General features: G+C 39.2%; 1 long non-coding RNA gene across 3 annotated transcripts; it reads right to left on the reverse strand.

Moving 5' to 3' along the window:
* Positions 1-30,178: 30,178 nt before the first annotated feature.
* Positions 30,179-48,016, reverse strand: LOC134474837 (uncharacterized). Of its 3 annotated transcripts, XR_010045713.1 has the most exons (6): positions 47,660-48,016; positions 47,283-47,356; positions 44,155-47,114; positions 37,351-42,823; positions 32,477-32,554; positions 30,179-32,361 (listed from the first exon to the last, which is right to left on the reverse strand). It is a non-coding gene; the product is annotated as an uncharacterized LOC134474837 (long non-coding RNA). The 3 variants fall into 3 exon arrangements; XR_010045712.1 differs by having other exon boundaries at positions 44,155-44,303; positions 47,283-48,016; XR_010045711.1 differs by having other exon boundaries at positions 47,283-48,016.
* Positions 48,017-72,089: the final 24,073 nt, after the last annotated feature.

Here is a 72,089-nt window from a genome sequence, read left to right on the forward strand (position 1 = left end):
GTAACAAAGCCCTACCAAAGTTTTGTTTCAGACTCTATAAGCTCATTTTAGATTTCTGACTCCCATAGCTATAAGATGACTGGCTTTCAATGTTTTAAGCTACCAAGTTTGTGGTCATTTGTTCCAGGAGCAATGAGAAACTAATAACTAATACTGTCAGAGTTGCTGCATTGTACCACAGTAACCAACAACCCAAGGCTCATCACTGACTCATTCACACTTGACAGGCATGGCTGGCTGGGGACTCTTTCATTGTGTATAGCCAGTAACCCAGGCTGATGGATTGCACCTCATGGCACCTACTTCTATGTATCTTCATGGGGCAAATCACATACTAGTTTATAAGTGCTCTGTGTGGAAGTGATACGAAGTATTTTGGACCACATTTTATGTGCCAAAAAGAAGAGGTCAACAGCTATGGTAAACTTAACTGGAGAAACACATGTAATCTTACATATGGAGAAGGAGGAATGAAAATCTGGAACCCACCTCATTGAATCTCTTAGCAGTGAAAGTTCTTTTTTAAAAATTTTTAAAAATTTTATTTAAAGAAAGACAAAACCAAATAGAAAATGGGTAGAAATAGTACATACTTTCAAAGGAAAAAATAAACATTAATAAATCAATAGTTGATGTTTACATATTGTCCTCTTAAAAATAGTTTTTCAAGATACAAAAGTGAACATATAAATGGGAATTCAAACAGGGAGATTGCAAATAGTTCTGTTCAACTATCTAATAAAAACTTAGTAATATGCCTATCAATCCTATACACTTAAACATATATGCATTTATCTGTATCTTCATTTATGTTGAGATTAAACAAACCAATGCAGACTAAAAATCACTCTGAACAAAGAATAATAATATTGCTGGATTTCACATCATAACACTCCAGAATCAGCAGTGGGTACTGTAGTGCCTTTTTTTCCTTCAAAGTATTTGTTCATTTCATCACGTGTCATATGATTATTTCTCCTAAACTGTTTATAGGTTTTACGCAAGCATGAGTCTTAACATGTATTTGTATCCTTTCTATATTAGAGGAGAAACAGAGTAAAGCAGGACAGAACAAAACATATTCCTATAGACACATAAAACTCCTGTACAAGGAGTTCTATACCATGGCTACTGTGTTATCTCTTGTTATCAATAGGATTGGCTATACCATCAGATAAAGTATAACTGAATATATTAGTACATAACAGTATTAATAAGAATACAACTTTGTAGATAGTGTAGAACTACAAAAACAGGTAGTAATCAAACCAGAATGGGTATCATAGTGAATCACTGTCATTTTCAGTATAGTTGTCTACACTCTCAGACTTGATACTATCAACCTTAACACTTTTGAATAAAATCTGTCAATAACAAACAGCATCAAACAAATCAGATTTAATTAAGATCAGTCATGATATAACAGTATAAGTTATATAGGGATCAAGATTAAGTTAAGAGGAAATTAAAAGTGATTACTGTGCTATATCCTGATTTTTTTGGATAGCTGTCTTTGTCCTTAGATCTAGTGCTTGTATACAAACTGGGATGGAATTAGTTCTATCTAAGCAGAGTGGTGCAAGTAATATGGGTTTTAATTCCTGTTACACTATTAGCAATATCTTCTGCTATCTTTTTAAAGACTTTTCCTCCCCTTTCACTCCCCCAGAGTGTACTGTGAATCTTTGGGTTTCTCCATCACTCTCAGTTTTATATTGGGGGGAAACCTTCTATTTACCTAAACATTTCCAAACTTTCTCACTCCTGGGCTTGATCTCTAGTTGTGTTTCTTTACCTATTAAAGCCTATCTTTCCAACCTATCCATAAATACTAGTCCAGTTGCCCCTATTACTCTCTGATTCCCTATCACATAGAGTTCTGTTTTCTCATATTTGAGTTTTGGTCCATATACCCTTCTTCAGGTTAATTATATTTCCTATAAAGATCATCTTGGTGGACCCTACCTCTTGATCCACTCTGCCTGCAAGTTTCTCTTTTTTTCCTTAATTTAGTGTATCTAGGCCATCTATATTACAAATTATATACAACCTTCTCTGCCTCATTTCTGTTGTGCTCTTTTTCCATCATTAGTTGTCTGTTTGTCTTCTTCATTTTGCTTTTTGCTCAATTCATTGGGGCCTCTCTGCCACTGTTCCTGAAATCCTGGTACTTTTCTCTCTCTTGAGAATGTCCTGTAGTATTCTCTGTAGAGCTGGATTGGTGGTTGCGAATTCCCCCAGTTCCTTTTATCTTGGAAGCACCTTGTTTCTCTGTTAATTTCTAGGGACAATTTTGCAGGGAACATCCAATCTTTCAGGGCTTGCAACAATTTGCTCCATGCTCTTCTCAATTTGATGGTTTGTGCTGAGAAGTCTGCCATAATTCTGATGGGCTTTCCCTTGTAAGTAATCTGTTTCCTGTCTCTGACAGCTTTTAATATTCTGTTCTTATATTGGATTTCTGGGATCTTGATTATTATATGCCTGGGTGTAGTTCTGTTTTGGTTTTAGGTGGCTGGAGTTCTGTGTGCCTCATATATCTGAATATCTTTTCTTTTTCCTATGTTTGGGAAGTTTTCCTTAATTATTTCTGTGAGTAGCCTTTGTAGTTACTTTATTTGTACCCCTGCTTCTTCATTCACATTCTTTATTCTTAAGTTATAGAACCTCTTGTCGTCTTCTAGCCTTTGTATTGTTACTGCTTGTTTCTTTGTTATTTTAAAGAAATTTTTCCTTTCATGATCCCACATTGCAAACCTGTCCTCCAGTTTGGATAATCTATCCTTAGCTTCTTTCAGGCAGTTTTGCCAGCTTTCAATGGAGTGTTTACTTTCCTTGAAATCTCTTTGAACCTGCTTCATGTATTCTATGTTTTCTTTATATTCTTCATCCATTTTTTTTTGTGTTCCTCCATTCTTCCATCTGTGTGTTCTTGAGAGGTGCTTAGCATTTCTTTTATTATTCTATTTATATCTTGCTTTACTTGGTTAAATACTTCACTTTTGAACTTGTCTATGAGGTCTGGAAGATATTGCTTTATGTCCATTGGTGCCCTGTCTGATATTGCATGTTTGCTGTCCTCAATCTCCTTTGAATTTACCTTTCCTGGAGCAATGTTCTCAGGGTTGGTGGCTAGGGACCCTTTTTTGTTGCTTCCTGTTCTCATAGTTTTTGTTCCTTCCATACAGGTGTATATAGGAGGCCCTAGTTTCTTTCATTGTTTGTTTCAGTTTGTCTGCAGTGCACTGACTAGGTGGTCCTGCCCACTGCAGTGTACTAGGAGGTACAGCCCAGGTCAGCCTATGCTGGGCCCTCCCCTCTGGGTCAGTCAACCTGCTGATGGCTTCACTGCATTAGGGTGCGCTGGCAGGTGAAGGGATTTGGTTTGGGCTAGCCTACTGGGTCTCAGTCTGGGTCTGGGGCATGACCCAGGTCATGCACTCCCCACCAATCCCGCCTGAGACAGGAGCAGCTGACTGATGTCACTGCAGCTCCTTGTTCTTGCCAGTTTGCCCGGTCCCAGATGTTGTCTGTTGGAGCCCCTTTTTCTATGGAAGGGTTTTATTCTCATCACTCAATGCAGGTCAATGTAGGTTTCCAGCCAATTCAGCTATTCATTCACTTCACCAACTCCTGTCCTCAGTGCGAGTGTGTCTCCCGTGAGTTGAAGTGGCAGTGGGCTTTCGGGTAGCTCCGTAAGTCTCAGGTGCATGAGTTCAAACAAAGCAATGGAAGCACTGAGACTTTAGCTGTTCCAATAGTAGCTCTGGGACTGTATGTTTAATTGGTTTCTCTCAGCTTAGTTTGTTCGTGGGTAGGAAGGATCTATCTCCCTCTGTTTGGGACTCCCCACGCTGTATTATTTTTGGAATCTAAGTTGACTATCTCAGGGAACCTCTGTAGCCTGCTGTTATCTATCTGCCATTTTTTCTCAATCATCCAGATTGAAAGTTCTTATTCTCATGGATTTCTATTCTATGGGAGATAGATATTGTCTAGCAACAATAGTAACATAACAAAAACTACCTGGTGAATAACAAAATGAGAGAATTTCATATTTATATCACATTAAACTAAGGTAGTGTGATAAAGAATAACTTGTTGGCTATGTTTGATTTAGTGGTTAAGGAGGCCTCTCTGAGGATGTGACATTTGAATTGGGAAATAAATGAAGAGTCAACCATGTGCTCTTGAGACAAAGTGGTCCAGAGGGTGCTAATAACTGTTTCCTTTCCTACTTAAGAAGTAAAATTATTGGGGAAGGATATTTACTTTAATTTTGTTTTTATAGGATTGAATAATTGCTAATGGCTGAAGGAGAAACCCAGACCATAAATAAGGAGCAAATAAAAGTTAGATAGTAGGAATCAGGGAGATATCTCTTTCTCAATGATAAAGGCATCAAGAGACAGAGGGAGGGAAAAGAAAGGGAAGGGAAGGAGGTGAAACAGAGTTGAAATGGGTGACGCTTGTGCACCAACTCCACACTAGATATGTAATCATTATGTACTGCAAACATGCATAATAAAAAAATTTTTTTAAATAATAAAGAGAATAATGCCCATAGACTCTCCTTAGACTGAAGCAAATTCTGTTGTGAGGTTTCAGCAAGCTGCAATTTTGTGTGATATGGAAAGCCTTTCCTAGTCCTGGAGCCTCAAGCGATTTGAGTTGGGTAGGCTTCTAAGGGGCTGGCTAATGCTTCTCTGAAACTTATGAGAAAAAAAGTCAGTGCGTTAACAGGAAGAGGACACAGTAGGAGAGAAAGACTGAGCAGAAGAGGCTGATGTATCACCTGCTTGGAAGTCTTGGTCAGTATCATGACTTTTCTAAGTCACCCAAGGCTTTGATACAGGAGATAGAGCATGGCAAAGTTGGTTGGGGAAATGGGCAGTGCTGATCATCACAAGATCCTAGGTTCACACAAAAACCCGAGGAATTGATAGAGGTGCTAAAGGGAACCAGAATGCTGCAGAGTCAGGAAAGCAGACGGAGAAAAGAGACTGAAGTAGTCAAGTGCTTCAGAGGGGACCCACAGGTGAACTCCAAGGAAAGGCTTGGTAAGGGGACATTGTTGATGAATTTGAGGGACTTTGTAAACAAACTGCTTGATCTTTCACAAGCTAGGCTGTGCCATCTAATCCATTCCAGAGGAGAAGTTAATATTTATCTTATTTTCCTCCTCAAGGGAGACAAAGCAAATTTTGGTGTATTATAATGGCTGCTCGATTAAGTTATTTTAAGTGCATTTTCAATATGTATGCATGTTTTTCTGTACAAACTATATTCAGCAGATGGCACTACACAAACAATTATAAAGGAGAAAAACAGTATTACAGTTTGTCTTTGTGTGTGCATATGTAAACTGGCATTTCACTCTGAAATCCAAGTTCAACAAAACTTCAAAATCATTAAGAAAACACTATTGCTGATTAGCTAAGTGAGCAAGCCCCAGGCCCACAGCGTGCCCAAAGCGTGTTCCACAGGTTATGAGGACTGGGTAATCAGCTTGAGCGGATCAAGGAAAATCCTATGATTTCCTGTACACCTTGGCCCTTTGATTCGAATGGTAGTTAGCAGTTGCACAGCTTTCTTTGTGGTTCCTCAATGAGAGGACATTCTTGTAATTTTCATGTAGTGCTGGGAATTTCTGATTTGGAAATACACATCTGTTTGCAGTCTTTCCTTGGCACTAGCTAAACAGCAGAAATCTTGGTAAGCCCTTGAGACTCTGAGAATTCTGTTTCCTTGAAAATTTTCTTGAAGGTTCGCTTACTTGCCATAAAATTTGCATTTTCATATCTTGAGTGACCTGCACAACTTTTACTAGTAGAGTGAATAAGCACTGATCACCAGAGTACAAATTCATGGGAAGTGAGCAAGATGGAAGAACACATGGTTTAGGATAGCAAGAGGCAGTGCCCTCCAGCTGAGGCAGTTTGCAGTTTGGGAGACTACTTGTTGTGGGCCTAGAGTGTCATTCACTAGTGATGCTCCTTTAGCTCATTGGCCTAGCGGAGCTGGCAACTTTCAGACTGTGAGAAAGCAGACTGTGTGTGTAATGAGCTGAATTCTCTGTTACCTGTTGTCCATCAATACTTGCAGGGATTGGTTCCTCTCCCCTTTGCAACTGATACTCGAATTCATGGATATGTGAGTCCTTTGCATACAATGGTATCATATTTACATGCAGTGTACATGTATGCTCTGTATACTTCAGTTCCTCTCCAATTGCAAATTGAAGCAGAGCCTATGCAATTGAGACTCTGTCTAAAAGAAACAAAGAAAGAAATAAGAAAGAAAGAAAGAAAGAAAGAAAGAAAAAAAGAAAGAGAAAGAAAAAAAAAAAAGAAAGAAAAAGGCCTGGGTTCAATCCTCTGTACTGCCTTTCCTATCATATTTTTTCTTTTCTTTTTGAACTTGCTGGTTTAAAACAATGTCAGAAACCCATACTGTCAATATAAAATGAAAACAACTAATGCATGTACCACAGAAATTCTTTCTTTCCAATTTATTTACTATTACCTTTTAGTTTTAATAGAAGGCTACTGTGTATGAGTCTGTTTGTTTGTTGGCATAGAGCTGGAGAGTAATGGGCAGGAAAGAAAAGCCTCAGCAACCTGTCCTTCGTGACTTTTATATTCCTGCTGGACATCTACTGTCCAAAGTAGTTTACAGCCTGCTGTATCCAAGCACAGATTAAAGCCCTTGTGCTTCTCTCCATCCTGGTGCGGAGTCATCACAAATACCAGCTTATAAGCAGGTGGCCCAGGGCAGCAGCTCTCACATTGCCTCTCCTGCTGTGCCCTCAGCTGTCTCTGAGCAGAATGTCAATCCCTTTGTCTGCAGACTGAAACCCCAGGGGCGTGGGCCAAGGCTTCTCTTGCAGGTGATCCGCTTTCTGTTATACTTTTCCTCTGGCTTTAGAGCAAAACATTACTTTGAAAATCCTAACTACATGTAGGGAAATTAAGGAAAGCTGGGAGTCAATGTTTCATGTCCTTGGGAGGGTGGTGAGCCATGCCCTGGCTAGTAGACTACATTGTGTAGCTCTCTGGCTATGGCTATTTCTATGCCACTGTGGTAAAGCTGAGTGGTTGTGGTAAAGGCCATTTGATCTGCAAAGCTAAACTGTTTGCAGCTAAACTCTCAATGCCTGAGTTCTCAAGACAAGGAGACCCAGATCTGTGACTAATTCCTACTGCTCTTAAGCAAGGATTGCTGCACAGGGGGTCTCTCACCTCAAGCTCCACCTGCCTCTGACCTAGCCCTGTCCCTTGGGCTGGATCAGGCACCTTGGTTTGGGGCTCTCATTCAGCTTTCCTCTCCCCCCTCCCGTGTGCCTCTATCTCTGTCTCATTTTATTTTTGTGATCTTCAGGATTAGCTACCTATCTTATAGTGGCCAGAGTAAAGTGAATATGCAGAGTCCTTGTTTAAAACAGTAGGAATTTCAAGGCAGTGACAGTAGAGTGCAGCATGAAGCCACACAAGTCACACCCTCTTACCCAACCCTGCCCCTCTCCTTGGAGTTTGATCTCCATCCTGTACACTTCTGCACCCCCAGTGTACAGAATAGTTTACATGGGATGGACACTGGACAAATGCATTCATAGAATGTTATAGTTTAGTCCACAAGTTTTGTAGAAAGTGATTCATTTGATTATTCTATTCTTGAAAATTCTATTGACTTTCACAAACATAGTGCATAGATATTTATATGCACACATTTAAATGGGAGGGAAAGTTATACTACATGTCCAGAGTGTTACATGTGTATGTTCACTATTCTTCATTTTGTCTGCTCCTCAGACTTGATAATTTCAGTTGTCCCCTCTTCAACTTCACTGATATTTTCTTCTGCCTGTTGGTGACCCCCTCTGCTGGTCATTGCTCTGCTAGGTGAAGCAGGATCTTCATCCACCAACACTGCTACTAATGATGCTTCGTAGTTTCACATGTCATTTTCTTCTGAACCTATTCTGCTGCTCATGGGCACTTCTACATCCTTCTGTCTACTGCTGTGTGTAGGCTGCCTCTATGCTCTTTCCCTGCTTCTGATAGAAGCTACCGCTTCTCCTGGAACAGACACCTCAAGCTGTCCAAGTGGGCAGCATTCTGTGAACAGGTGGGAAAGGAACCTTGATTTCTTATGCTGAATTTATTAGAGAAATATCCAGGCTGTGCATCTCGTGTCTCAGGCTCTCACAGTGTTTGCTGGAATTACATTTGCAGTGGAGACTCCCCTGCCCCACACTGTGGGAATGCATTCTTGGACACCTGGTAGATTCCTGAAACCATGGCTAGTACTGAGCCCTGTACAGGTGATGTTTCTCATATTCATAGATATTTATGATAAAGTTTAATCTGCAGGTTAGGCTCAGTAAGAGATTAGCAGTAACAAATGATAAAAAAAGCAGTTACAAGAATGTACTATAATAAGTTGTATGTATATAGTCTCTCCCTCTCTGGAAATAAGGAATTTCCCATTGAGTATTTTCAGAACATAACTGACCACAGGTTACTACAGGAAGTGAAACGGTAAATAATGAGGAGGACTCTTTTTACTATTGTTTATATCTCTCCACCTGCTGCTGTGTTTTAAACATGAAGTGTTCCCAGACACTCATGTACATAGCCTGGATCCACTGTGCAGCCGTGTTCAGCAGAAACAGAGCCTAGAGAGGCGACTGGGTCATGAAAGTGCTAAGCCCCCCAATGAGCTCATCCATGGATTAGTCCATTAGCTGGACAGCCTGTAGCTGGGACCTCCCTGAAGCCCATGGGAGTGTCACCTGGAAAAGATCTTGTTTCCATCCCTTTTTATCCACCCTGATTCCTGGCTTCCCAGAGATGAGTTGCTCTGTTCCACCATACCCTTCTGCCATGGTGTTCTGTCTTGACACATGCCTGCAGCTAGGGAGCTGCCAACCATGGACTGAACCCTCTGAAACTGGGGGCCAAAATATGTCTCTTCTCCTTTAAGCTGTTTGTGTCAGGTATTTTATCCCCAGGATGAGAAGCTAACATAGCTACATTGCTCCTATACCAACATAGCATTTAGGCACTGACTAAAACTTGGAGATTCATCTTTGAAGCACTATGTGTGGCTTTTCTGTCTGTTCAAGTAGACACGATGCCTCTCCCTCAAAGCCTTTCCCATGAAACTTTTAGGCCTCTTGGAATAAATTTTTCTGGAAGGCCACACCCATCTAGTTTATCAGACAGGCTCAAATATTTCTGTCCCAGGTCAGAACACGTTGACTACCCCTCCCTGGCCACCCATCCACCTCACCTTGGTACACATCTAAGAACAGACTTTGTTTTTCCTTAATGTTGCTTGAACTTTATTCAGACCATCTGGGAGGCTCAGTGACTCATTTGGTACATCAGAAAGCCTGTTTGTATTGCATTTAAACGAACTGATTTACAATGCTTAATATAGGCAGGTTTCCTACACATGTCATGTTTGCTCTGCATCTACGGTTAGGCATGGGACAGACCTGTGCGCATACCTGTCATGTCTTGACGGGGCACAGTAGCCAGAATAAGAGGGAACGGCAGATCATGTTTAGGCAAAGATTTGGTTCCAAGCCGTCAGTTGCAGAGTTGCAGGGAAAAAAGTAAGCCCATATAGGTTGTGAGTTTTGCTCCGTGATGCTAATCCACGGCATTTACACTTAAAAAGCAAAACACTTTGTGTCAAAATTGAGCTTTAGCTAAACTTCTGACAAGTTTTTCAAAAAGGCTTTTGAAAAGAAGGCTAATATTCCAGCTTCAGGCCAACACTGTTAACAGTATTTACACAGCACTTACATGTATCAAGCACATTGCAAACATCACCTCTGGAAACCCACGAACAGCATGCAGAGGTCAGCTTGTAATTATGTCCCCTTTCTCACTCTGAGGCAGTGTTCACTTGCTCCTTGGTGAATATCAATTCCTATTCAGAGCAAGAGCTCAGAACATACACAGGCATGATTATTTTCTATTAAAATATATCTGTAATTTCAAAATATGTCTTAAGGTCACCGTGACTTTATTTTACCTGTTGGAAATCAGCAAATTAGTTCACTATTCCTCCAGTTACAATCGTCAAGCTAGTGACTAGACATATAACAGTTCTTGGCAGACTTAAAGTGCTTAAAAACCATTTTGTGTTTGTCTTAGAGAAGACCAGATACAATAACAACTTATCAGTATTCAGATGAAATGACTTAATAAAGACAGTTGAATCAATTAAATAAGCAATTGGAAAGAAGAGCAAAGGTAATACCGTGACTGCTCTCCAGCCTTGGAAGACAGATTTTGTCTATTGGCTGAAAGATACTCGCCAGCCTGTGTAGCCATACATTATTGATACAGATCAGTCAATGTATATAGCTAATGGTGTGCACATGGCCTGGATTTTATGGTTGGCTAACTATCCTGTTCCTATAAATAGACTCCTGATTGTCAAACCGCATGTCCTGATTTTCCTTTCGTAAGTTGCAGGCTGTGTATGGTATAACATCACATGGCAGTGTGATGAGAGTAGTCTAGAGCATTTCCTAGCAATCAGTAAATTGTATCAATTTTTTTAAAAACATGAAATATGAATCAAAATATTGTTTTGAAGTCTAAGCCAAAATCTGTAAAGTATCTAGGGGGAGTGGTTCCAAGCAGGACCCTAAGGGCCATGGGAAGCTGTGCCTGGGGAGGAGACACAGGTGGCAGTGAGCAGAACTCAGATGACCCGGGCAACATGGGTGGGGCTGCCTTTGTTTTATTTCTCAGCTTAGGCCCTTGGCAGAGCCAGTTCTTTATCATCTCTGTAAAAGGCAATTCTTTGGGCATTCCACAGCTAAGGGTCATAAGGAACTAAAGCACCACGAAGAACAAGTCCATGACGAGATGCATGCTACAAGCCCTTATAATGCCTTGCATATTTGTTTCTGTTGACCTGCAAGTCTGCTTCTACAAGTATCCTTTCACTTTCTCCCATGGAACCAGGGGTCAAAAGCAGATGGTGAATTTGGGGGAGCAGGTGGACGTGCGTCTGAGCTCTGTCTCTGCTAGTTGCACGGTCTGTGTATGTTATTGAGTGAACATGTGGAATGTGGACATTTACACTTAGTGTAAGTGTTCAGGACAGATGGCTGAGGGACAAGGGGGAAGGATCTCAGGAACAGCTCCCTGCAAGCATTTCCTTTGTGGTAACAGCACCTCAGTGGTAACTCGGAGCTAATAGTGGAGGTAGCTGTTTTGAAGCTCTGCCGCAGCCCTTGTGAAGGCAAGCAGAGAGACCATGAGTCAGGATGGGGCAGGACCATAGCAACAAGCCAAGAAAACTTTCAGCTTACCAAATGCTGATCTAATGCCTAACATATACTCAGCCCTGGTAGCAAACTGCTGAGGATGGTATGCGCAGCCCTTTCTTTCTTCTGGCTCTGCATCCTTGGATTCAACCAACCATGGACTGAAAATGTTTCAAAAAAATTGAGTCAGTACTGAACATGGAAAGATCTTTTCTTGCCATTATGCCCTAAACAAGATGGTATAACCACCATTTACATAGTACTTACATTGTATTGGGTTCTATATGTAATCCAGCAGTCACATAAAATATACCAGAGGATGTATATATGTTATGTGCAAATTGTGTGCCATTTTAGAGAAGAGACTTGGGTGTTTGAGGGTGCAAGCATCCTGGAGGAGGGCTGGGGTGCCCCAGGGCCTATCAGCAGCACTCTTTCCATCACCTTCATTTCACACACTGCAAGGTAAAGTGCTTGCCTGAAGTGACCGGGAGTGTGTGATAAACTTCACACCCAGCCTCTTCCTCAGAGAAGGAGGAAAAAGTGGTACTTTTTTTTTTTAATTTTTTTTATTTAAAGAAAAGGAAACGAAAAAAAAATACATGGAGATTAAAAAAAAAAGGGTAGAAATAATACTAAATTACAGACAAACAAAAGGTAAGAAATTGCCGGTTGATAAGTTACAAATTGTCATCTTCGAAATAGCTGTTCAGGTTATAGAATTAAAGTATTTAGAATGACATTCAAAAAAGTGACCCTACAAACCATTCTGCTCTATGATCGAACAAAAGCTCCGTAATATGATTATCAGTCCCACCTATTTGTTTTACATCTCAAAGAGGGTAAGGTTAACCATATCAAAACAGAACAGAACATTTAAAAAAAAATAAAAAACAATTTAAAGAAATACAGATTTCAAAGCAAGTCCACTGGAGGTCTTTCTTATCTAGTGGCTTTCCCCCCACCTATTCCAGGTACAGCTTTGCTGTGTGCATCCCCGAGCTGTCCCAAGAGGCAATGTAAGCCTGACCTCTGCCTCCAAGCCTTGTCAGAGGAAACAAAGAGAGCCATGAAGAAGAAAGAGTAGAAAACGTTCCAGCTACGTGAGATCGCCTGATATTTTTAAAGCAGGGCTCTCAATCACTGCACATTGTATGCATGTATAGAATTGCCACACTGAATTCCATAAATATGTAGAATTACTCAATTACTATATGTCAATTAAAACAAAAGTATTTTTAAAAATTCATGGACTAAAGAGATTTAGTAACAAAACCCAGAAGTCCCCAAATTTAGAATTTCTTTGCTTCAACTTTTTTTGAAGTTTTATTTGAAAGAGAATAACATCAAACAAAATTAAACAAAATAAAGCCAATCCACAAAACAGTGAGTGCGGTACAGAACTTCAAAATAAGACAACAGAAAATCAACATTGGCCTCCAACTATCTCAATATGCCTTGGAATATATTATCTATGAGTTTTCTTTTTCTAAAGTACAACATGTTTATTGCAAAAGAGTCATACATAGAAAAATATTAAGAAATGGCAATTTCTTATAATTGCATTATAATTTCTTATAATCCTACTGAGAAAAAAATGGTTATGCAAATTTCACTGGGTATCCCTTATAGTTTTTTCTTGTGCATATATAAACATATACATATACATTGCAGATTTGGGGAAAATACATCCAATTATATAAATCCTCATTGCTTGTATTTTCCTCTTTATGCAATGCAGATATTTCCCACGTCCATAAAGTTCTGAACCTTCATGCTTAATTGTTACAAAGTGTAACAATTTTACTATGTGTTTCACAATTTACTTTAAAATTATACCATTGATTGGCATTTATATTATTTGATTTATTCTTACAATAAAAAGTCTAGGATAATTAAAAGTACATTTATGTAGTCCTGTTTTATTATTTTCTTAGGATAAGTTCCTGGAGATGAAATTCTTTGATCAAGGACTGTTCCAGTTTTTAAGAATTTTAATATACTACATTATTTTACATTTCTTTCTTCAACAAAAATTGTACTCTCATCAGCCTGGAAGAGTGTTCATTACTCAATATTACCAACAATTGATTACCATCAATTGTTACCAACAATTGATGCAATATTGAATTTTTACCAATGTGGTAAGTGAAATAAAAATAACATTCTATTGTTTTAATGCATCTTCTTGCTTACTATTTTTGTGCTTGGGAAGTGACTGAGCATGTCCCTTTTCCTTTTATTTTTGACTACTTTCTGTGTTAACACCATGAACCTTGTCATAGATATCAAAACATTTTTCTATTTGTTGTCTTTCACTTTGTGCATAGTTTTCTAACTACATGAATGATTTGAGTTTTATGTATTTAAAACTTTCCTTTTTGGTTCTGTGTTTTCTCTTTTATGAAGGTCATCTCCCCCATATAAAGCAGTTGCTTATATTAATTTTACATCAAAATATTTCATATATCCAACTTCTATTTTTACATAAGACCAATAAGCCATACTTACATTTTCTTCAAATTAAGCCATGTTTCCTAATGATGGTAAATATTTAGTGCCAAATAGGGACCATTCCAGGTGAGGACCTGGTCAGCCATCACTTGTGGCAGTGGCAGTGCTGAATGCTTCTGTGGTCCATGTGTTCTTGTCAGCCTTGTCTGCTGTCTCTTTCTCCAAGATCTGGAGACACCTCCTTCTTTGACCAAAGTCTTGCTGCTGGCCTTGGAAACTTCATGTTCTATAGAAAAATTAAATTGAAATGTTCTTGGCACTAGTGAAGAAATGAAGGGAGTAAAAACCATTCTTTTGAGCCTGCCAGAACAAGACACTAACGACTAACTGGCTTCAGCACACATGGAGACACTTCTAGAAAGTGGCACCAGCTAGAGGGAGAGAGCCACGAGGCTTCCAGTGCTGTCCCCTGCACGCTGTGAACTCTGCGCAGTGGCTGGGGACAGCAGCTTGCCATGTGGCGCCTGTCATGCTCAGGATGCCCGGCAGTGTCACACTTGGAAGGTGATCGCACAGCCCTGCTGACACAGTGTCATGGCAAGACTGATTGTCAGGGAGCTCCTCACATTGTGTCCTCTATGAAAACTGGTCCCTGCTCCCCGCTATGAGGTACCAGACATTTCCCTCTACACTTTTTGTTCCCAAGTAAATTCTCTTATTTGGATAACATAACCTCAAGATTGAAAGTTATTATAAAAATTAACAAGAGGGGTAAACAGGCTGTAGCATCAAATTTTCCATAGACTTGGAAAAAATTTTTCTTTTTTTCTTTTTGATTCTGAGCATAATTAAAAACATAGAATGCATCATATTTTTTCTTTTCTCTTTAAAATAGGACCTTGTTGATTAATTCTATTCTATATTCCATTTTCAAAAGAATGCATATTTACCTCCCTTTAGTATTCATTTATTCAATAGATGTTTATTGAACACACACTATGGGAAAAGACTGAAGCTAACATTTCTGCCAAGTACTGTATTGGGTGTGCTCACAAATAGTTCCTCACTTTATCTTCTCAAGCCTGTGACACATCAGGAAGCCCAGAGTGGGTAACCTGCTAACAGACACTCAGCAGGCAAGTGCAGGACTTGAGATCCGTGTGTACAGTGTCTGTCTTGGAGTACACGGTTTGTTTTCCACCTTGCATTCCAGCAGTGACTCTTTTTAAAATGTATTGTTTATTTCTTTGTCATTTAATTACTTTGCTGTAGAAGAACATGACTGACAAGACAACTAATGTTTGCATTTGTTGAGAATTCCTCTCTGACCATGCATGGAATGTTTCCATGACTATATCATATTTACTTGAAGAAGAAATCATATATTCTTGCTCGTGCAGGTTATATATCCATTAGATCAAGTTTGCTCAATCTTCTGTATGTTTCCTTTTTCTATTTTCTTTCTGTATCTTTTCTAACCTTTAGTGTATTTGATCTATCAGAGGGTGTTAAGATTACCTAAAATCATTATATACTTAATTTGTCTTCTATATATATATGTACATATATATATATCAGTCATCACGTTTAATATTGACCTTATGGGAATTTTGATTTTTCTCTTCTTAAATTTGGTTCACAACAAGAATAGTGAAAGAATTCTGTTTGTGAATCAAGGCACTGTATATCAATATGTATGGTGTTGCATAAAAACTCATGACTTTCATATTTTCTAGTCACAGATGAAATTATTTATTATTCCTCTCAATGTTTTCCTTAACTTTTACTCATCTAATCCAGATACTGGTACACCAACTTTGCTTTGGCAAGATGGTTGCCTTTTATATATTTATTTTCCCATCATCTCATTTTATGCCTTTTGGTGTGATTTTGTTGTAGGTATGCATTTTATAACCAGCACAAATTTTTAATATTAACGCATTCAGACCAATGTTATTTTTCATAGAGAGTTTAACTGTGCACCCTGCTGAAATGAGACATTGTTAACACCTTCTTTTTTGCTGTCTCCTATTCTCATACTTTGTGTCTTTTCTTTCCCCTTTCTCTGCCTTTGGTTAAATGAACCAATAAACTTTGCTGTATTCCTTTTTCTTCCTCTGCTGGTCTGCAGCCTAGAAGATTGTATCTCTCTTCTTTTACTGGTTGCCTTTAGCATTTTAATGTCCATATTTAACAACATGACCTGTTAACAGTGTGGCCCATCTATCCTTTTTGTTTGTTTGTCTTTTGACTCAGGATCTCACTGTGTAGTTCAGCCTGGCCTTGAACTCACTGTGTAGCCCAACCTGGTTCTGAACTTGGAGAAATTCTCCTACATCAGCCTCCCGGGTTCTGGGATTACAGGCATGTGCCACTGCACCCAGCTGCACATCCATATCCTTCTCCTACAGGTTGCGTGAACCTCCATATGCTGAGCAGTTCATTGACTGTCACCGTCTTGTCAGTCTGTGTAGTGTATGGTTGTTATCTCTTGGGCTCTCTCCCTGTCTGCGTGGCTGTGTTTGTGGATCCAGCCCTTGGTCTACTTCTCAGTTAGTTCATCCACTTCCCACTCTCGCCTGCCTTCTTACTGCTCCTTTTCCAGGGCTTCAGCTCTGTCCATGGTTTGTAATTCTCATTTGAGTGTGTTCCACAATGTTTCTCTTGTGCTGGAATCTGGCTGTGACTTCTGCTTTTATGATCTATCGTTGCCATGTATTCAGAGGGGCAGAAGTATATCAGAATTTGAAATGACAGGGCTCTGCTGGGTAGAATTCTCCAGAATAAGTTTTAAAATATCTTAAAGAGTCCTGATTGAAAAGTTCAAATACTTTGCTATTGTTGGTTGTTTAGGCAGTATGATAAAAATATGTGTATGTTTAAATAAAAAATTAAAAATTATCACAGTAACAGATACGATTGCCATTAATCCCCCTCAAAATACTCTTCCACACTTAAATTACAGTGAAAGCCCTCTTCTGTCTCTTTTCATTGCTGCCTTGATGTTCTGAGTTGATTAAAAACTTTTATGAGAATTTCTGTCAAATAAAGAAGTCAAAATGACCATGAAAAGTAAACTTTTTGAATCACTTCAGGACTATGAGGCATCCATGATGCAACTAAAGAGCTTCCAGGACTTCCAGTACTACTTCAGAAAGTGGCGAGAATGATGGAATAAGTGCATTTGAAGCAAGAGCCAGTATTTTGAGGGAAATTAATGGCAGTGTTTTTTTTTTTTACTATAATAAACTTTTAAAAAATTTAAACATTCACTGTATGGTTTGATCATACCCTGTCTATAGTCATGCTGTAATACATTCTGAAAACATGTCACTGAATGATTTCTACATTGTGCAAACATTGTGAAGTGTACTTACTCTAAGCACACCACTCTAAGTGATGGACCACTCTATGATGGCTGCAAAGTCACCAGGCAACAGAATCATCTGTGCCCATCTGTCCTTGGCTAAAGGTTATATAGTAGGTGCCTGTTCCAGACTCCCAGTTCTACAGTTCTTCAGGATACAGTCTACAGTCTTATATTATATCTAGTCTTTTACCTATAAGAGATGGCTCTTTTTGTCAGGGTGGTACTTAGGACAGAACACATGTTAGTAAAAATTATAAGCTTCCTGAGGGCAATAGTACCACAGTTGGCAAGTGGACACAGATACATTTCTGATCCTGTTCACAACTTTGCGAAGACACTTTTGTGTACCACATAACACTAAAACACACACCCAACTCCTGTTCTCATGACCTTTCTGGGTGAAGTATTAAGTTCACTAATAGTTGATGCTTCTATATAATTAGTACATTGTTAGAATTCACCAGTGGTGCTTCTAGAGTTCTTGCCAAAACAGCTTATTGTTATGCCTCAATGCAGAGTTTTCCTGTTCCGTGCCTACGTGGAGAGCCAGAATTCCCCTGGTGCTTATATTCTTGTCAGAGAAGTTTGCTATTTGTTGTGCTAGACAATAATGTGGTTTTTAGATAGGACACCTTCAGGTGTTCCTCACCAGGACTGGAGAAACATGAGGCCTTTTTAATATAACTTTATTCCTTTATGTTATACTCTGAATGTGAATCTAAGTAACAGTATCAGATCAACCTAGACATTAAAATGAAAGCTCATAAACAATCAACGGATTGTGGAACACTAGTAGATATTGCCAGTGTTGTGTGAGCTCAGTGTTACACAACCAGCTCTCTGAAAGGTGAAGGTGTTTTCTGATTGCTGTGGTGTAGTTGTTTCCAACACAACTCATTTCAAGCTACTATTAGTTCCATGTTACTGAGAATTGGGAAGATATAACTGTCTCCAATCCACCACTGGATTACTTTACACAAGTATCATTTAAGCTTGACTTAATGCTTTTGTTTCACTTATAGTTGATAATTCTGAAACTGAATTTTCAAAGTTCAAGTAATAGTCAAAAAAAAAAAAAAAACTCAGCAAGTAAACAATAGTTACAAACTTGAGATCTTGGGCTTGAGTGTTGAAAAGAAACCAGCAACTGATAGTTGCAGGAGAAAAAAGATCTCATGACAGGTGGCAAAATAAAAGTCACTTTATGTGCAGCACGAGGAGTCAAAAGGCTCTAGGTATATTGTTTGGAAAATGATATCTAATTTGTATTTAAAAAACTATGACTTTCATAGATAGGACTGTGGGCACTTGCACGTTTTCCCTTTTCCAATACGCAACGTCCTTTCTCCATTGGAATTGTGATTATCATTGTTACCGCCATCTGATATTTGTTTGCCTTTCAAGATGAGTTCTGCTAACCAAGAGTTTCTACATTTCACCCACTTGGTGCCACATTCGGTCTTGTAATTTAGCACACGCTGGGCCTCTTAGTTGGGCTGCCTTATCACTACATGGTTTTCATAGTTGTGATGGCATGATGCAGTTTTTGTTATTCCCTTTTCATTCGAGAATGTCATAATGTTTTCCCAAATGTTAAATTGTGTTGTTGACAGAATTCTGTGTTACATAACGAAGTGGCAGACTAGAAACACAGCATTTACTTTTTTTGTAAAAGTTGTAAAACTTATTGTTTTACATACTGATATCTAAAATAAGGTTGGAGAAAAATAAACGCAAAATTCTCCTTTTAGAAAGTTTTTACTCTTTAGAGACTTGAAAATGGTAGGTAACTAGTCGACATGCATTTAACTAAATGTATTTGTGAACTCATCTTACAATTTTACCTTGAGTATGATTAATTGTGCTTCAAATTTCCCTTCTCCCCTCATTTTTTAAGTGGTCTCTACAGAACTTTCCTAGAGTGATTGATTTTTCCCCTATCTTGCAATCAATGTTCCAGATTGAATTATGCTAAAATATGGAATTTGCCTTCAAGCAAAGGCAAACTAATTTCCTAGTACTAATGTTTTGTTTAGTTTTCAGTGTTAACAGATGATAAATATTTTCAACAGTTCTACATAATGCACTTCATAGAATATTGGAACATACTTATGAATCTAATTCAAAATTAGAAAAACATCAGAATTTAAATCACAATCTAAGGCCATGGAAATCCTCAATTTATAATGTATAGTACTTCTAAAGCAATTTACAATACCACTTTACCCATTAAAGTCAATAGTCAGGTAGTTAATAAAAAAAACACTAACAATCCTCTCCCCCACATGTCTTATTTAACCCAGTGTTTACTAAATATTTTGAGAAGGAAAAATTTTTTTTTCACACCATATCTGCAATATCCTTTAAAAAATATTCTGTGTAGCATTAGCTTGAAAATTTGCTCTTAACATATTGATTAATGATGACAATATATAAACAATTGTAGTTTATATTAAGATATTCACGATGAGAAAGTATAGCATTTTTGCATAGTTTAAGCAAAATACCTAAGCATGCTAAGATTAAATAAAACTGTTAGATTTATCTGTGAACACTTTGATACCTGTAGTTGGAGATAAATATTATTATTTCATAAAATACTTGAGGTCACTTTTGTTTCTTATAAACATTTTACATATGTATCAGAGCAGAACATTTGAATATATTTATTTCACAATTGATGAAAATTATAGAACGTGGTCACAAAGTCCTATCTTTGTTGTTCTTTATTATTAGTTATCAATGGAGTTGTAGCATGGCAAGTGTATATGCCAGTATAAAGTGTTTTAGAGAAGACTGAGTTGAGAAATTCTTATTTATAAATAAGTAATTTATAAGACTAGAAGCAACATTATTTAAAGACCGAGATTTCTTAGGAACTAAAACATCTTTTATGACCTTATCTGTATAAAAAGAGATTATAGCCCATGACACAGCAAAAGCCATAAGAAATATTAAGCTAATTTATTAATTCTAATGTTAAAACAAAAGACAATCATCTAAAGAAATTTTGATGATATATGGGCTCAAAGTCATATTAATCACTTCTCTTCTAATAATTAGGCACAGTTCTAAGGCATTATCTTGTTCTAATTTGGAGAAAAATTAACCTTAAACATCATTTTATCCTAGAAGTATTTTTGAAGTTTCTTAGAAGAAATATACAATAAAAAGACAAACATACGTTTTAAAAAGAACTAATACTGATGAGTATATTAGCTTCATTAGATTTGGTTGCAAGTGGCTAATATTTGTCTAAACCAAATACTAATAGGTTAGAGAAGAAGATAAAAGTGCTTTTTTTAATCATCCAAGTACTTATTTTATCATCCAAGTCCAGGCGGATGGTTTAGGGTGGGGATGGCACCCAAACTTGTGAGAGATGCAAGCCCTACCCAGCTTTCTGCTCTATGCCTGTGTCACTTTCACTCCCAAGGTCGCCATGTGCTGTTATATCTGTTTCCCAGCCAGTCGCCGGTTTTGCTAAAGTTTACTTTCCGAACTTTTTTTCATTTATCTTCCAGTTGCATTTCATTGACCAGAATTGAAATGCATGGCCACATTTGGTTAATAAAAACTAGAATCAGTAGTTTCCATCTTAGTGTCGAGGTGGGACTTGGGGATTCTGTTACTTGGGGATTCTATTACTGTCCATTCTAGGCAGACTGGACAAAATAAACATTGGGTAAAGATAGTGATTTCTACTACAAAGTGGGAGGGAAAAAACATTTTTTGAGTTTCTGTTATGTACACAATTGTATTTGGACCTTATATGTATTCCCCCACTTTACTTACTGTTTTCTACTCATAAAGTGACACTGAGGATATGTGTGTGAATACCTGTGTGATTTTCCTAATGAGTCAGGTAGGCAGCAGTGGGAGTATAGCACTGGTATTTTGCTTTCAGTCTGTTTACAAATGCAATGCAAAGCAAAGCCAATGCTCTGGAATGCTTTACAAAGAATAGATGTTAGTAAGAAGTGATTTCTCAGATTTAGGATAGCATTCATTTCAGATATTACTTGTTTATGGTTTTAAGCTAACTTTCCTGCCATAGTACAGTCTTGGAAGTTCTAAATTTTACTTTTATTCCTTGGTGACTATTTTACTAGGAAGCCAAGGTCTAATTAGTATCTCAATTTTTAAAAATACAAGACCATTATGGCATTACGATGTAAATTCTCCTCTACCATCTTCCATGTTATCTTTTCCTGGTGTTCTTCTAGTTACAGTTTGTTTTTAAAACTGTAGCACTAAATGACCATTGCCGTTAGAATTACAAAAAATACTTTGCCAATATGTTGCCTTCCTGGATGCATCTTGTATCCCATTAGTTTCTTGGTCCAAATTTCTTCTTAATGTATTAGCTGCTCATAATCTTTCACAGTGGGTCCATGAGGAGTCACCTATTTGACTGTTGTACTTTAGAAAATGTTTTTATTTTCTCTTCTTGCTTGATTGATATAATCGTAGTTGAGCAGTTACTTTCTTTAGCTTGTTCAAAATATTATTCTCTAGCTTAACATGTTCTATGTACATATAAGGAATGGAAACATATAGTGCACATAGGTTAATAAACAAATACTTTTAAGAATTTTTAAAAATAATTCATAAAGATATCACTCAATTGTTTTCTGCTATCTATTATTGTGGATAGCAACTCTGAAATCAATCTGATTGCATTGTTTGAGAGTTTAGTTTTTCCTTTTTGGAAGTGTCTAAGGCTTTAAAAATGTCTGTACTTTGTGACCTCACTCTTACTGGTTTCTGTGTGGAATTAAGTTTGGTTACCCTGCTTGAAACTTGTAATGAATTTAAAATATTTTTTTGTAAACAACAGGCTTTAGTTTTATTTTAGGTGTACAGAAAAACTGAACAGACAATACAGAGTTTTCACGTGCTACATTCCTTCTGTCTCCACGCAGAGTTTCTGCTGTTATTCACGTCTTTACATTAAGGACATGGGTCACAGTTGGTTAGCCAATATTGCTACTTTAACCAAAGTCCATAGTTTACATGCTCTTTGTGTTGAGAAATGAATAACGTGATGTATCCAGACTACATTAGTATATAGAGCAGTGTCAGCGCTCTAAAAATCTGTGCTTTACCTGTTTGTCCTTTCCTTCCGTGCACACTGGAATCCACTGATATTTTACTGTTTTTATTATTTTGCCTCTTTCAGGATGTGGAATGCTGCATTTTCAATCACTCAATTTGTGCACTTGGCTTTCATTTATCAATACAAATTTAAGTTTCTCTGGTTCGTTAGCTTGTTTCTGTCTATTACTAAGATTCTATTGTGTGGATCTATTACAGTTTATTGACCCATTTGTGTGTTGAAGGGCATCTTTATCACTTCCAACTTTTGGAAATTATGAGTACAGCTGTTATAAATATCTATGAGCAGCTTTTGTACAGACTTAAGTGTTGGATTCCAGTGGGTTCATACCTAGGAATGTGATTGCTGGATCATTAATCAGGTTATGTATGTTTAGCTCTGTGAGACAGCAGGAGTCTTCCAAAGCAGAATTTGGCCTTTCTACCAACACTGAATGAGTTCCTATGGCTCAGTATCTTCCCCAGCATTTGTGTTCAGAGGTTTTAGACTTTAGGTATTCTTGTATATATGTAGTGCTGGTTGTGTTTTAATTTGCAATTTCCAACTGACAGTAGTTAATAAACATCTTTTCACATGTATATCTGTATCTGCAAACTCTATGCTTCTTATGTGTGCTATTTGTTCAGATTTATTTATTTTTGATTTTTTTTTTTATTGGCAACCGGGATCGAACTCATGACCATGCGCTTGCAAGGCAGGCGCTTATACTGCAGAGCTAAATCCCCAGCCCCTTATTTTTGATTTTAAAAATTGAATTGCTTTCTACTATTTAGTTTTTAGTTCTACTATTTAGTTTTGAGTATATATATATATTTTAATATTATATGTATATATATATATATATATATATATTTTTTTTTTTTTTTTTTTTTCTTTTTCCTGTTGTACCGGGGATCAAACTCACAATCTCATGCTTGCCAGGCAGGCGCTTATGCTGCTGAGCTAAATCCCCGGCCCTCTACTGTTTAGTTATGAGGATTTTTCTACATTTTGGATTCAGACGATTTAACAGATGTTTTGCAAATACCTGCCCCAAGTGTGTGACTTGTGTTTTTAAAAGTATCTTTTGAAGACACTGTGGATATAAGTTTAACAATTTCACTTTAATTAATCAAGAATTCCTACGCTGTATATTTGATTATGTGTAAAACCTTATTACATAAATTTTCTGATAATTTTTTCAAAAATTTCATAGTATTGTTTTATTTTTAAAGCTATGCAGAAATTTATTTATTTATTTATTTATTTATTTATTTATTTATTTATTTTACTAGAAGCTCTTGGGATTGAATTTAGGTCTTTGCACTGAGCTACATGTGCAGCCCTCTTTTATTTTTATTTTAAGACAGGGTCTCACCAAGTAACTGAGCTGCCTGGGTTGGGCCTCTGCCTCCCAAATTGCATTTCAGGGGTTTCTTTGTTTGGTTTTTTTTTTTTTTTGGTAAATGTTGGAATGTATGGTTGATTTTAAGATTTTCTTTCTGTTTTTCATTTTCTTTAGTTTGCCATCATATGACTAGATATAGATTTTAAAAATTTACCTTGTTCAATGTTTTTGAATTTCTTGAATCTGTGATTTGGTGCATTAATATTAGTTTTAGAAAATTCTCATCCATTATTGTTTGAAATATTTCTGCTGTTTTATCTTCCTTCTCCATTTATTGAACCAGTATTACATGTGTTATACCTTTTGAAATTGTGCTATAGTCCTTGGACAGTATGCTCTTTTTCATTCATGCTTTTGCTTTACTTTTAGTTTAGGAATTTTCTATTGACATGTCTTCCACTGACTTTTCATAGGCTATTCCCTGTCTACAAACAAACCTTTCACTGTCTTCACTTCTGTTTCTAGCATTTCCTTTAATGTTTTCTTAGAATTTTCCCTTTTCTTCTCATTTGTTCAAGCATGTTGTCGACTTTTTCTGTTAGAATCTTTAATCATAGTTTTCAAAACATTCTTAGTCTGATATTCACAAACCACAGCCCTATCCAAATGTAATTCTGGGGGCTGGGGATTTAACTTAGCGGCATAAGCTCCTGCCTTGCAAATGTGTGGTCGTGAGTTTGATCCCCGGTACCAATAAAATAAGAAAAAGACACACACACACACACACACACACCACCAAATGTAATTCTGAGGCTTTCTGTTTTGCTTCAGATTGTCTCTTGCCTGGTTTTATGCACTTCTTGTGATTTTTGATTGACTGGGTATCCCATATTGGGTAGTAAGAATGCAGATCAATGGACCTTCAGTGGGAGGCTGTATGTTTGTCTGGCTAGAGTCTGCCATGCTTAATGTTGCTGTAGCTGTCAGTTTCAGAGGCTTTAATTGCCTTTGGTATCTTCATTTCTGTCCCCCATCCTGTGTTTTAATTTCCCTAAAATCTTCTTACATGTAGTCTGTGGGCTCTGGTAATGCGATGAGGTGAGGGGTAGAGGGTGGCATCCCATCTCCCTTGCTTTGCTTTCGGTCTTCTGGAGGGTGCAGCTGTGAACTGCATTAGTGTTGCTCAACAGTTTTTCCTTTAGAGGAGACAGAGAGACCCGAAGGGTGAAGAGTGAGCTCTCTCTCCCCCTACATCTGATAAGGCTTTGGGGAATTCTCTCCCCTTTCAGAGTAAGCCTTTGGTGTGAAGAATGCTTTGGGTCTATTTGGAAATTTAAAAACTTTATGTCTGAAAAGATTTTTTTGGTTCTTGACTGTGAGAGTCTAGCAGAATTGCTGAAGTTAAACCCAGGCATTAATAGGTTATTGACTGCAGCCTTGTGGAATTTTTTTATTCTAGCATTAATAAATTTTAAGCTCTTTATGTTTCAGAGTTGAAAGCAGAATTCCTCTACAGATGTAGACATTTGAAAAGGATTTCCTCCCCCTACATTTAATTTCTTTATCCATTTGGAATTAATATTTGAGAATCATGTGAAGAAGGCTCATCAACCCCATTTATGGAATAGTCTCTCCTTAGGCTTACCAGATTATTATATGTCAAGTTTCTATAGATTCTTAATTTGTTTCTGACATCTTTATTTCATTTTGTTAGTTTTTATCCTTTTCCCAACAATACACTTTCAGAAATTATTAAATCTGGGGCTAGATGTATTGCTCAGGGGTAGAGCATTTGCCTTGCATGCCTAAGGTCCTGGTTGGTCCCCAGTAACAAGACCCAAACACACACTGTCTAGTATGGATGTCTTCCTACTTAATGCTTCCTTAATAGTGGTTTAGCTATCTTGGCATTTTTTAGTAAGAATTAATTTCTGCATATTTACTTTCTTTATGTTTGACATGGTTTTTGTAATAAAGCTTTTTTTAAACTTTGGAAACATTTCAACCATTATTGCTTTGAGTACTTCTTTTTCCAAACTTTTTTCATTTTTTCCAAGCTTTTCTTCTTCTTTTGGTAATTTGATTATTATTTCTATGTTATCAAAAAATCTTATTAATATTTATATTCTGACGTATAACAATTTTTACATATGTTTACAATTACAATACTTTGACAAATTGATTCAGTAGTCAGTTATTCCATTGAATGAAGTTCTATATTCTCTTCTTGAATGACTTCAGATTATACACAATACTTTTTTTCTGGAAAGGGTTACAGAAAGTGTTTTGTATCAAGTTGTTTTCTAGTGACTTGGTATTGCTCCTCATCAAATAACAGTTCCTGTTATGGGGGGTCTTCTGTTTTATCTTTGACTTTTCTTTTGTTTGCTTTTTGGTTATTTTCTTAAAAATACAGTGACTTCTCTCCCCTAGTGATCTTCTGTAATTAATATTTACTTTAGTAATTAAGAAAACCTACTTCTTTTCTTTTGTTAATAAGCTCAGTTTTTAAAGCTTTTCCTTATGTGTTCCTGACTCTTCTTCAGTAATTTTTATTTCTAATGTTATTTTATTATGTTTTGATTTTATTTGTCATCTTTTGTTCTTTTTTAAAAAATGTATTTCCCTAGTCAGCCCCCGTGGCACATGTCTGTAATCCCAGCACTGAGGGTTGCTGTGAAATCTGCTGAATCATCTTTGAATACTTATTCACTAGCATTCTACCTTATTGGTGTGACTTTTGCCTCCTACTGAGAGAGATCACCCTGGGCCCATGGGCACCACCGGTATGGGCTTTTTTCCCTTTGTCTTGCTGTTGTAGTCTGGGCTGGCCTTGAACTCATGGGGCCCTCTGAGTGCTGGGATTAATGGCAGGAGAGCGCCCCAGGGCTGCAGCTCTGTGTCCCAGAGTTTTTCTATGTCCAGCCTCGCTGGCAGCCCATTCTTTCAAAAATAATTTCTCTACCTTTCTGTGGGGACCTCACTGCAGTTGCCTACACACTCTGAGATTTTTGCTCCTATCAAACACCTTAGTTTACGTCTCCAGTGGGCCATTTGCTATGGAGAACCTCTTGTTAGCTCCAGATTGCAAAACTCATGTTTTCTCTCTAAATCTGCAAGTGTGCTGTGCACGCTTTCAGCAGCCCTATGTGCACTGTGGCTCGGGATGGGGTCATTCCTCATTACTTTAGGAGACAGGAGGAATTGGAGATGTCTTTTTTCTGGTATCTTAAGTAAGGAATTAGCATAATATTGTTGATGAAAACAGTAGTGAAATTTGCCAAACAACAATCAACATTATTGCATAGGTTAGCATATGTCAGTAATTAACCAGGTGTACCTTTTTTTCTCCTTTCACTTTAAAGTTTGGATTTTTTCTCTTCTAACTGGATCCAGCAAGTAAGAAAATTTGTATAGAAACTAATGCTTTAAACTAATGCCTAAGTCAGAAAAGTCCCAAATACTAGATGCAAATACTGCTTTTCCACCTGTCTTATGAATCATCCAGCTTTATTTTCTGAAAATGTACTTTTCTTCTAAATGTTAAATATAAATAATATTTTTCTGTGTTTTTCACATGTGGAAATAAATTCTCAAATTAAGATCTGTGGTTATTCTAACTCATGGAGACTAGTTTGCGGGGGGGGGGGATTGCCTTTGGTGCTATCCTTAGGTCTATTTAAACCACTGACATGAAAATAAGTGACTAAAAGTATATCTTCCTACTAACCAACAGAAGCATCTCAGCTCTAGGATATTAATTTGACAGTGGCACTTTTCGTAATAGTTAGTGGGAGGTTTATTGATATTCCCACATGATCAATTTGTGGTTGACACCTTGCTCAAGTTGATCAACCTGCTATGTGTGGACCATGTTGTAATTACATCTCCTTTTGACAAAGATGTTTTAAGTGTGCCTGTGATATGGAAACTTCTTTCAGCTTTCATTAATTCAATATAAATGCAAAGTTTGCAGATTCAGCAGGGCTGTCTGTAGTGACTTAATTGGAATTGCTGGACAAGAACATTGATTGTACTTTACTCAGGTAAAGATGAAAGTAACTGCAACAGTAGATACTGCGTTTGAAGGTCATTGAATTGTAGTCAGGCAAGGGGAGCAGGATATTAAAACCCATACAAATTAATGGAATTTTTATGTGGTGTCTAGAAAGCCTTGAGTAACACAGTATCAACTGATTTGAAATTTTGTACTTTTGTGACTCTTGGCATTTGCTTTTTTGGTTCTGAAAAATGCAAATATATTTCTGTTGTGTTCTGAAAAATGCAAATATATTTTAAAGAGCGATAATTAGAATCAGTTTTAAACTCTGGGAGGTTTGTATCTGATATTTATTTTAAATAAATATCAGATTTATAGACTCTATGATATTATGTAAAATTAAAGCTTTAATAATCAGTGAATCTGATATAAAGGGTAAAATTACTTTTACTGGTTTTCCCTTGATCTCAAGTTTATAACCAAGGGACTATTTATTCTAAATTCATTTCCAAGAACCCCTGGACGTTTGGCTGTCTTGAGGTTGTGCAGCACAGCTACAGGAAATGGTTCCTCAAGCAGATCCTTGTCAAGCCATTACTTTCCATTCTTGGCAAAGATCAACTATGCCCATTTTACAACTGTGAGTACCAAGTGTAAGTACCAAGGCTATGATTTAGTTCTTTCAGGAGGAAAGAAAACATTAGCTGTTTCAAATTTGGGAGTACAACTTGAGCGAAAGACAGCTGTCATGCTGTCTATTGTGTAGTCTTCCTTCTACAAAAATAACATCTCGTGGGGAGGGACACAGTCTCCAGCAATGCAAAATCGGCCCATAAATGGGAAGATTAAGGCCGAAAGCATCAGATTACCCACATCTCATAGAAACCGCTTAGTTGGCAGAGCACTCTCTATGGAGAAGGAAGATGAGTCCTTTTCCCTCCTTTTTGCCCCCTGCACTAACTCTGATCTCAGGAGCTCACTGTTGCATCCTCTGCAGCAGATGACCCTTTAATCAGAGTTCCTATTGCTAGAGGCTTTGAAAAGAGAAGTAGAAATTAGCTTTTAGCCAGCCCCCTGCCCCTCCTCCTAAGCGCATGGATAATGCCACACATTTTACAGTTCGTCCTCTGGGGGCTGGCTTATGCTTGCTCTCTTTTCTTTGGCAGTGACTTTAAAAAACCAGTTCTTATTACAATCCTCAGATTTAAAATTAAGTTATGATCACATCTTCTCAGGGCGTACCTAAGAGGCACTGCGTATCCCCAGCCAAATCAAATGTTTCCTCAAGGGGCCCATTCCTGGAAATGTTTCTGTTCTTAATAAGCAGCTCAAATATGTATTTTCATTTCGTCTTTTCTTTTTAACCACCCTCACCATTTCACATGTGTTGTTGCATGTCAGACAGTTTCCACAAGTCTCTGCCTTTACATCGCTGTGTAGAGCATGAGGTTGGAGTTGTTCTAATTTAAAAATTATTTTTACTCAGATAGTGTAGTGGCTGGGCTTGGAAATGTTCTTTGCCCTGAGGGTTTTAAGCCAAGGCTGTGCGTGCGTGTGCGTGTGCGTGTGCGTGTGTGTGTGTGTGTGTGTGTGTGTGTGTGTGTGTGTGTGTGTGTTGGCAGTGTCTCCTATTGCCTATTCTCCTCCTGTGATGCAAACTGCTCTAGCTAAGTAGAGTCAATGAGGGAAGAGAAAGTTTCTAAAAGTGCTTCCTACATGCAAAGGTCAGTACAGAGTACCTTTCTGGGCACAAAGGGTAAGGATGCTGAACAACGGGCAGGAGTCTAGGAACTGTACCAGGAAAACAATCAAAGGATGAGACTGTGACTTCCTCTGGGGATCCTCTTTAAACTGCAAGAAAGCACATGGGCATTTTGTAATGCTTCAGTGCTGATTCTAGGTTTTATGGCTCCTATTTTATTTCCCACAAATAATAACAGACATTTCCCTTTTCTCTGCACTACATTAGGTGCCTGGCTCAAACAAGAAGCAACTCTGCACTGCTTTTCAGACCTCATTCTTCTTGACTGCAGGGACTATTGGTTTCTATTATACTTCTGGCCTTTCATGCTCAGGATGGTGCAGCTGATGAAATTCAGCGGCCAGGTGCATGGCTGTGGTTGAAAAGACCCTCGCTGGACCTGGGTTGCCTCCCCACAGCGTGGGCTGGCTCCCTCCTGAGGCAGCCACTGGCAGTGGGACTGGTACCTGAGTTGCTCTCCTGACTAAGAGGATGACCAGTTCATACTTTTTGTCCTAGTCTCTTTTAAATTACTTTCACAATTGTATGATCTCTGGCCAAGGGCCATGACCAAGGACAGAGACTCCCTGTGTAGATTTTTCTGCCACAGATATTTGCACTGTTCGGATGGACGAAGTGTAGCAACCGTTGTTCCCATTGTGGTGGAATTGCAAGATATAAGCTTCAGAAAAACGTGCATGGATCCTATCGAGTCTGATAATGCACTCCCCATCCTGCACTAGGTGCCGAGCCCTCCACCCATGGGCTCCTAACGGTCCCTTCCTTATTCCTTCCGCGATTCCCCAGTTAGTGAGGTTAAAAAACAGACCCAAGAAATTGCTTCACAGGAATTTGTGTAGTAGCAGATGGCTCAGAGGCATTTTATTTTGCTTCAAAAGACCTAAACTAACAAATAATTAAAACAATGAGAATTCACTACTAGGCTAAAAAAATAATTTACAACTCTAAAGTGCTATTCCAGACATAAACCATACCCAAAACCTATGTTTCAGTCATTTTTTAAAAAAATTTTATTTAAAAGGAAAAAGAGAAAAACACAAAACAATACAAAGTGATGTAAGGGTACAAGAAATACAGAACTACAAAAAAAAAAGATTACATATTATCATCTTAGAGATAGCTGCTCAAATCACAGTATCAAAGCATACAAAGTGGACATTCGAACAGCGAGACTGCAAACAGTTGTGTTCAATGATCCAACCAAAAACATTAATATGGTCAGCTATTTAACACCCCTAAACACACTTGCTGTTGTATCTTTTAGAGCTCTTTTTTTCTCTCTCTTTTTTACAACAAAATTTACACATTTTGGGTTTTATTACTCCTTAGTTCTTATTACTTATTTTGGGGGGAAAGAATAAAGTCAGATATGGCAAAACAAAGCTGTCAGTCAAAACCAAGGATAGACATAGCACCTGATGTAAAACAGAGTGCAAGGTTATCAACAATGGTTATCAACAATGTCTCTTGTTTCCTTAAAAAGAATTGTCTATCTCATTAGATATTATAAAGTTGAACAATATAGTTTTGTATGAGTGTGCTAAGGAAACAAAATGTGTACTTTATAAGTGAAAAAAGAGTTGGGATTTTAGGAACAGTGATACTCATTCACACAGAGCACAGAGGATGAAGAAGATTGAACTTGTCACATGCCATGGTCACATTCAAAACTAGAAAGATGATGTTGGGTGGTCTTTTTAGCTCCCCATTGTAGGCAAAAGTGACTATTAATTTTACATTATTTCCCCTTATTTCTTGTTTTGGATTCCCTCTCCCTCTTTGGTAGGCCCAGGAAAAGGTTTTCAATGGGAGACAGTTATGGAAAGTACTGTGAAAAGCGAATGCCTCAAAAAGGGATTTGGAGGAAAAGAACATACCTAGAAGACAAAGAAACTGTTACAGCACAACTGCTCACTGACCTGCCTCTAAGCTCCTCAAAGTTTCCTGAGTCATGAGAATTCCTGGAGACCTGGAATGGACATCCTGGTTTCTTGCCCCAGCAGGGCTAATGCCAATGTTTCATGTGTTACCTCACTGTTCGGGTTATGCATATTCAGTCTCTTAGTTGAATTTGTTTCTTCCTGGTAAACAGCCTTAAAGCTACAAAGTGTGCCAAAGGGTGCAGAGGGTGCTTTAACCCACAAAAATAGCCCAACCAGGTGTATATGAGCTCCTGAACGTGGGCATTTTCTGGGTGCCCTCCCTTGGAAGCCTTTTTGGTTAATGAGAGCTTTTCTTTGTTCTTTTTAATAAACTCCAGTTCATTTCCCTGCTCTGTGGACATCATATTTTGTCATCTTTAGGACAAGTGCTCAGAGGGAGGAGAAAATAGGTTATAGAAGGTATGGGAAGCTTCCTATTCATTAAGTATCTATCAGAACTATTATCCTTTCAGTAACAACCTACCACGACTTCTCCGTTCTCCTTTACACTGTGATACATAGAGCATGCGGTGCAGTGTGCACTTCCTAAGCTCTTTTCTTCTGGACGCATTGTATTCAAGAGCTCAACAGCTAACTGGTTGGTGACTATGGTATTGAACAGTATCATTCTAGACAGCTTCCTTCTGCTGCATCCTATTTTTGTGTTTTATTTAATAAAACAAAAAATATGATTGCTTTCATTGGAAACTTCAAAAATGACTTATCCTACGGATGTATGAGTAATTTGTGAGATCAGAATGAGATACAGACAGTGGTTTCTTTATTCCATTGTAAAATACATGAAAGAATAAAAAAAAAAAAGAAAACCAAAACCTTTCCAAAATTCCGTCTATTATAGATAAACACTTCCTTTTTTTTTCTTCAGTTTGCCAAGAAGGGAAAATCCTGGAGCTGGGTGACAAGCTGAGGGTGGCCACAACGAATCCTACCATGTGGCGAGATGTCGAGTGCAATTCTTCTGAGTCAGGCTGGTGACTCCGTGCAGGTTTCTGCCCAAAGGACGAGGGGCACCTGGAGCACTCCAGGAAGGTTAATGATGTTAGACCCTAGGCCAAAGTCGATGATGCTCATTCCTGAGGGAGCAGACATCCTAGAAGAACAGAGAATAATTAAGGACATTGACTTTTTCTTTAAGGCAGGAACTTAACCAATTTCCTGGAATTTAAAAAAGAATTTACTAGAAGAAAAGCAAAATGAGCCAATACCTGACAAACCATTAGGTACTCAAGGTTTCTGGAAGGGCTGCTGGAAGTGCACAGTCTGTGTCCAATTTGCACTGTCATCTTGGAAGGGGTGAGCACCAGAGTGACAAGTGAGAGTAAAAAGCCATTAAAAGCCAGGAAAAATAACGAGTGTCTAATCTGTCAATGGAAAACTGTCAGTCTCTTACGTCTTTATATCGCTTGGCTGGATGGTAATTCAAGTAGAACCTCTGAGTTTTTGACCAGCACTTAATTGCAAAGAAAATAAACCTTGCAAAGAAAGTAGCCCTAAGAGCAACAGTGGACCTCACTGTCCTATCTGCAGTGAGTGAATAGTGACTCTGAATGATACAACCTATTCAGAAGGAGACGAGATGTGAGCAAAGAGATGGAATGTGCCTGCAGATGGGAAACCCAGCTGGTGGTTTTGGAAGTAAAACTCCCTTAGGTTTATTATAATTTTAATGACCTTGCTCTGGCCGTTGAGCTGGAGTATACATCCCTAGATAAAAAAAAATATTACCCTGTGGTGTTAAAAGTGACAAGGTTTTGTTCCTTACGTCCACTAACTTGCCATCTCTGCTCAGGAATTTGTGTCTGAGATGTTGTTCCCTAGGCTGAGTGCTGTCTCAGAGTTGGGGATTCCTGGGCTTTCCTTTCTCCATGCTGAGAGCCAAGCACCCCACACAGCCTGGATGGCAGCAGGAGGTGATTTGTTCGGTGAAGGGAAAGCCTCCAAGAAAGGCATTAGGTGCTAAGCCACTGTAGCATGGGGCATTCTGAGGGGCTCTGGTGCTGTAGGAGTCCCACTGTTGCATTGTAAAAACTGCAAGCACTAGCAAGCCTGGGGACTATTTGTACCAGCAACTTGCACAGCTGCCTTAGGAAGGGAGCTGTGGGTGCCATAGAAATGCTTCTGCAGAGTGGTTCCAAGTACTCCTCCAAGCATCTCAGAGAGCTGCTTTTTTCTGTCCATCTCAGTGCAGCCCTGATCACATAGCTGGAGAACCTGAGACCCTCAAGAATTTGGCTCAGATCACTGAATTTGCCAAGTCTCTGACATTCATTTTAGCTCTTTTTATTGCTGATCATGTGGATGTGCTCAAAAGACAGACACAGTTATCTGCCAAGGTCTTCACAGCTCCTGGAAAATCAAGTCAAAAGAGCACATGGCTGTGATGTGGAAAGGAGCATTGGCAGGGGCCTCAGAGCCTAGGTGTGACCATGACTTTAGTGCACTGTTCTTGAATGACCTGAGTGAGTCTTGCTACTTCTAGGCATTCACAGAGACTAAGATGAACTAGCATGATGGCTTTAAAACTGGGCTCAGTGGAGTCTGTTCAAGAAGCTGATAGGAGCTAGAGATAGAGGTCAGAGGGCTGGTTTCTAGAACTTCTCATCCGTCCCAAAAATGGAGGTCCATTTTTGTCTGTGAACTGTTACACATATTGAAATCCTTAAAAAAGGTTTTATCTGAAGAAAGGATGCATGGTTTAAATATTTACAGAAACACACTAGACTGTCTTCTATCTAACAAATTCTGATTTTGGAATTTTCCAGTGTTTATTAGCTTTTGGGCATTTTGTAAAGTGTTTTGTTGATGGCTGGTGTAGCAGTTTGTTTATTGAGTTTTATATTTGCCTGTGGAGTCTACTGAAGACTATAAAGAGACAATGTAATGACTTTTTATTCCTTCTAGAGGACTGGCTGCTGTCTCAGTGTTTCGAACGGTGGCTGCCAATTCACTAATGGTTGGAATGTGTAATTAGAACTTTAGAACCTGATTCTTGTCATGACTTTAGTACTTTGAATACTGCCTTTATTCTTTTGGGATGGAGGTAGTATGTGGTCCAGTTATGTGCTTGAGATACTGACCCCCTTATAATACATGTTTTTGGATGAATTATTTTACTTCTTGTTTGATCCTCTTATAGCAGAGAGAGGCAAAAGGAGAGAGAACAGAGGTAGAAAAGAGACCTTTACTGCAGGCATGGGAGGGCTGCCAAAGAGATGCAAGTACCCTCTGAAGTAACAGAAGAAAAAACCCTGCATTTTTATTTGATTTTGACAGTGGGTACAGTTGAAAGGGCGGGCAGAATGACGTATCCACAGCTGATTGGAGGGGCTTAGGCAGCGCAAAGCAAAACAGTTTGACTGGGTTCCCAAAAACAACGTGGAAGGCCGAGCTGAAGGGAGGGCTGTGCAATGCCATGTTAATTCGCACAGGGTGAAAACTTGTTAGTGCTATGTTTTGGTTTATCATCTATTAATAAAAATTATATCATCCACTTCACTGCCTGTTATAAGAGTTAAAGCATAAGAACTGGAAAAAATAATTTTTTATTACAAAAAAAGAATTAAATAAATTAAATTATGTAAGATGCTTAGAAAATAACCTGGCACAAATGAAGGTCGCAATAAACACTAGTTAGGATTACTTGGGGTAAAATTTTCACTACCATGTAATATGTAAAGATTGAATGGGATGAAAAGTAAAGTTATCAACTTGCTCATTAGACTGTACACTCTTGGATGTACTGTTGTATCTCCAGGACCTAGGACAGTACCTTGCACACAGTAGGTGCTCAAAGTAGACCTATTTGCTAAATGACTAATATCCTGCACTTTTCATATTGCTACTGTTTAAGAACATATTTGTAGGCATTTATTGTGGAGGAATGGTACTTCCAAAACTAAAAATATTCAGTGTTAAGAGGCGTACATTGAAAACTCAACCAGTTTTACAGAACTAACTCTTTTAGCTATGGTTCAGTCTGGAAAATGAATGAGCTCAAATCAATTAGTTTGACAGATGCAGTGGAATATGAGGACTTAGTTACAGAGAGTCTGAGGAGGGGCAGAAAACCAGCATGGGACAGGGAGGCAGCCCAGAGATGAACCACTTGCATCCCAGGTTGGGAGGAGAAAACGTAAGGCACGATGCTGGTATAGTCCCAAGGCAAGGCCAGCCCAGAGGGGCTCAGAGCTGAGGCTGCAGAAGAAGGACCAGCTCTGCCAGTTCTGTGCCTCACCTTTAACTAGCTAGATCCATGCAGTTACCTGGCAAGGCAGCTTGAGGGGCATGGTCTCCAGGAGCTCAGATAGATGCACAGAAGGCCAGTGAGAGGATCTGAGAGCAATGGGCCAGGCTCAGTATCTGGACTACATTGTGCACTCTAGAAGGACTAGCAAACTGTAGCCCATAGGGTCAAGTCCATTCTGTGTTCCTCTTTTTGTAAATAAAGCTTATTGAAACACAGCCATGCCCACTCAGTAATATATAGTGTGTTGCTTTTGCACTGCAAAGGTGTGGTTGAGCTGTTATAGCACAGACTGACCAAGCATCTTCCAAAGCATAAGATATTTATTGTCTGGCCATTTGCAGACAATAAAATAGCTGCTGCCTTCTATTCTAAAAAAGTCCAATCTTCACAGTCACTTGCTAGGTTATTCTTTTTACCATTCTTTTACAAACGGGGAACAGGCTCAGAAAAGAATCTGATGCCTGACAAAGAGCACTTTGGGCCAGAAGGAAATTGGTATCTGACCTCCAGCAACTCTGTGACCCAACTTGAAAAGCAAGAGCCTGTGTCCTTAGGCCTTCCTAATTCAATGACTCAGGTGATCACAACAAGTGCCTTAGGGACCCTGTACCTCTGCTGAAACCAGAGAGTCACTTGGTCTGATATGTATGCAGGACAAGTTTCTGCCTCCTTTCTCCTCACCAGCAGTCTCAGGGCAGAGGAAAGGAACTGGAGATTGTCTGACTTGGAGCTGGCCTCAGGTACCATCACAGGAGCCATAAGAAGCATCCTGCAGCACCAGGATGCTTCTGTGTTGGGCTGTGCTTCCCAGATAGGCAGCTGGTGCTTAACAGACTCTTCTCTCTCTCTCTCTCTCTCTCTCTCTCTCTCTCTCTCTCTCTCTCTCTCTCTCTGTTTGTGCAATCATCGTAGCTAAGCAGTAATAGCAAAAGATTTGGAAGAAGGTCTCCAACATAATGGAAATCAATGTTAAAATGAAAGTTGCTTTACAAAATATACAGTATAGCCAACTCTTTAGGAATGCTTCTGTAAAGCTAAGGATACCTGTCTGATGGAAAATAAAACTCTTTAAGATGGAATATTACTGCCAACATCTTTTTGCACTGCTTGCAGATTCATCATAGGCAATGGTATTTATGAGTCAAGCTGTGTTGTTTTTGTACAACAATGATAACAGCAGGGAAAAGCTCACAGACTACATGAAATTTATGTTTACTGGAAATTCCAAATGATTGGGAGGTAGGCTCTGCTTGCTTTTGCTGTCCTCATACAGATGGAGAGAAATTGCAGCTCTGGGAGCAATTTAAAGGGGTAAGTCAAGTACACGTGAGATTGATGAAAGCATGATTTACATGTGATGACACATAGAAAGGACAGAGCCTGGATACAGCATGATTTGACTTAGCATTTTAGCCTGTGCAGGTATTTCTGTAATGTAATAAATATGCTCTCTTGCTCCGGTGAAAACAGTTCTCCTGATCTACTCCTCTCAGGATAACGGATACCAGTTGCATCTTCAAAGCCAGAGGGAACCTCTGCTGAACACCAAGTCCCTGCTGTCTCAGCCATTGCGGATGTGGAACAACCTACCCTCCTGGCTGTGGCCACAGATCTCAGAGGCCTTGAGAATATTCCGTGTCTGCCCAGGGGCACGGTGTAAGCACTTACTCCTAAGTGGTTCCAGGGCTCAGGGATATAGTTCCATCTGGGGGAATCCTAGGTAAATTTGTAATTCCTTACATCCAAAAATTCACCATGATTTCATGAGAAGTACTATGATAGAGCAGGAAAGCTTGGGTTTCAAAGGCTGAAAACAGTGGGTTTGAGAATTACCATTTTAGTCTGACCTTCTCTCTGGGCCTCAGAAGGAGTGGGATTCTCTCTGTAGCAGCTGAATAATGGTCCTTCAAGATAATAAGAAGGTCCCAATATCTGGATCCCAGGAGTATGGGAAAAAAGTCTATGGAGATATGAATAAGTTAAAGATGGTGAGATGGAGCAGTTATGCTGGATTATCAGATGGCTCCTAAATGCAATCAGAAGTGTCTTTCTTGGTGGTAGGTACTGGAAAGTGAACTCAAGGCCTTCATTCTGAGATACCTTCCCAGCCTTTTTCATTCTTTTTATTTTGTGAGAATCTCGCTGAGTCACTAAATCACCCAGGGAGGGCTTGAACTTGCAGTCTTCCTGCCTCAGCCTTCCAGGGTGCTGCAGTTCCAGGCATGCACCACCCAGCCTGGATGCAAGTGTCCTTATAGGAAAGAGGCAGAGGGAGATTTGATGTCGGAGAGGAAGAGGGCAATGTGATGGTGATGATGGAGGGAGAAGGAGAGAGGACAGCGGAAGGCCCATGAGGAGAGGAATGTGAAGAGTGCTGGAAGGTGCCAGACAAGGCAGAGAACTATATCCCCCCCTATAACCAGGAGAGAGACTGGGCACTGGCATCCTTTCATTAACTCAGAGAAACTGCTTCAGGCTGCTGGCCTTGTGAACAGTGAGAATACACACTGTGCTGCTTAAGCTGCAAAGCTTCTGGTAATTTGCTATAGCAGCCACAGGTGACTGATACACTCTCCCATCAATTTGTATGGTGTGCAAGAAAGAATGTCAAATTAAAAAAAACACATATATTGTAAGGGAGAAGGATTTGAAGCAGTTTAGGAAGAATGGTGGAGATTCGTTGCGATACTAAACCCACTGGCCCTCCTGAGTTCAGGTTGGAGCATCAGAAGTGGCCCCACTTAGTGTCTGTCATGGATTCAGTCCATGATTAACTATGTACCAACCCTGTGTAGTCCTCGTTTGACCTTTGGATCCTACCCCCAACTACTGCTAAACCCACCCAGTCTGCAGCCATGTCACTCATGCCAACATGAGACTGGGATCTAGGACAGTGAAAATCAGACAGTTTCTGATCTCTAGGTCCTGGTCAGAAGCTGGCCCTCACCCAGTTTGCCCTATGCCTAACATGGGAGTAAGGCCAGTCAGAGGGTGAGAGGTGATTGTGTGGGTGATTTTCACAGAGGAGGCCAATGGAGAGCCTCAGGACTCAGAGGGAGGAAGATGTGGCAGGGAAAGTTCATGTGGCAAACTCATGTGGCCACAAACTCGGGCCTTTGAGCTAAGGAGAGCCGCTTCTTCTGTCCTCCATCCTCACCTTGTGAGTGGCAAGAGAGCCTGCACTTGAGGTAATCTTGGTGAGAACCATGCCTCCTCAGCAAGAGATCCTGCTGGGGGTCAGATTTCCATGTGCGGATCTAGAGCTAAGGCCAATGTCAAGACTAACTCAGGATGCTTGAGGTATTGGAGTAAGATGTTACACACACACACACACACACACACACACACACACCCTTACACACCCTTATACACCCTTATCTTAAAGCTTTTCAGTGTAGGAAAATCAGTTTTCCCAGGAGCAGAGTTTACCAGAATCATCTGAGTGATTAAAAACAATAGTCACCACCCATTGTAGGAATTATCATAGCAAAGGTTAATTTCTCTACCTTTCAAAAAGTGTAAGGCTAAAGATCTGAGTAAGGAACTCCAAAGATTTACAAGGCCTGTGGTTATCTCTGTGTGTGAGGAGATAAAAAGCTTTCCCAGAGGGCACAGTCCAAAGTCAGGAAGAACATGGTGGCAAGTCTGGCCCAGAACTGAGGACCCTGTCTGAGGGTATCACACTGGTTTCCTCGAGAAGCCTGCAAACAGATGTGAGTTAGGACAAACTGCAAAACCTGTCTGCAGCCCAACCTCCCATCTCCTGGAGCGGCAAAGGTGGCATCTTGTTGCATCTCCAAGATGTCCAAAGAAGAACCAATGCAGCTCACCTGGTGCTTCTTCTATGCCAGACCTGAGATGGTGTCTGGTGGTCCTCTGTCCAAGGATGCAAGGGTGGCTGATGTCGTTAGCTTTCCATAGATGTGACAAATACCCAAGATAAAAAGCTTAAAAGGAGGGAAGTTTTATTTTGGCTCACAGTATCAATCTATGGGCTCCTGGTTCTGTTGGCTTTGAGTCTGTGACCAGGCTGTAGGTCATGGTGTGGAGTATGGTGGAGGTGATCTGTTCACCTTAAGGCAGATGAGAAGCAAAAAAGGACAGGAAAGGGCCAAGGTCCCAATGTCCTATTTAAGGTCATGACCCAATTTCACTGGCTCTGCCTTCTGAAGCCTCTACCACTTCCTCTTAGTGCCACACTGGATGCCACACTTCAATGCAGGGACTCTTGGGAAATGTCCCAGATTCACCTGTAATGTTCATTCACTTAGGGGTAGTCAGAGCCTTGTCAGGACAAATGAGGCCCTCAACTCAGGCCAGACAGGGCTGACTAAGAAAGTAAGGCTTGTTTTGGTAAGCTAAATGAATGAGGAGCCACACGTTTACTGGTGGGGAGATTGGGGAGAAATTCAACATTAATATGTTCATTCTCTCCCTGTGGACACAGAGAGAGAATGAGGGAAGGCCGAGCATCTCAAAGGAAGTGGACCCATGGAGACTTGGCAGAGGAGACCACAGAGAGGGAAATTGGGTAGACCGGAAACCACAAGATAGGAAACATGAGCCTTGGACTTTCATCCTCAGAAGGTGTCAGGTTGTGAGACTTTCCCGATTGCAAAATATCAGTAACTTCAGTAAGGCTCAAGGGCTGGTTGTTACCATTGATCTTCAGAAAAGAGCTGCATAGACTGCATAACGTTGGGCAGGATAAAATGGGTGAGGCCAGCAATAGGACAGTAATGACAGTCCTACTGTCTTTAGAAGACTGTGGCTAAATAGGGTAGAGATTGAACATTTGAAGGCTGTACGAACAGAGAGCTGACTCTCTGGCTTTTTACCCTGGCTTGGTAAGGAATATCCTTTGAGACTGCAAAGGTGAGAGCTGGGCAGCGAGCCACAGCTCCCAAGCAGTCCTGCAATCATGAAGGAGAACTGACCAGTATTCTACATTGTACTGCATTGCTAATGTCAGTGTGTTTGGTAGTTTGATATATTAAATACATTTTTATTTTGCTTGTTTTCAACTTAAAATGGTTTTTTAGATATTACTGCATTGTAAATTGAGGGGCATTTATAAATATAGGCTATTATCCTTCTTACACCTCCAGTTGAACGGAAAATAGCAAATGGAAGGAGAAATGCTTTTTTCTCTGACCTGGACACCACCACACTTCAACAGTTTGAGGTGCCACTACGTGAGGACAGGCTTGTCTCCATCGCTGAGGTCCTTGGTACCTGTCAAGAGTAGAGGTACTCCCCAAAAAGGAACAGTCTGTGATGGAAACAGAGATATTTAATGTGCACAATGGGGATGGCAAAGTTTCCAGGACTTACTAGAGCTGGCCATGATGCCAGCAGCTTGATGGGAACTCAGAGGTACAACCAAGGATGGAGTCTTTGATTAGGCTTTTATTAGCACAGTGGTTAAAGCAAGAGAGGAAGAGAGTGGTAGCTGCTGTGGGGAAAATGCTAAACCTTATTGCTGAGCATGTTTGACCTCACTGAACATCCCAGAAATAAACTGAACAGCCATTTCAGGGAGCTGGACTTCTGGCAATAGCAGCTAGAGACAGGGATTGTTAAATGAAGTTCTTTCTATGATGTGCCCATTGTTATTAATCCTGGACTGGTGTGGCCTGGGAAACTCAGGCTACAGAGTGAACACCCTGGAGAGGCTCTGTGTGCAGGTGGCCTCAGGCTGTCCCTCTACTATTCCTTGGTGGTGTGCTCATGGACTTGCTCCAGAACTGTAATCCTTCCCAGCACCTCATTGCTTGCCCCTCTCCGCACAAGCTGGCATTATTTGTCCTCACAGAGAGCTGCCTAAGCATCTTTTCCTCTCCCTGCCCCACTTTGGGAGGCTGAGGGTGAGGTCAGAGTGTGGCTGGTGAGTCAGCATTTGTATCGCTCCAGGAGTGCTGTCAGGGCCTGAGCTTGCACTTCCCCTCTCCACCTGCGGTCCATGGTCTGTCAGTAGTGGGTTCTGCAGGTAGTGTGCCCCTGCTCTTCAATTGGCCTGGACGCTGCACATATGAACTCTTTGAGGCCACTTACAGTCCATCACTGAGCAGCTCTGTAGCTGACCATCCAATTTTCCTATTTTAATTATCTGTCCCCACCTCACCCCATCCTGACCTCACCTTCCCATTCCTCCTGCAATCTGTACTTACTTTTGAGTGTGTCAGTTCTCACCGGTCCTTTCCCAGAAGAAATACCTTGTGTAGGGTTGTGCTAGTCTGGATGTTTTCAGAAAGCAGATCCTGAGACAGGTAGTTTATGTAGAAGTGCTTCCTAAAAGCCAGAGTATTGGAAGTGAGCTGGAGAAGGAGGAAAGAAACTTATAAATAATGTGCAGCCTAACCCATCGCCCCAACAAACACTTGAGGCCCAGTTTCCTGGAGACTGCTGGGAAGCAATAGGGACCTGAGCAATGTCTTTGTCTGTGTTATTCTTGATCTTCTTACATTTGGGAAAGCAGTCTCTCTGTTTGAATGTCTACTTTGTATTCTTTGATAATGTGATGTGAGCAACTATTTCCAAGATGATAATATGTAATCTATTAATAGGTGATTTCTTACTGTTTTTTTTTTTGTAGTTCTGTATTATGTGTAACCTTACACCACTTTGTTTTGTTTTGTGTTTTTCTTTTTCCTCTTAAATAAAATAAAAAAAAAGAAATTGATCTGATTTCCAATGATGGTATTTTTCAATGTCATACCATGGAATAGATGATTAATTACTGACTCTTGTTCTGCTTAGATACCCTTGCATAGTTATCCTTGCTTCTCAAAGTTAATCACTGAATTGAGATATTCAATCCAAAATGAGACCAGTTCATATGTTCAGATGCGTATTTGGGCAATTTTTCTCTCTTGCTTTCCTTCCTTTCAAGCACACAAGCAGTCTGTATTTGTATCCCTTGGAGAAGATTCCCTTTAGGTTTGAAAGCAGAGGAAGCTGGTATGGATTTCTGGCTTTTATTGTCTAAAATTCTCAGTCTTTAAGGATTTAGAGGCTTTGGCAAGGAGATAAAGAGGCTGAGTGGACTTGAAGCACATTTCAGAGAAGTTTTCCCATCACTCAATGGAAAAACGATAGGCTGGGAGGAGAAATAGGTGAAAGTGGAGAGCCGGGGACCAGGCCACCTCTTCTTTAAGGGATCCCTAGGAGGAGATGTCTTCAGAGTGGAAGGGTTGGGTGATAATTCAATCCCTGTGTCCAGGCCAGTAATTGATGTTGACAGATGGCTGAGTCCCTTCCTCGTGGTGCTGCTGAACAAGATGAGATGGGAAGCTTTTGACATGATCTTTAGGAAGGAGAAAGGAAATAAAAGGTAAGCTGAGGGTAAGTTTCCAGCCAACATGGTGAAGTAGGGACTTGAAGTTTTAATTACATTGACTTATTATGAATGAAACAGTTTTGAACTTAGATGCATATACCACACAGATATTTATTGCATATTTACAATGTGGCAAGCATCAGTTTGACACTGGTAATAAAATAGGTCTAAAACATAACCTCTTGCTTCAAAGAGGTGCACACTTGATCAGGAAGGTAGATATGTGAGATGATTCAAATGTAGATATATGTGGGTACAATATTAGTTGTCTACTAGTATTATAAATCTTAAGAAGAAGGGCGGAGCAGCAGAAATAAAGAATAATGTTTTTGAAAGAGATGATATTTGAACTGAATTTTAAAGGCAAGTAGACATTATTTATCTTGAGGGAAAAGGGAGAGGATGCATGGGCAGTGGAATAGAATGGAAAAAATTCTAGGGATGTGCATTATTTTTCTATTGCTGCATAACAAATTATCACAAATCTATCATTTTGAAACAATGCACATATTTATTGTCTCATAGTTATGTGGGTCAGGTCAGTTATGGGCCCCCATAACAGTTATGTGGGCCCAATTTTACTGGATTCTGTGCTTAACGGTTTCATTGACTGCAATTTCTATGGTTCAGTCAGGAAAGTGTTGTCCAGAAAAATTATTTTCCCTCATAGTACATAATCTCCATAGAACATTTTGATAGATATACTTTTAAGTTTATTTTTCTGACTGCTCACCAAAAACTATGGTTCAATGTCACTTTTTGTTTTGGAAGGAAGTAATCTATTACTGAAATGCATGACCTGAACTTGGAGACTACATTATCACTAATTTCCCTTTTCATGAGTATTTAAATGTTTCCATCTGAATAGTCATGAAAACAACATGATGTTGACACTTTCCCAAATACTGGCCAATGTCAACAAAAGCTCAGGAATGTAAATTTTGATAAGGTTTCATTTGATGCTTTGAAAATCTTGAGAAATTGGAATTTTCAAGTGAGTCCTTGGAAACAGAGAATTCAAACTTCTAGATTTATCTTAAGTTTATAACTTATTCTTTGTATTGATTCCAAAGAGAATCAACATCTTGATAGACTGTTATCTTTACAAAATCTTTCCATTAACCTATTCATAGCTAGTTTTAGAATACCTAGGACTCTCAATAAGATGCAATATGATATATTCTTGAGATCGACAATCCTAATTTGTATTTATAGAGTACATTAGGTTTTTGTAGAGGCACAGAATCAACATAAACATACGTACAATTATACAAAGGAATTCATTTAGATAGGCTTACAAATCTAAGGTGGAAGAGCCATCCTGGCCTCCTGTGGGTTCAGAGGCTGTAGAATCCAAAATGGCCGTCTGTGTACTAGAGAGCCAAAGGATTAGCAGTAGGCAAAGGCTGGAGGCCTGGAAGTTCACTGTAGTGTCTTGAGTGTGAGTCTGCATTGAAAGGCGAAGAATCTGTGTTTGGCGGCTGAAGAAACTAGAGACCAGTCAGTATCCAAAAGCAAAGGTGAAGACAGGAGCTCTTCCAAAAAAGGTAATACTTCCTTCCTTATCCCTTTTGTTCCATCTAGACAATAAATCTATTGGTTGGTGCCACCCACATCAGGGTCAGGTCCACTGCCCTCAGTTTGCTGGCCTACATGTCAATCATCCACAGACACAATCAGAGTTTTACTGTTCTGCTAAGCAGCCTTACTCAAGTCCAGTCAACCTATTGCAACTAACAGTCACACAGTGTTTCAGAAAAGAGTATTGAATCATTATGCTTCTGGAGGTGCCACGTTGGAATCACCTGCAGCTTCTGAATTCTCCAGGGGTTTGTTGTGTTGCAGTTACATCTGAAAGAGGACTTTGGACTTCTTTTCCAGTGTCTCCATTCAAACTGCGCTAAACAAGTTTTCCTTTGAAAGTTTGCTTGGAAATTTAAATTCACTGCCATTAATTTGAACAGAATATTCACATGTTCTAATTTTGGTATCTCCTACATCTGTGACTATCTTATTTTTTTATTCTTAATTTTAAATGTTTTTTTTCCTCTGTTTCTTTATATGGGTTTACCTTTTGTTTCTCGTCTTTTCATAGAATGATGTTTTGGTTTTATTTTCCTTTTTTTCATATGTTCTCTTTCTCTCTCTAGCTCCAGTTAATTTTACTGTCTTTTTGCTTTTATTTTTTCTGGACCCTAAGAATCTTTGTGATTAGCCTTGGAGAAGGCAATTTTTTCTAAGCCTAATTTGCAGTGTCTTACAGATTTTTCTATGAATAGTTTTATTTTGATGGCTTTGTAGATAGTTTGAAGTTTCAGTTTTAATTCATATTTGATGCAAGGTTTAGCCAGGAGTATTAACTTATAAATTGAAATTATTAGCTTATTATTGAACCTGTGACTTCTACAATTCTTACTTCAAAGTTTTGTGAAAGTTTTCTTTGTGGCCAAGGATTTATTTTGGTCATGCAAATAAGAATATTTTCTATTTGTTGATGTGAGTTATTGTATATGTACTAATTACTTATGTTTTGACTTTAAGATGTGTCCTGAGTTATGTTGAAGTATCTTGCTATTTTTATTTCTCCAAGTTTTTATTTACATATCTAGCAAGTGTACTGTATGCTGGAGTGATTTAGTTATGGTTTGTATGTCTCCATGTGTTGGAGACCACTATGAAGCAGCTCTGAGCAGGATTTAAATTTTACTAATTGGCTTTCTATGTTTATCTGTGAGTCTGTCCTAGGCCTAGGCCCCTTGCCTGGTGATGGGAGCTGATTCATAGTAAGTGAACCTCTATGAATCACTGGTCCTGGCTGAGGCCCCTAGTGGCCTGTGAGGCCAGAGATACCTCAAAGGGCAAGATAAGGCCACAGCTGCGGACACTCTGGCTCCAACCCCAATTAACAAGGTAGAGATTGCAGCTGCAAAGATTACTCCTACAGTCTCACTTCTACCATGTCTTCATGATAAGACAGTGCTACTAAACTGACTTGATTCATTACTTAGAGACATCCTTGAAGTGACTTCCAGGTCCTGCTCATTGCCTGCAATTTCCTCAGTTTCTCCGTCCTTTGTTCTTGGTCCTAATATAAGTGGACTGATCCAGAGAATCCTTTGTCTTTACCCTCGAAGCCTCTAGCTTAATTAAAGGGTTTTGACCCTCCTGGAGCCCTACAAATCATACGATTTCTCACTTTTTATTTAACCTCCACCGTACATTCGAGATCTAGGACAGAACCTGACACCCATGGGTCTGTGTGATTGGAGGCAGGGGGCAGAAATGGAAGCAATGTAGAACTCTTAAGAGTGGGGACAAGTGGGAGGCTATTGGGTCCCTGGGGGCCCTGCCCTCCAAAGAAGGTAAGGTATTTCTCAGAGGACCCTTGAGTCCTCACAAAATGGTAATTATTAAAGGAGTAACTTACCTCGGAGTCTCCTGACTCAGCATGGGACCCAACCTCCCCAGCTGTACTCACCATTTGACACTGGACTGTTGTCAGAGTCTATAGCATGCTGCTTATACTTTATGTATAATGAAACTATTGAAAAATGAAAATTGTGTTTATTATCCACAGATGAGTGTGAAGGAAATTTGGAAATATGTGTTTCAGAAAAAATAAAAATGATTCCAGATAGAAGATCTGAGGTGCAGGAAGGAAACAAAGCATATAAATTGGCAAATATGAAAGGAAGTATAAAATATAGATTAGATAAAACATTGTTGACTTCTAAACTGGGGGTTAAACTATACAACAAAACATTGAGAGAAAATCATTGCAAAGATGATTAAAGTTAAAGTGCTCTGGAGTTCTGGGATTGTTTCCGACAAAGGTAAAAACAATGATTGACTTTAGAGTTCTTAAGTTTTCATGCTTGAAATTCTAGAGAAGTAATCACTTTTTTAACCTCTCAAGAAAGAAAAAAATTATATTTTTTAATTTCCAAGTTATTAGGTGAAAAAGTTGATGAAATGAGAAAAAAATGGAGTCAGTACAGAATGGGACAAGGAAAGAAGGAAGAAAGGAAGGGGAGAGACAGAGAGAGAGAGAGAGACAGGGAAAGACAGGCTAGAAAAAAACAGTGTAAAAAATAAAATAACAACAATAAATCCAGATACCAGTTATACCAATCAATGTAAAAATGAATCTTGGTAAACAGCAAAGCTTATCTGATGGTGTTAAAGTATTTGCGGTGGTAGCTCAGGGATACAGTGCTTCCCAGCGAGCCCCAGGTCCTCTGATCTCCAGCACTGAGGGCTAGGAAAGGCAAATAACAACAGTAGCAGTGCAAGGACAGCACAAACTGGCATAATTATATAATCATTAACAACATAAACCCCCAACAATATTTAGTAGAGATGAAATGAGTCACAACATGATATATATGATTTAAATCCACCAGGAAAATACTAATTTTAAACTTACGTAATTTAACCAGACCATATGGCTTCTCCGTGGAGGGCGTCACCGAGGAGACCCATCATCCCGCATCCCAGATCCTGTAGGGTGAAGAGAACCCTAACACATGGGATCCCAGCGGCTTAACGTGGAATAGAAGGTTGCCACATGGGAGTGAAACCTGGCAAATGCCTGGAGAGCGTCTCTGGTGGGGCTTGAGGCCAGGCCTGGAGCCGCCTTGCAGGGCGTGCACCCTCAAACCAGAGGGGAAGTGTTTCTCCTCACATCCTTTCTTTGTCCCTCTGCGCGGATGCGGTCTCGGGGACAAACATCCTGACTTGCATTTCCCACGGGAGGAGACTAAGGGTGGGGGAAGGGAGAAGTCACAGTACGACTGGACTGACCGCAGCCAGGCTATGGAGGGCAGCTCTTCCTCGGAGTCCGCACAGGCTGCTGTGGCTCCGGCATCCTGGCTCTGGTTCATCTTCCTTCTGTCCTGCCAGCTCCCTGCAGTCACCACCACCTCCCTTGTGGCTTCTCGGTGCTTCCATACACATCCTCTCCACCATCACCAATTCCCAGCTCTGCCTTTCCCCGACATTAAATACTTGGAGGATTTCTCCTTTTCTAATCCAAGCATCACATTTTCCTCCTGCCTAGTGTGACCTGCAGAAACCAGGTGGACCAAATAACATGGTGAACCAAATTAAGCTAAGACCTATAGGGTGTCAGCGACTGACTGCAGTCTCTGTGCTGCTTACTCTAGGCAGCAAGCGACTCTTCACCGCAGATTATGCCGCGTGGGCGTGGCTGCTTCACGCTCCCCTCCCTTCTCTGGAGTCAGGGCTGAGGGGACAGACAATGTCCTTGGGGCCGAGGGATTGTGATTGTCAATAGCTGTAACGTTTAGGTCTGATTTATAAGGAACGGTGGATTTGCATTAGTGTGGTAGGTTTAAAATAACACGCTTTAAATGATATTCGGATTTAATGTAAAAATAATGACTGCATTAAATCAGGTTTTATTGTTATGGAGCGTTTTAATTTGGCAGGACCGCTTTCCTTTTGTGATCAAGAAGGACTTGGTGGAGGAAGGTGGGGCTGTCGTGCTGGTTCTTGACCTAAATCCATTCTGCACTCACCCAGAAACAATTGCACCTTTTAAACGGGTTAACCTTTTTCCTCCCGGTTTTTCCCTTCCATATTGGCATTCTTTCCTCGAAACCTTACAGATTAATTTAAAAGTCATAAAAATTAAACAGACGCCATTGTTCTTCCTTGCTTTATGAAATGGAATTTCCACTGTGGCTTTTTTAAAAAGAGGAAATGCATCATTAAATTTGTTGCATTATTTATCAGAGAAGCTAATGAAATCGTAACTACAGTAACTGAATCCATGCAGCCCAGTGCTTGTGTGAAACATCGCCTGTAAAACTCCAGTTAATCACTGTGGGGCCAGTGCGTTTTATATTTCATCTTGTGAAACCAAAATCATTGCAGTGTTTGTATGCAAGCATCAGAATTCTCAACTCGTACCAAAGATTTTACAGTCATGGTTATGGGTGACTGTGAAATGTAGTCAGAATTTCATAGAGGTGGGATTGACCATATATTTTAATGGTACCTTACACGAGTTTTAAAACGGTGCCTGCCAACCTTCCTTGTCTTTGTTGCGATGCTACTTCCGAATTTACACATCTTTCCACTTGCCCAGGTTAGCTAGTGTAGGGAGGAAAAAAGTCTACAATTGTAGAGAGAAAGAAAGGCCCAGAAGCATCACGAAGAGCAGGCTGCAGTTCTGTGAAGGAAGACTTTGAAATTAAGGATGTGACTGTTTCCCTCCTGACAGTTTAGCACACCATGAAGCCCGGATTTTAAGGTTCTCAAAAGATTTCGAGTCCCAGGGCTAAAGGAAAACAAAAGAGATTTAGAGCTGGCATAAATCTATATCACTTGTATGCTTGCAAAACACCCTGCTGTCCTGGAGGGCAGCCCCTCCTGATCTCAGTTTCTTGATCTTGGTTTTGTGCCCAGAGACGCAGCTGGAGAACACCAAGATTTCAGGTTATACTAGGCAGGCTAGATGGGACACTAGAGAAGCCTCCACTCCTGCCTTTCCCAGATGCCAAAAATGGTGAGTGAAGAGCAGAGGATACTCCAACAGAAATTGAGACATGAGGGATACAGATTTACGCCAGCTCTAAATCTCTTTTGTTTTCCTTTAGCCCTGGGATTCAAAAGCTTTTGATAGCCAGGTCTTGGAAACAACCTAAGTGTCCATCAACTGAGGAATGGATAAAAAAGTTGTGTTATTTTTATATAATGGAGTACTACTCAGCTATAAAGAATGATCACATTGAGATATTTATAAATAAATGGGCACAGCTTGAGACCATACTCATAAGCGAAATAAATCAAACTCACATGTATAAACACCGAATAGTTTCACTAGTATAAGAAATGGTAATAATACATAAAAGTATGTGGTAAACATGATTCCCCATTATATTGCTTTGAAGCCTTATAATGTTTTTGTTCATTAACTGGAATGATGTTATTTTGGGTTGTTTGATTTTATTGTCTGTGATGATATGAACAGTTATTTTGAAGAAAACAAAACAATATAATAGCTAGTGCTGATATAATATCATCTTGTTTTGAAGTTCCATGAAGCTTTTGTTCTTCTGTCTCCATTGGTTTATCATGTTGTATCTTATTGAATTTTATTATATGTGATAGTATAAACAAAAATTTTTATAGGCAAGGAGTTAATATAGAAACCATTGTTCATTTTCTGTTAGTTCTAAATACCCTGTAATACTTTCATTCTCTTGAATGGTTTTACACTGTCATGTTGTGTTTGATGCTATAATATACGAAGTCATACTCAAGTATTTCAAGGAAAGAGACACTATGGTAGCTACTGTTATGTCGGAGTATCTTGTGGTGAAACACTATGTTGTTTAAATTGTTCTGTCTTGACCTATGTTATTATATTGTTATGTCCTCTTTTATCTTAATCTCCTTCTTTCTTTTAATTTTTTTAATAAAAAAAGACTTCCTTATCCACATGACATGATCAGAACATTAGGCTAATGTGTAACCAGTTATTTCTAGGGTTGTAGCCTTTGCTTAATCCATGTTTAACTCTTTGCTTACTTTTCCAGTTAACCCTTGACTTTTGAGATTATACATTCAGCACCTTCCTCTACCCTCTACCCTGTCTACTCCTTTATACTTTCCTGGAACTGCTTCATATTGTGTGTGTGTGTGTGTGAGAGAGAGAGAGAGAGAGAGAGAGAGAGAGAGAGAGAGAGAGAGGCTGCTATCATATAACAATGCTGGATGCACCTCATGGTTGCAGTTGATTAGTCCTGAAGGAACCTCCACCCCCAGCTGGGCTGAGGAAGAACACTTTTCTGTGTCATTTGCAACAGGGTTTATTTCAGGATCAGTCTCTTCAGGTAATGAATGACCTCTAGGTGTGATGTGGCAGCTATTGTAGACCATGTCCGGGAATTCAACAGAATGAACCAGAGGGTAGCTGCATGTGTGCTTGGTCCCCTTTATCATAGAAGCCTGGCAGTTTATATCTTGTTTTAGCGCAATCCAGGGAATGTGGCTTTATTTGAATTCTATGAGCCAGTGCATTTTTGTGTGTTCTCTAACTGGGTATTTGTCACTGGAACTCAAGGAACCCATTGATTAATTGCTTTCTTCATCCACTCATGGGTACAGACCCATATTCATAAATAGTTACCAATATTCACTAAGTGTTACACCCTGTTGAGCTTTCTGTTTTCCATCCTGCTCAAAATATCCATCCATATTTTCATATTTTTCTTTTTGTTGTTTAGTTTTCCACATGTCAGATGAACAAGGAAAGCAGAAGAGTTTGATATCTATCTTAGCTCTGATGACTTGGAAGCTTTGGTGGGGAGTATCATGGGATATGATTTTATGGTTGGCTTTAGGATATAGGGCCCTGCTTGCATCTGTGAACTTGCAATTAAGTGACCTGTCACCAAGCTTTATGGTATATTTATCATTTGCTGGCACCTATCAAAGCAAGGGAAAGTTTACTCTGTCTTCTTGATATGCTTACAGCTAAGGGGATGGGGAAGATTGAGATAAATGTAGAGTACTTACAAATAAGGAGGGGAGATATATGCAAGGGGAAATGATTTGACTGTTTAACATCGAAGGAATGCTGGCTTGCTCTAAGATAAATTTACACTTACAGCATTTCTCATCTGGAAATCTCCAGGTCCGTGATGAATTATGACTCACCATCCTCTTGGGTAAAAGAGATTTAGAATAGGGAACAACCATGGACCAGAAGGGATGAGAAACATACTTAATACATGTCCCAGGAGGAGTTAAGTAAGTAGAATGTAATTACCTGTCTTGGAACTGGGCCAGAATGCCAGAAATGAATGAATTATTAGTTTTTTTTTAATCTAAGGTGATGATAGTATCATCCTGTCCATTCTGTTTGAGGGAGAATTGAGGTTATTTTGATTGCCCATTTTCATCAAGTGTATTTCTTACAATATTATTCACGAAAGTGTTTTACTATCAAATTTCTCAAACAACGTCCAAGCTAGATGCTTTCAGCCAAACCTGTGTCTGTCGCTCTCTCTTGCACATCATCTGTGCACATCTTTGTGCTTGCTTGGAACTCCTGACCTTGCTCTTTCATGCTGTGCCACAGCCTGGGTAAGTGATGATCAAGAAAGTCATGCCCTCTTGGTGGGACTTCAGAGACAACAAATGACATGGAACCCTTCTCTGTGTTCACCCAATTTCTCTCCTTCCCTCAATTCCAACTTGGATGTATTTCAGCTTTTCCAAGCTCTGCTGAGTCTCATTGCTCCCTTTCCCAGTTTGCTCAGTTGAACAACTTCAAGGACTTGCAAGGTCCAGTATGATGGGAAGGCCAGTTACAACCAAACTGCATTCAACCCAAGCACTGTGTATCTTAAGGAAAAAGGAAGTGGGCTTCACAGTGCTTAAATTCAGATATATAAAACAAAGCATATATTCGGTAATAAAAGTGTTATCTCTGCTTTTGAGCTGTTACTTTTCTTAATTCAGTAGCTGGAATCTTGTTTCTTCCAAGTTTAGTCAACATCAGATTAAAAATCAAGCTTCATTTGAGATTTGCTCTTTGTCGTTGCCCTTCAGTTTGGCATGAGCTTGGAGAAGGGCTGAGTGCCATTTTGCTGTGTCTGGGAAGGTTAGGCACTGTGGTCCTGGAGACAAGCCTGTACTGCCTGGTCCTGAGACCAGTCACCCTGCCCAGTGCTGCAGCTTTGTGCTTATGGAGTGTTCTGTGGATCTCAAAAGAGAGAAGATGCCAGTGGTGCATCCTATATCTACCTCCTAATTCTCTTTTGCTTTGTTCCACAACACTTAGCATTTGATGTCAACATTTAGGAACTAGGGGCCTTTGTTCTCTGTTTTCTTTCTGAACTTTATCTTTTGCAACCCAAGTGAAGGTAATAAAGGAGAAAGAAAGAAGATAATCTAGTTAATATCTCAAAATATCATTTTTACAAAGAAGCAAATTCTCCTAGTGCTTATATTTTAAAGTAAAATATAACACTAAACTTGGTAGTGATGCTTCATTTTAGTTAAAGCATTTCATAGTATGGAACTCCTGGTATTCTTGCAAGAACCAGTGTGATGGGGTGGGTAGCTGAAGTTCCCTCATCTATCTATGCTGGTGACAGTGACTCTGCTCAGAAATCCAAGTTTTCCAAAGTTACAAATGGAAATGAGAATGGTTCCTTTTAATAAGAGAAAGGGTAGACCTAGAGACAAAATTAACACTGTGGGTGGTGATCCAACTCGATGATAGCTTATTTCAAACAGAAGTCAGAAGTTAGTCAAGTGATGAAGAAATGTCATATCTACCGTCATGTAGATACTTAACATAATTAAGTAAAAGTTTATGAGATTGTTCTCACCAGCCAGGAAAAGAGGGGAAAAACCCGATAGCTTCAGTGCACAGGTTTATGTTCACCTGTGTGTTTGTATCTCCCAGATTTTGTCAGCAGTGCTGGTGGGTTTCAATTCCTTTTGCTTCTCAAATGGTACATTTGAACTTGGATTTTCTTTCTAGAAAGGTTTTTCAGAATATTCTAAAATCATTCTGCTAAACACCAATTTTTCCAGATGCTAACAGGTTAAGTACTAGGTAGCAGAAGCTGACCATCAATGACTAAACAGGAAAAGGAAGCTATGCCAACTGAAGGTTTGATGGAAAATTTGTAGTACAGCTGAGAAAGTAGGCAGGAATAAAAGGAGAAGCATGGCCAGAATCACACCCCAGATGATGCCTTGAGGACTGTCTGATGGGACACCTAACATTTCCTTTGTGGTGCCGTTAGTAATGATTCTGAAACTAGAGCTTCCAACATGCTATCTGGGCAAATCTGTTGCTCTAGCTTCTCTGCTGCTATTTCCAGAGTCAAAACCCCAGGAAGGCATGTCTAACTTGTCCGGTCTAGAGGCACTGATCCCATGAAGTGGGACAGGTCTTGTGACCTGCAGTGAGAGGTGGATATTGCCTCCCAGTTAGACTCATGCCCCTAGAAAGTCTCCAAACATAAGAAAATGCTTCAGGTGATTGGAAGCATGATAAATGACAACAAGATGTTACATAAGAAAAGGTTCCACGCTCATTAATTTTGGGGAATGTCAGGTTTCCTTACCAGAAATCTTTTTAATGTAATTGTATGCACCAAGAACTCCAGGAAGGAGTGTAGGATTCCCTTCTGTCTTTATCATCCTTGAGGAGGTTCTATAGAAGACATTGTGTGAGTCACTAATTCAAAGCAACATACCATTTTCTCACACTTAGTCTCAACAGACCAGTCTATGGACACATGCTATGTGCCTAAATATAAGAACAGAAATGTCAGTTTTAGAAACTTTAAGGTTATACTGTGGCCTCACATTTAGCTTGTATTTCCTCGCTATGGTAAGGTTACTATTCTACATGGACAGTTCATACTCAGGGCTTTCTTTTCTTGGGCATCGTCCTCCAGACATAATCAGCCACACAGTTTTCTGACACATTGTCTGACTTGCTTGAACAAGACAGTGCAGTTTTAGAAAATGTCTAAGAGAGTAACTAACTTATGACTATGAGATCCCACGTGTAATAGACATGAAATCTGCCAAGATTTAAATTCTCTGATAACACAAAACAAATGTCCTGCTTATTTTTATAGCACTGTATTGTAAGAACAGACAATTCAACATAAAAATGAGAAGTTGACCTTTAAGCTTTCTTCAGCATTGAAAATTTCTATATAGATTCATAGATGATGCCTAAACTTTAGGTCAAGTCATATTTTATTTCAGACTCACTAAGCTGAAGATTATGTCTTCACATGTGAACTCAATGTCAGGCTCTCTCATCAGTAGAGGTAAATACAAGCGTGTGCTCAAATTAATCAAACTGAAGGGTCAGTTTTTAAAAGAACTCCATTATATAATGTTCCTTTTTCCAAACCTCCCTACTTACTACTTTCTTATTATCCTTGTAGATGCATAAAGTGCAAATCTAACACCATGGGACAGAGTTCATTCATTCAAAAATAGTCATTTTGAGTTGAATATGTTCTTAGCTGTGTGCTAGGTGTGCCAGATGAAATGGTGAGTGAGACCTGTTTCATGCCTTTAAGCAACCTACACTTAAGCTGTGGACTTATTTATCTATTAAAAGAATTTGAATTATAGCATATTGCATACTTTGTGCTGTGATCTCAACATAAAGGAGTGAATATGAAATTAAAAGGTGTTTTTCTTTCAAACATAGAATCAGAGGACTCTGCCTGTAAGCAAAATATTTCTGTTGGTGGAATCATGCATGTGATCAGAGCCCAAAGAAAAATCTGGAACCCTCTGAGTAGATGATGGGACACATTCTCTGAGGATATTTTTCCTTTTCACATCAGGAATCCATAGTTCTCTACTCTCACGGATGTGGAGGCTTCTGTCTTCTGTGGACAAAGCAGAGGGACCTCAGGCTCCGTCACTGTGCCTCCTGGGGAACAAATACTTCCTGAGTAAAAGTGAAGTCTTATAATGGGTGTTTCCAGATTTTTACCACTGTTGTGGGACCAGTGGGAAGCAGATAGGTAACAAATCAGCAATGATAACTATTATAAATAGCAGAAATTTCCACCTGAGTCCATGACACTATGGGACAATAAAAAAGAATTGGATCTGAAATAGAATGACTTAGTTTCGAATTCCAGTTCCATACAATCTGAGGGAAACTCATGCAGTCTTTTAGAACTGCCAACCTGTACCTGTAAAATGGAATGCAGTATCACCCTTGTGAGTCAGGGAAGAATTGAAGTAAGGCTATTTGTGTTGGAAGTTGTGGATTAAAAGATTTAAAGTATTTGCATTGAGCAAATCCCTTTCCTTCTAGGTGAGCATTTGAAACACTTTGTTGCTGACATGTTCTTCATTGTTTTTCAGTTATTTCCAAGCATCCTCATTTCATCCTGCGCTTCCACTTAAAATTTCCTGTTTTTCCAGGAGTGCAACCCTTAACCAATCGTTTTGGCTGTCAGTGGCTCTATAGAAGCATCAGTGCTGATTGACTAACAAAACTGCATTCCCAGGACCTCTTTTCATTTGGTCAGGCTGGTGTGGGGGTTTACGGGATGGTGTGGTGCTCTTCTGTAGGAGATTTTTGGGGCTGTGCTGGACCTCACCACGATGAGGGATTTCTTGGCTTATGTGCCATCACAGAATGTCATTCCTCAAAGCACGTGTGGAGCATGGAGTCCTTTCTTTAATTACTATAATACATTGTTTAAATTTAGTTTCTCTGAAAAAAAAATACAGGCATAAGTAAAGGGGAAGAGACTATGAAACTAGACAAAGTTGTGAGAGACTGAAAACTGCTTCTCAATTCCCTCAAAAAGCATCCTAAGTCCCTTGGAATGCCCTCTCTTCACTGACCATTTTGGTTGGCCCTTGGCATTAACCTAAAAGTAGCTTCACCCCTCTCCGGAGTGAGGCGTGGGGATAGTCTTTCTATAAACCAAGGTGGGCAGCAGTTGGGTTCCTGCAGGGCTCTGACAAGTCCATTTGGAAGGGCTAGAGCTGTGCATGTGACTTTGTAATGTGATTTCAGTTTTATCACCTTAAAATACCTGAACAGCTGGATGTAGTAAAAACACAGTTAGACTCCAAGTGACAATGTATAGCAGTTAGTTCTGGGCCATCACATGGTGGACAAAACAGATCAGAGATCAAGAAGTGGTAGATATAAGAAAGAGCACATCATCAACTAAATTCTGCCTTCCTCCCTTCTTGTCCTCACATTGCTCGATATGGAAGAAATGGTCCCCTTGCTTGACGATGGCAGAAGACTGGGGCTAAACTGTTTGAAAAATTCCTTTTGTTTACACTCAAGTCCACGACAGTGATGGAAGCATGTCATGGTGGCCCTAGAAGTTTGAGACTTGACTCACTATATTTTTCAGTGGCCAACTGAGGAATAGGTTAGTGCCAGACCTCTGAGCTCTCTCAGGGATTCAGCAAGCTGGGAGGGAGGCCCCTTATTCTGCTGTGGTGACTCCCCATGGCCAGTCTTGCTTCGCTTAAGTGACTGGAAGGCTGTGCAACTAATTCCAACAGCTGCCACAGTGTTCGCCTTTGCTGCCCCTTTCCCTATGGAGTATAATAAGTGGAGCTGACTGAATGATCGCATCATATTCTACAGTTTCTGTTTATGCTGACTTTCAGGATTTTTCTAGCCCAGTACATCCAACAGTTTATAGAAGCCTGTGTGGAAAATGCTATGAAATGCAGCATCAAGGAATGTATAATCTCGGGCCAGGGTAAGATAGATCCCCAATACTAGAGTGGAAGTGGTATGCATCTTCAGAGAAAACCAGAGAGGAGAGAGAAAGAAGAGTGGAAAGCAGGGAAGATGAGTTTAATTTACAGGGAAAACTGCCTGTAAAATATAATCATGAAACCTAGCCTCACAGAGAGGTGAAAAGAGAGACTCTGGATCTATGAGTAAACCCAGTGGTCAAGGGCACAGAAAAAATAGAGGAGAGAAAAGGGGCACCACCCCGTGTGACGTAGTGTGGAAATAGAGGGGAAGAGTTGGTTGGTATGACCACACAATGTAGGGTCTTACCAATCAGTTGAGGAAGTTAAGTCCATAGAAATGAATAGCTGACCATCATAACTGTAGTAGCAAATGAGGTACATGGCATGCTTTCATAATACTAATTCAATGGAGAGCAATATGCAAATAATCACTAACATGTAGGAACATTTGGGTCAGTTTTTAAAATTTGTTTGTTTTCAACCAAACTTTACCTCCTGTCAGTTACTGATGCAGTGTGATACTGGTTAGAATGAAGAAGTTTACAGCAGTACCTCAGTTCACAAACTTAGTTCTTATTTCTGGTCATGACCTGGCATGGCCAGGACTAACTCAAATTCAGTGGAGCAGTTCAGTGTTGGCCTTATGGGGATATTTGCTTAGGTTCTTGTCCAATTTAATTTGCAGCCAAAATCATGAAAAGAATTAAGTTTGTGAACTGAAGTACCCGTGTACTCAGAGACAAGATTTAGTTCAAGAACCAAAATCTCGGAGGAGTTGCCTCTTAGGCATAAGAGAGCTTCAGAGAAACAGCAATCAACTGAGACCTCTGTGGTTATTTATTTCTAAATCAAGAACATGAAAACAAAAATGTAGAAGAAAAATAATTGCAATATATTATATAGGAGTTTTGGCCAGGTTAGCAGGATCAGAAAAGGAGTGAATGAAATTGGTGGGGGATCAAACTTTGACTCACTGTCTATTATATTGTGCACAATGTTCAATTAAGAAAAGGAGAAAAGAAGGAAAAGACAAAATATATACATATATCATAGCTAAGACAGATAATTATACTTCTAATTTCTTTTAGTTTATTGAAAAGAATAGTTTGTGCTTATATTGTTAGGTCAAGTTTTGAAGCCTATATCTTATAAACTGACCTGAGCAACCACTTTGAAGATAACAATATGCAATATTTAACCATTGTTAATTTCCTATTATCTTGATATGAAATTGTGTATCATTTTTATTTTTCACTCTAAAATAAAAAATATTCAGTTAAGAAATACTATTTGCAGCACAAAGAATTAGCTAGGTGTCATTAATGGGCAAAGAGATAATAGTGTTTCAAAGGGTCCATAAAGATAATCAGAGGAATTATATTCAGTTATCTTAGGTTACTGATTGATAAGGGCTAGAATATATGAATGGAAAGTGCAGATCACAATATCATTAGAAACTTCACGAGAAATTCACCTGAGCTTAACTGTGTGGTGACAATCACTAATTAACAATGTGGGGCGGGGGGATGGAATAGATTGGTGCTAGAAGGATTTTTTATTAGGGAAAACCAAATGCCCAAAAAGAGATGTAACAAGGACCCAACAACCCCAGGATTCCATGGAGATGTGTTGCCTTAGTAATTAAAAGCAAAATGCAGTTCCAGATAGAATTAGACTCTAATATCATACAATATCAAATTTTCCAGGGCTAGGTTATAAGCAAGATGAATAATGGAGAGATTGGTGGACTGGCATAAAGTCCACTCTAAATCTGGGCCATTCCTGTAGGTCACGTCCCATTGGGGACAAAAGGGAATACAATAACTATTATCTGTGGCACTGGTGACTCTACATAATGGAGATCTTTTTCTGCCAGGAAATACCATACATGGGGTAACAGGCATTAATCATTAGAGTAGTCAGGGGTTCCCATAGTCCCCTAGGGAAGTAGCAGCTAAACTCTGCCTGTATATAAGGTGTCGTTAGAGAAAAAATGTGCTTTTAGATCTCCTCGCTTAATTATGTCAAAGATATGTGAGGCAGGAACATGATTAAAAGAAAGAATGAGTTCTTTAGCACCTTGGTGAAAACACTGAAGTGAATCAAGAGTCTCTTTTAAAGAAGTAGAAAACATAACCAGAGTGTCAGCATGAGTGTTGCGCTCTTGTTAAGGGTCCAGGGAAGTTAGAATGAAAGCATTATGTGAATAACAGAAAAAGGTGCAGTGCAGCATCTAATCAGTCCCTGCAGCTCTAAACAGATGGAAGAAAAGTTCATAATTACTTAATAATCTGTAAGATTCTTACAACATTAATCAGCAAAAATATTGAGGGGTCATTTAGAGAACTGTTATTTTTTGTAAAACATGTCTGTCCTACATGTTGAATCTCTGTAAAATGTTAGCAAATAACAAGTATAAAGCTTTATAGAGAAAATTTAAGAACAAGGGCAATATAACATATTAGCATAAATATCATGGAACATCATTATATTAAATGACATGAAAAAAATTTTTACCCAAATTTGAGGTTTTTAAATAGAAGATTATCTGAGCAGAATGTATGTGACAGTAGATGTATTTTATGTGCCATTGTTTGGACTTCACAGTGTATGAGCATTCTTAAGTGTTGAAAGTCTTGAAAAATGAACTACAAATAAACACATAGTTCATAGTTTTTGACTGGCAGTCCATGTTGGATTGATATGAATACATTATTACCAGAGTTGAGACACAGTAAATGAAATTTATATTCTTGAATGTAAAACTTTAACATCATAGATAATTTCAGCCTAGATTTCACAAATGTGAGGCAGTGTTTTTAGTTTGGTGTCTTTGAAGACCTATATATTTGGGAAATATAAATAGGTATACTATACCATAAAGCCAGTAATTAAGAATGTATAAAACCAGCTTGGAACTGCCCAAAAAGGCAGCTTTGTCTTGTATTTTTTTTTGTTTTTGACCAAAAATGTACCTCTGTTAGCTGTACAGAAAAGCTCATATTTACTATTAATCTCAAAAATGAGAGTTATAGTTTTGTCTGAAAGCATCATTAAATTGGAGAATAGAGGTTTTAGAAAGAGTAGTTTAGGTTCAATTAAATCAAAAAGCAAACATGTGTGTTTCTTTCAAAATCCAGCATCCTATACCAACCTCTTTCAACATGCTTGAGTCTTCCAGTTTTGTTACTACTAAAAACCCTAGTACAAAATCTTTTCACATCTGTTATACTTAAAACCATTTTCCATATGTTCTTCCCTGTCCTCCTTACTTATTTCTATCTATAACAATCTCGTTTGTAGATGTTTGGACTCCTCAGTGTCTATGTATTTTCTTTCTTTCTTTCTTTCTTTCTTTCTTTCTTTCTTTCTTTCTTTCTTTCTTTCTTTCTTTCTTTCTTTCCTTTTTTGTCTTTTTCATTTTTATCTGTACCGGGGATTGAACTCACAGCCGCCTGCTTGCAAGGCAGGTGCTTATGCCGCTGAGCTAAATCCCCAGCCCCCTATGTATTTTCTTGAATTGTTGCACTGTAAAATTTGCCAACTGCCAACACTCCTCTGTTTCCAGTAAATCAGGTGACTCTGTCTGTATTGAAGCAACAGCAGAACAAACTGACCTTATAATTGCTGTTTAAGAAGTTAAAAAGCACAAGAAATGTTTTAAGCATATCAGTTAAATAATAATACCAATTTAAATACAAAGCCAAAAGCAAATTTATCAGTTGGCTGAGATTTGTACCAATGGGCTCTTGTAAATTCAGGAAATGACATTTATCTCAGAGAAAGATCCTGGAAGAATTTTTCTTATCTTTGCTTCCTAAGACTTAGATTCTCTATTATTGGTTGGGCCCTGTGACTGAGTTTTTCTGTAATCTCCAGTGGAGAGTTAACTTTTTTTTTTTTGTACTGGGGATTGAACTTACAACCTTGCACTTGCCAGGAAGTCACTTATGCCACTGAGCTAAATCCCCAGGACCTGGAGTTTTTATTTGTACTCTGAGATTAGCACATTTATGAGGCAGTATTTATAGCCTAAGTGTTTATTTTGGCTCATGTCAAGTTATTTGGTCATTGCAAATGTCTGTTTTATTTTAACTTGCATTGGTTTCACTGCTCTTGAAATAATAGTCTCAGGTGTTCCATAACCTCTGTGTAGAGATGAAAAGTCTTAGATAAAAAGAGGCCACCTGAAGATGGGAATATGTGTCCCCTCTTTCCCAGGACCCATTACATGCAGGCAAAGACTCTCTGATTGCAAAAGGAATGAATTTGCTTTTTCACGTCCAAATTGGACTCCAGAGGTAGCAAAAGCAAGGCTCTGTAGTACTCTTGCAGGTAAGTGGTGCTGATAAGCATGTGTGAGTCAAGAAACTATGTGTTTATTTTTAATTGATAAGAATCCACCTCCCATTATAGGATTTTTGGTTTCATTTTTTGTGGTTTTTCTGTCGAGTTGTAAAGTATGACAAATGAGAAATTTTAAATTATTTCATATATGACAACAATAGGCAATATATTTACAAAACCAATTTTCTTTCTATCAATCATTTGAGGCAAGGTCTTTCTGAAAGCTTATACAAATAGTTCTTCATGAAAATTTCAAAAGAGACAAAAAAGAAAAAGATGTTGAGCTCAAGCAGGTAAAGTTTCTAGCACGGATTAAACAGACAGACATAGGTGTATGAGATGGCAGTTTAGAGACCCACCCCTTCTTGAACACCTCTCTTGGTCCCCCAGGAGGTTAGTGGTGGAAGGAGGCTTTTAGAGGGAGCTGAAGGAGTGGTACGAAATTTGTGTAAAGGAGTCTCATTTGTTTGATTAGAGTGATTAACAACCTTGTGAAGATGCCAAGCTCAGGGTGAGTACTCTTCATTGAGCTGAAACATCATGTCAATCTGCGACCAATTTATTCCCAGACCTCTGCATCCAACCCCACTCTTCAGTGAGAACCAAGAACAGTGCTGGTGAGTGACAATTAACAGTTCAGTAAGCTGAGGCTCTGAAACATTGCATCTAGGTATTTCTAGAAGACATTGAAAGTGTTGCTTAAAATGCCTTTCTTCTTTAGATGAAGACTGACCGGTAGCAATAACACAAATGAAAAAACAAAACTGCAAGATTAGAGAAAGAGTGTGTGAGGAAACATCACCCCACTCAGTAAGCAATGGGATAGTGATGTCAACACGCTGAGTGACAGCAGCAGTTTTTCACCTCCCACAGTGAGTTTCTGCCTTTTCAAAAAAGCTGCCCCACGTAGGGCACCAAGTAACTACACAAAAATTTTTAAAAATAAACTTCTTTCTTTAAAGTAGTTTTAGATATATAGAGAATCGGCAAAGTTGATCAGTTTCAAGTACCCTCACTCAGTTTCCTGTGCTGTTTACATCTGGGTTGCTGTGGAGCGTCTAACACAGCTAAGTCATCCACATTGCACTTTCCTATTGCACTACACCCTTGTTTGGATTTCACTAGCTTCCTCTAATGTTCTTTCCCTAGTCCAGAATCCTGTCCAAGGTATCACTTGATACTTAGCTGCTACATCTCCTTGAGCTCCTCTCACCTATGTCAGTTTCTCAGATTTCCCTTACCAGGGGAAGGAATAGGGACACAACACCAGGAAGTACTGAGCAGGAATTTTGCAGACTGTTCCTTTATTTGACTTTTTCTGCTGTTTCCTTGTGTTTAATCCTAGTGTTCTAGGTCTGGAGGAAGATCCCAGAAGGGAGGCACGCCATTCTCACTACATCATGTCAAGACTACCACTCCATTTTAAAGCAAAGTCTTTAATTCTATCCCTTAAATGTATGTAGCTCCACATCCTTTCTTTACAGATTTGTTGAGGGCTTTTGCTGAGTTTGGTGAAAGAGAACAACTTTGCTGCTGTTTACCAGTTCCTCAGTCATTTTTATCTCTTTTCTGGTACTGAAGATTGAGCCCAGGGCCCTGTGAATGCTACACTAGTGCTTTATCATTGAACTATAATCCCAGATCTTTTTTTTTTTTAATTGTGAAACTAGGTCTTGCTAACTCCTGCAGACTCTCCTTGAACTTGTGATCCTTTTGCCTCAGCCTCTTAAATAGATGAGATTACACACATGTGCTACGAAACCTGGCTCTTAGCTCAGTCTTTAATGAAAAACAATTCTGTAGGCCCTGTTTTGTCTATCCTAGCTGAGACTGTGTTGGCTGTACTCGTCAGGTAACTTACCCAGTTGAAATGTTGAGTAAAGATTTTCATGGCTATAGGTGGACAAATAGAAGCGATGGTTATTCTTAATGTACAAGTGGCACGCGAGGCCTGCCTAAATGCTATGAGGAAATATGAATCAAACAGAATTGAGCTTGTGGAGCAAAGTCACAGGAAAAGTGGAAATTTGTACCTGCAATTTTTCTAGATGACCCTCAAATTCTACATTTGCTTATCTTTTTATTTTAAAATGAAAGAAAGAATCAAAGCAATGATACAGAATTTCAAAACAGAATTTGCTACATATTGTTGTCTTCAAAGTAGTTGTTCAGATTGTTATACATATGGATGACAAAATGATTAAACAATGGAAGCACGAACTGTTCTTTTTGTTGGGCTAACAGAGATTAGTAGTATAATTATCTATCTTGTAGAGATATATGATAAATAATAGTTTCCCTTCTTTCTTTTCTCCTTTTCCCCAGCCCAGCTGTTCCTTCCCTTTTTAGCCATTTCCTTCACTTTCACTTTTATGATATCTATTGTACATTTGGGATCCCAATAAATCCTTCAATTTTTTTATACTAGGGAGATAATACTCACGTGAGTAAGCATGATATTAAGATGCTTATAAGATCCATTTGCTTATAAGAGTCTCAAGATTATTCTTCTTTATAGTTGAGTCACATTCCATTGTATAAAAGTACCATATCCTTCTTATCTACTCTGCTGTTGATGGTCAAACTTTGTCTGCTATTTTCTGTGTCCCCACTATATGGAACATTGTCTTCTCTCCTCTGACCTTCAGACCATGAATTTTCTTTTGAGTCAAATATGCTCCTTCTATACAGTATATTGATGGACCCTGTCTCCCAATCCACTCTTCCCATGCTTTTTTTTTTATTGGTGAACTGAGGTTATCTACATTAATGTTTATGATTGACAAGTATTGGCTCATCTCTATCATGCTATCTTCCTGCCATTGGCTCCCCAGATTTCCCCCTCTGTTCAACTGCCTGTACTGCTCAGTGATCCCCTTCTGCTGCTGCTCCTGGAACTATGGCATCTTTATCTCTCTAGAATACATGATACAACTAGTTTGAAGACAAAAATATCAACATATTAACCATTGTTGATCCAATATTGAAATTCTGTATTGTTATTTTTATTTTTTAATTTTAGAATGAAAAAAAATCAACCACTTTTGTAGGGTTGGTTTAATGGTCATGAATTCCTTCAATTGTTCTTTGTCATGGAAGTATCTTACTTCTCCATTAATTTTTAAAAATAGTTTTGCAAGGTATGTCAATCTGGGTTGGATGTTGTTTTCTTTCAGTACTTGAAACATTTCACTCCAAACTCTTCTTGACTTGAAGGTTTGTGTTGACAACTCTGTCATGATTTGGATGGATTTTCCTTTGTAGGTGATCTGGTTTTTTTCTCTAGCAGCCTTTAATATTCTGTTCTTACGTTGAATTTGCAAGATCTTGGTTATTATATGTCTGGCTGTAGATTTATTTTGGTTATGGCTAGTTGGAATTCTACATGTCTCAGTTACATGTCAGGTCCTTTTCCCCTGCTTGGGAGGTTTTCTTTTATTACTTCTATAAATAGTTTATGTCATTTGTGTTGACTCTTGCATTTTTGCTGACACCAGCACTCTTAAATTATTTTTCTTGTGTCATCTTGCAGCTGTTGAACTGTTATTTCTTGGTTCCTTGTTATTCTTAAGAGATCTTCCCTTTCATGATCGCTAGCTGCCATCCTGTTTTCAAGGTCTGAAAGTCTGTCTTCCGTTTCTTTCAAGTGGTTTTGACAGCTTTCAGTGGAGTTTAATTTCCTGGATATCTCTTTGAATCTGTTTCATGCATTATAATTCTTTCCCATATTGTTTTTTCAAGGTTTTCATCATTTTCCTATGTTACTCTCTTTTATCTTCTTTAGATATGCTTAGCAATTCTTTCATTATGTTTGTCATTTCTTCATTTACATGAGATATTATTTATGATCTGATTACTTTCACAGCCTCATAAAGTTGTTTCTTCACTTCAATTGCTATTCTTTCAGAAGTTTCAGATGTGAGACTTCCACTTTTTCTATGTTTCTTCCATGTTTATGTCTCCTAGACTTGTTCTGTGTCAGCTGGAGGTCTGAGATTGCCTTTTGTTCCTTTGTCTTGACATTTTCCTAGGTTCTTCTGGGTGAGCCATTGTGGGGTCCCAGGCACTTCCTGTGTTGGCTGTCCATCCACAGTGTAGGGGAATGGGCTAGGCAATCTTGGGTTTCTCCTAACCTAGGTTCCCTGGGAGGTGGTAGGATACAGGTCTGGCTTCTCCAGACATGCATAGCTATGTGGAGACTTCCCCAATGGTGGCAAGTGCATGGAGGCATGACAGACTGCTTCTCTTGGCCTGTGCTGGTTACTCTGCTTATTGTTTTAAAATGGGAAACAGTCAGTAAAAATGAGTTCCTGTTGCCTTTGTTTGCAGGTGACCACAGCTCCCTAGGTAAGATTGTCTGTCCTGCAGCTGTCTTGTCTCTCTCCTGGGAGGGTCTAGCTAAAACCTTTCCCTGGCTCAGGAAAAGCCCAGGATCCATTATCTCCAATTGAAAGTATTCTGCTGTAGTGTTTTAGTCATGTTTTATCCATATTCATTAACCATTCTGAAATGGTTGTAAATTTCAGGAAGGCTGATGAACCCTAGATAAATAGAAGGCATTAAGGCAATTTCCAAATGACAGTAATTCTTCTGGCCCTTTAGGGGGCCAAGGGAGCAGGTTTATTTTGGGATTTGTCTCATTGAATTTTATTTTTTTATGAGTCTATTATTGATGTATTTATTTATTGATTGCATGTCTGTTTTAAACAAAAGTTTTAGACGGAATAGCAATTTTAGGTAGGACAAAACTCCCCAAATGCAAAACACACCAGATCATTTATTGTAGATCTTGGCTAAAAGTATAGATGTTTTGGCTCAGTTAATAACAACCATTATTTTGACTGACTTTTAATTTTAGTTAACAAGGAATATGAAAATATAGCAACTCTTTGAGTGTATTTTCCAGGGGAGAAGAGAGAAGAGAAGAAAAAAGGGTAGAGAGTGAGAGGAAAGACAAAGAGAGAATTTCCTCCTTTAAAAATAAGTAGATAGAGCTCTGATGATGAAAAGAATCCACCCTAAGTTGGTTTTAAGACATTTTCATGAAATTTCTGTGGTTTTTTTCCCCCATCATCATTTTCTTCCTTGCCCTTCACAATTTCTTCTCTCCTATGCCTTGATAAGGTTGCTGGTGTGGACCTATACTTCAGTGTAGAATGTGCTTTTCTGGCTAATGCCTGCATCTTTCCTTGACCATCCACCTACAGGATGAGAGGCCCCAGTGTCCCCTCCTTCCTGCTAAGCTACTTTTGTTGAAACCCCAAGACTTCAAGCTAGACATCTGCTCTTTCTAGGTCAAATTACATTATAATGTAAGAACTGCTTGCTCTGGTTCATGAGGATGTGTACCATTGGAATCAATTTGGAGGGTGATGGGCCCATATTTGGGAGCAGCATCTATCCCAATGCTGTGCATAGACTGAGTAGCTACTGTGTGGGGTGTCAGAACAGAGAGGATCCAAGGTATCCTAGGGAAGGCTAGAGGCATCAGCAGGTTTTTTCCAATGGGGTAATGTGCCTTGCACAAGTCCTCATAGATGGGCCATACAATGCCCTGTCATCCCCTTGTCACAGTGAACCAGGCATGCAACAGGCACTGTCTCAAGTCTTGTCCCTGATTATTGCACGTATTTTCCTAGAAATGAATATGAGAAGAAAAAGAAGAAGGATAAAGAGAAGAAGAAGGAAGAAAAAAGAGGAAAAAGAAAAAGAGGAGGAGGAAGAAGGGAAAGGAGAAGGACTGGAGGTGGAAGAGGAAAATGTTTCATTAATTCAATAACAGAGACTTTGTTATTTACAAACGTCATCTACTTTAATCCCCACAGTAATTCCATCAGAAAGGGACTCTTGTTGTTCACAGTCTGTACTGGCAAACTAAGCTTTGAATAAGTTGAGTAACTGTGTAAGGCCATAAAGGGCCAGGCTTCAAACTAGGTTATTCTGAGTTCTGAGTCTTTTTTTTTTTTTTTTTAACACGTATCTATTATATCAACAACAGCAATACTAACATGCAAGGGCTGAGGACTGTGAATATGGGTGTGTATTTGTTTTGTGTAATGTGTGCATGCATGCATCTTTGTATGCATGTTATGTGCATATGTGTGCATTTGTATGTGTGTTTGTGTTATTTGTTTACCTATGTGTGTATGTTTGTGGACAGACAGCCTTTTCCAAGAATGCCTTGAGAAATGATAGTTGAGCTCTGAGAATCACAATAGGTAGAAGCCTCAGGCTTTCACTGTGGATTTTAGGGATATTGAGTAGCAGAAACCCAAGGATTCTCTTCACTTCCTTTAGGTACAGAAGTAACTGTCGCATGACTCATGGCATGGGTTCATATGTGTCTCCAGAAAGTGGATTGTTCAACCCTTCAGCAAAATGCTTGTGAATCTGAGTGTGCTGGGTGACAGAATGTGACAGGAATTGACCAGGACAAATGTAAATATTTTATCACTGGCCTGATTTAGAATTGGTGATGCATAATGATAACAAATAGAAGATGGACTTTTAGATGGCTTTATATTGTCCTAAAATTTGCTGTGTGTAAGGCACCTAGGGAGATTTCCTCTGGTCTTCATTTTTCTTGGAACACCGGCAAAACATCCACCTATAGATAACACAAGCAATGGGAAAACTTTACTGTCTTACAGAAAGGAATCTGATATTTTCAGAGTTGCTTTAGCAGCTTAACAAAAGACAAAATCAAGGAACTTCCCTAAGAAGTCATGGTAACTAGCTTGCTTCTTGTGGCTCAAGATGATATGATGTAGAGAGGAAACAATGCTGGATCAAAAAAATTGTGCATGCTCTGCCCAGTGTCTCTTTGAAATAGGCAGGACAGTTTTCCAGGAAGCCACTCCAGAAAAATTCTAGCACTGGGTCACATGATCAAGGACTATTTGAGTAGGCAAACAACTACATCCTGCCAGCCAAATACTTTTGTTCTGTCTACAAAGCAAAAATGGATTTTACATTTTAAATGGTTGAGAAATTCAAAAGAAAAATCATATTTTATATCATATATGAAATTCAGCTGTCAGTGTTATTGTATATAGATAAGTCTGATTGCTTAGGCACTGATAAGGCTGTGTTTGAGTGACAGCAGCAGAAGCATTGTACTGGCACATAGGGCAGCATGAACAAAGCACAGAGTTGGCAGGTACGTTGGAGAAATTTCTGATGCTGTTGGAAAAAGAGCTTGAACACTATGTTAGGAAAGGGCTTGGAAACTCTTGAGTTCTGGGCTAAATGTTTTATTCCAAAGAAATGGAAGACTTTTAGGAAATGAGCTGCTCTGAGATGCAGCTTATTGAAGACATGGAATATGGGATGCATGTCTGATACAACATGGTTGATTGTCAATAGAAGTTATAGGTATATCTTTGTCTTTGGGGACTACTAAAACAATTGGAAAACAACAGAAACCTGTTTTTCATTGGGGCTGGGATGACCAAGATTAAGGTACCAACTGAATAAGTGTCTGGTGAGGGCTCTCTGGTGTCTTCACTTGGTGGCATGGGATAGCAGTCTCCTCTTTTATAAAGACTCATCCCATCCATTCAGGCAGAGCTTTCTGGGGCTGCTCACCTAAATCTCTCTCCTCTTAGGCCCATCATGTTAGTGGTTAGGCTTCAGCTTATGAATTTGCTTCAGACACAGCATTCAGACAACAGCATTCTATCACACAGTACTGAAATTACACAACACTGAAATTAAGAATCTCAATGAAGAGCTCAGACGTCACTGCTGCATAACAAACTTAATGTGTTTTTTGTTTGATTTCAAGAAGACTTTTTGAATGAAATTTACTATTGAAGTGACTGCATATAAAATATCTGGATTTGTAACTTCTCTCTCATGGGAAAAACTCAGCTGGTATCGAGTCAAGACTGCTATGTTCAGACTTCCCATAGTCCTTCTCTGTTGACACTGAACTTGTATGTGAGCTGCTATTCATTGTTGTTATGTCAGAGTAAATGGCAAGGCACTCTCTCTAAGTTAAGGTAGCAGTCTAGGTGTCCATGATATTGGTTTGTCACAATTACATGTAGTATTTATTGTCACCAATCTTTAACTGAAGTACATCTCCTCAATTACAAAGGCAGACACAAAGCCCGTAAATATTCTCATCACCCTGGGATTCACTAGAAAGTCAAGAGAATGACATTTAATGCTATGACAGCTGAAGTGTCTTGAGATACCATTTGTGTTTGTCACTACTGTGGAATTGTGGTAGTTATCAGACGTGCTGTAGATGGCCCATGAACACAATCTTCCTATGTGCAGCCACACATCTGCTACTTTTATATATATATTTTTTTGTCTTTTTCTTTTTTTTTCGGTACCTGCTTGCAAGGCAGGCACTTATGCCACTGAGCTAAATCCCCAGCCCCTACTTTTATATTTTTTTATTTAATTTTTTATATACATTTTTGGTGCTGGGAATTGAACTCAAACTTCATGCTTGCCAGGTAGACACCGTGCCACTGAGCTGTATCCCTAACACCCTGTAGCCACATATCTGACAGAACTTGATAGTGATCCAGGTGACTCTGCCACCAGCCCACCAGTCCTGTTTTCTCCTGTGTCACTATTCACAGGGATAACTTCACATTATTGTATGTTCTGTATCATTAATTAAATGAAACATGAAACAAGGTGAGTTATTTTCACTGTTTAATGTTTTGAAAAATGGCCAAGTGAACCAAAAATGACCTCAAGAGGCTCATATGTTCTGAAGTGGGGCTTCTGAAGGCGATTGCACCACGAGTCGATCATGTCTCAGTGCATAGCTGAGTGGGCTGGGTTGAGGGGGGCTGTTTGGGGGAAATAAGTCACTGGGGGCACACAAAGGGTGAATAAGTTTAAGTACTTGGTGAGTGTAAAAGCTGAATTGCCGTTAATTCCCTTCAAAATATTTCCCTTTGCTTTGAGCACACTCATCTTGTCCTTCTCACCACATCCTGAGGGGTTCTAGAATGCTTGTTTGTGAGGATCTTCATGAGGTGTGATCTTTGTCACGCTGAATGCTGCTGTGAGCCCGCCGGTGGGAAAGCCAGGCCTATAACAAGACTCTGGTGTGTCCTTGTTCACGTTATTCACCAGAGTTGCACCACCTGACTTCTGGGTCTTCCTCAAAGTCAAAATGACCAGGACACCAAAGCAGCCTGATAGCACACAAAAAAAAAGACACTCAGAGAAAGGTCCCTCAGAACTGCCTAACAGTGTGGTAAGAGTGATGGCATGGGCCTACATGAAGTGGAGTGTTCTGAGGGAGATCAATGGTAATGACTCTTTTACTGTAATACGTTTTAAAATATTTGAACATGTGCCATATTTTCCAATCTTGCTTCAGCTAGCCTTTGAGTATGTCTCATTTTTGGCTCCTTGAGATAAGCAGACTCTTCTACTACCCGCTCACACTGCCATGATACTCTGCTTCACCTCAAGCCTCAAAGAATTGGAGCCAACACCTTTGAAAATACGAGCTGAAACGTGGTATTTCATCATAGCAATGAAAAGCTGCCCAATGCAAGAAGTCAAATGAGAGTCTATGCTTTTCTCAAAAGCAGTGCAGTTTGTTTTCTCTGAATTCCTGGAGGCTGCTGTGAATTAGAATGCAGTTTGGTTGAGGGAAGAAGCACAGTGACTCTGGACTGAACAATGGAAACACCAGGCCCACATAGAGATAAGGGTGCAATGCCCAAGGACCCCACAGTATGCTGCCTGTTACCAGCAGTTTCAATTGCCCTCCCTCAGCTCAAGTCTAAAAATAATAAATGGCAAATTTCAGAAATAAACATTAGATACTTGTAAATTATGTGCTATTCGAGTTACTTGTATGCAATTACTGCAGTACCACGACCAAGTACCGTGATCTGATAGCCAAACAACATTTAAGCAGTTAATGGGAGGATCATGTACAGAGTGTGGATAGTTTGGGTAAAGGAGGCACTTAAATCCTGGGTAGGCAGGATGGAGTAGTTTTCTGGTGATTTCTGGAGAAATCACTGTATCGTAACACCATGCCACAATGCCTGAATTTATCACCTCTTTGCATTGTCACACAGGCATCTTATCTTGTACAAGAAGATATGTAAGTACTATACAATACCATGCTTTGAAAGAGGAAAGACCACATTTATATAACTGTTTTATAGCACATTGTTATACCTGTTCTGTTTTTATTATTAACCATTATTAATCTTTTACAGTACATACTATATAAGTTAAACTTAAGCATAGGTGTGTACCTAGGAAACAACGTGGAAGACAGAAGGTTTGGTTCTGCCTGTGTTTCCAGGCTCCACAGGAGATCTTGAAAAGTGTTTTCTGATGTTGGCACTTCATCATCTACTAAAGCAACTACTGCTTTAGGAGAACACAAAAGACAGACAGTCTTAGTCCATGACATTAACTACAGCACTATTTTGGCTCTTTTAGCAACAAAACCAATTTATTTTCTTGCTTTCTACTATATAGATTGCCTAAAGTTCCCAGTTACATTCAGGAATATATCACAATATATATTACATACAGAATAAAATGATGTAAAATATCAAGGTAACCCTATCACCTTTCTAATCACTGTTGCCTACCCCAAAGGAAACTG

Source organism: Cavia porcellus, unplaced genomic scaffold (assembly GCF_034190915.1).
Source record: "Cavia porcellus strain 051 isolate PalLab524CR breed Dunkin Hartley unplaced genomic scaffold, mCavPor4.1 scaffold_2, whole genome shotgun sequence".
Taxonomy (NCBI): domain Eukaryota; kingdom Metazoa; phylum Chordata; class Mammalia; order Rodentia; family Caviidae; genus Cavia; species Cavia porcellus.